This window comes from Lactuca saligna, chromosome 1, assembly GCF_052625555.1.
Source record: "Lactuca saligna cultivar CGN05327 chromosome 1, ASM5262555v1, whole genome shotgun sequence".
NCBI lineage: Eukaryota > Viridiplantae > Streptophyta > Magnoliopsida > Asterales > Asteraceae > Lactuca > Lactuca saligna.
In genome coordinates, this window is record NC_136417.1 from 13,956,965 (window position 1) to 14,029,053 (window position 72,089).

At 33.8% G+C, this 72,089-nt stretch overlaps 3 protein-coding genes and 1 pseudogene across 6 annotated transcripts; 3 read left to right on the forward strand and 1 right to left on the reverse strand.

The window, feature by feature from the left end:
• Nucleotides 1–3,523: 3,523 nt before the first annotated feature.
• On the forward strand, nucleotides 3,524–6,576 carry LOC145012037 (cytokinin dehydrogenase 5-like). The gene is made up of 5 exons (XM_078970838.1): nucleotides 3,524–4,340; nucleotides 4,509–4,636; nucleotides 4,999–5,277; nucleotides 5,569–5,831; nucleotides 6,091–6,576. Exons 1-5 carry the CDS (start codon nucleotides 3,770–3,772, stop codon nucleotides 6,422–6,424), a joined length of 1,575 nt encoding a protein of 524 aa, XP_078826964.1. The 5' UTR covers nucleotides 3,524–3,769; the 3' UTR covers nucleotides 6,425–6,576.
• Nucleotides 6,577–15,415: 8,839 nt separating this feature from the next.
• Nucleotides 15,416–17,516, forward strand: LOC145012122 (Tetrapyrrole (Corrin/Porphyrin) Methylase). The gene is made up of 9 exons (XM_078970935.1): nucleotides 15,416–15,733; nucleotides 15,839–15,906; nucleotides 15,973–16,069; nucleotides 16,155–16,283; nucleotides 16,393–16,501; nucleotides 16,590–16,734; nucleotides 16,832–16,874; nucleotides 16,994–17,167; nucleotides 17,273–17,516. Exons 1-9 carry the CDS (start codon nucleotides 15,500–15,502, stop codon nucleotides 17,378–17,380), a joined length of 1,107 nt encoding a protein of 368 aa, XP_078827061.1. The 5' UTR covers nucleotides 15,416–15,499; the 3' UTR covers nucleotides 17,381–17,516.
• Nucleotides 17,517–33,130: 15,614 nt separating this feature from the next.
• On the forward strand, nucleotides 33,131–36,677 carry LOC145012214 (BEL1-like homeodomain protein 11). 4 transcript variants are annotated; one of them, XM_078971093.1, is made up of 6 exons: nucleotides 33,131–33,429; nucleotides 33,742–33,796; nucleotides 33,961–34,671; nucleotides 35,032–35,399; nucleotides 35,978–36,038; nucleotides 36,119–36,677. In XM_078971093.1, the coding sequence occupies exons 3-6, from the start codon at nucleotides 34,012–34,014 to the stop codon at nucleotides 36,416–36,418; spliced, it is 1,389 nt and encodes a 462-aa protein (XP_078827219.1). In that variant the 5' UTR covers nucleotides 33,131–33,429; nucleotides 33,742–33,796; nucleotides 33,961–34,011; the 3' UTR covers nucleotides 36,419–36,677. The 4 variants fall into 4 exon arrangements, 3 of the variants coding, with proteins under 3 accessions (XP_078827219.1, XP_078827162.1, XP_078827286.1); XM_078971036.1 differs by lacking the exon at nucleotides 33,131–33,429 and adding an exon at nucleotides 33,477–33,622; XM_078971160.1 differs by lacking the exon at nucleotides 33,131–33,429 and adding an exon at nucleotides 33,492–33,626.
• A 2,349-nt stretch (nucleotides 36,678–39,026) lies between these two features.
• Nucleotides 39,027–40,025, reverse strand: LOC145012437 (bZIP transcription factor 44 pseudogene; annotated as a pseudogene).
• Between the last annotated feature and the right edge of the window lie 32,064 nt (nucleotides 40,026–72,089).

The following is a 72,089-nucleotide window of genomic DNA, read 5'->3' on the forward strand; positions in this document are numbered from 1 at the left end:
GGGGAGATTTGGAGGAGATTTTGGAAGAAAATTAGTGATTGGAAACATTTGGATTGCATTTTGGATTTCAGTTTGTAAGATTTTAACTTTAATTTCGTGATTTGTGTTTTGTTCTAGTCATGTGTGGCTAGAACCCTAGATTCTCCAACTTCATGTATTGACTATTGCATGTGACTTCAATCTTGTGACTTGATGTTTGTTTTAAATTGATTTTGTTTTAATTGAAATTTTGGTTTCAATTCTAGTTCTTTTTGGCCAGTTCAGTTAGGGTTGATTCATTAAAGTTATCTATTATACAAAATCCGTAATTGTATTGTAATATAGAACAAGTAACAAAAACTAAATTGAAATTTCTTTGAATAATTCTGGTGTAAATCAAATTCACACATTCTTCCAATCCCAAGCTTATGAGGAGTATTGAATGTTATTGGTAAAATTCACACAAAGCATTATGCAATCTTTCCACCTAATTCTAAGAACTCGTTTAGATTAGATTGGTTAGATTAGAATTAATCAAAGAACTTATTTTGATTAATTAAAATGATGAATACGAATTTCTAGAGCTTGTTAGCATTTCTAAATACCAACTTAGGTAGAATTTAACATGTATCATTTCATCCTTGGAATCACATTGCTAATTTTTCTTACATGGAGTTGGAGTACTTACAAATCTTGAATTCACTTTACTTAATCAATTGTTATCTTATTACTTCAGTCCTTTATTTGAATCATTGCATATAAACCCCCCTCTTTTATGATCCCATTTGTACCGTAAGCAAAAAGGGTATAAGTACTTGTCCCGTGTCTCTGTGGATCGACCCTACTTACCTTGTATTATATTTTTAGTGCAAAGTAATAGTGTTTTGGAGTCATTTGTACCCTTTATTTAATGGGTTTTACACACCTAACAAAAGTCCTCTAAAATTTTTGGTAGTTTTCAAATCATTTTGAATCTCGTTAATTGGAGTTGCAAGTCATGAGATATGGTCAAAACACTGACGAGGGGTCAAGCTATCCAGCAACATTATTTTTGCGTCTTTTTAGCTCCTTTCTCTTCTTTTTGCATTCCAACTCCCATTTTAACTATAGCTGAACGTTTCAAAGCATATTAAGTATTTTTTTTAGTTCTAAATAACATAAAAACGTAGTGCAAAATAATAAGAAAACATTATAAATATATGCATAAAATAGACATATTCACTATGCCACGTATGAAATTATATATCATTTGTATGATATGATAGAGGTACTACTAGAGTACGAACATGCTAGGTGATTGAGATAAATCCTTGTATGGTTTGTGCAGGATAAGACACTTAGTGTCATAGCATGCTAGAGTAATATGGTCTTGTTTGTGGATTGTATGATATTATTATGTGTCATGATTGATTAGGATAAAGATAGTGATGGTTGTATGTGGTTAAGTTAGATATCCTGAGAACTCTTGGTCTAATACCTATTGCATGGTTCTTGTTTGATTTATTGCTTTTGGGTAGGATCATCCGTTCGACTGTCTATCTGATCCATGACTACATATAATTTTATGTATTGTATGAAAGACCAGGATTCATCCCCTGGAAATTGTATGAAAAAACCAGGATTTAGCCTCTGGTACTTATATGAAGGGCCTGGATTTGGCCCCTGTCACTTGTATGTTAGACCAGGATTTGGCCTTAACATTCCAAGGAAAGACCATGATTTGGCCTATGGCAGGAAGTGATCGTAAGACTATGATTTGGCCCATAGCAATCACTTAGGGCAGAAACAAACCTGTAACTAGGGTTGTAAACGAACTGAACGAATACGAACGAAGGCTTGTTCATGTTCGTTCGTTTAAGTTAGACGAACACATAAACGAACACGAACAGATAAACAAACGAGTTTTCTTGTTCATGTTTGTTCGTTTAACAAATGACATTGTTCATGTTCGTTTGTTTATATTCGTGAACATGCTAAACAAACATAAGTAAACGAACATAAATGAACAAAGATAAATAAACATAACTGAACCTATATGAACATAAATGAACATAATATAGTAATATAATCAAACATAATTAAGCATATATGAACATAAAATGAACTTTATATAAACGAACGTAAACAAACAACATAAACAAACATTCACGAACATAATCGAACAAACCAGAACATTGTTCATGTTCGTTCGCTTAACTAAACGAACGAGAATTTGTGTTCATGTTCGTTCAATTATTAAATAAACGAACTTCCCGCCGAACGGTCCACGAACAGTCCACTGAACGTTCAGTTCGTTTACAGACCTACCTATAACCCTATATATGTTTGTTATGTATGTTGTATGCTTGTGGATATGAGAATTAACAGATTGCACTAAATCCAAGGTCTTGTATGGATACATTATATGTATCGTGGATATGTGGTATACCGAAAAACTCACTAAGCTTTATGTTTATAGTTGTAGATAAAATGTTTTGTAGGTTGTTCGTGTGAAGAGATCGATGGGACTATACATGCGCATCGAAGATGTTGATTTCTATTGCTTTTGTAATTCGACTCTGATAACATTATGGTTTAAAAAAATGAATGTCACTTATTTATTTAAAGTTAAAGATTTTAATTGGTTGATCTATTTTAAAAAAAATCTCTTTGTAATTTTCGGGATGTTACATTTTCTTCTAACTTCAAACCTTCATAACTCCTTTGTTTATATACGTTTTCTATGATCTTTATAATCATACGAAGGTGGGGATACGGTCTACAACTATGTTAATTTATTTTTCACTGACTTAATACAGATCTTAATCTAATAAGTCACAAATTTTGCCCAAAAAACATAAAATTTCTCATTTTACCATTTTGATCAAAATGCATCTTCTTTTGAACTTACTCCTCTAAGCTCATCATAATGACTTAAATTCATCTTGACCATTTTTATGAAATCACAACTCCATAATCTTACTAAATTCTCAATAATGATCATTTTATCATTTTATTCAATATTTGACTAAAAATCAAATATCTCTAAATTTCGGATTTTTATTAGCTTGGACATGATAATATAGGTGCCCATCATAACCTTAACCACATTGACAATAACCTCTTTAGAATCCAAGAGAATACAAACTCACGTGCTATAAGTGTCTCCAACATTTTCGTCTATATAAACGATAGAATCATAGAACTATATTTCATTGCAATGTTCTTGAAAAAATTTGAACTTTATGCCTTTAATGGAACCCCATTAATGTCGACCTAAGGTTTGGTTTCCGCAAACGATACCCTAGTGGTTGAAAAACATTATTCCGTATAAAAGGTTCGGAATTCAAACATAGCTTGTAAATTCAAAATATTAATAGTGTAAATAAAATTGCAATAATTTTTCTAAATCACCCCCAAAGAAATAGAAAGAAAAGTATTTATAAATGATATGTCACGTGCCATACAAAGTTTACCACGTGAGTTCCGATGTGTCTGACTTCCAAGGTCCGAGTGTCCTATAAATAGAGAGAGAGCCTGCATCTCATACCCCTCACATAACTCAATCCCCACTACACTCTCTTTCTCTCTCACACACAAACACGCTCAATGCGCGTACTGATTTCTTTGAAAGAAATTCATAACTAAAAAAGAAAAAGAAAAATCTTGATTTCCAACCTTCTATATATATAGCAACAATCAGCCGTGCAAAACGAATCTCCTACATGCTCCTCCGTAAACCGCCTTAAATCCGTCATCCCCTCCACCGGTCTCCGTGATTTCCGTACACCTTTTTCAACACCGCTAAATCATGGCACCAATTCTACTACTTCTCTCCGCCATATGCCATTTGATCGTGATCGTCGGATTAACCCTACGCCCTACCGACTTCCTCATCGGAACAGAACCTCAGTTAAGCTTCAACCGGACGGACCTCCATTCCGCTTCTCTCGATTTCGGCAAAATGACGAGTATCGAACCGACGGCGGTTCTTCATCCGTCTTCCGCCGCCGACGTCGCAAAGATCATAAAATTGGCTTACGAATCCGGTCACGGATTCGTGGTATCAGCGAGAGGCCACGGACATTCAATCAACGGTCAGTCTCAGGCAGCCAACGGTGTGGTGGTCCAAATGAGCGGATCGAGTGGGGCTCCGGTGGCGCCGGTGGTTTCCGAGAAGTTGATGTATGTGGACGTGTGGGGCGGGGAGCTTTGGATCGATGTGCTCAAGTCTACGCTACAATATGGACTAGCACCAAAATCGTGGACTGATTACTTGTACCTTTCTGTTGGTGGTACTCTCTCTAATGCAGGCATCAGTGGACAAGCTTTCAACCATGGCCCTCAGATTAGCAATGTTCATGAGGTCGATGTCGTCACAGGTAATTAATGAATTCCACCATCCTCTTTCATGCATGATTTTGAAAACGATACTTACCCTACTGCATTACTTGCTTATACCGTACAACCCAACAATGCACCACCATACAAATCATAACTTAATTCATTCAGATCCGTTGATTAACGATATGTTGTGTGAGCAAGTGCAGGAAAAGGAGAGGTGGTGACATGCGCAGAGAATAAAAACTCGGAATTGTTTCATGCGGTTATGGGAGGGCTAGGTCAGTTTGGGATCATCACAAGGGCTAGAATTGCATTGGAAGCTTCCCCTCAAAGAGTATGATATGTTTAATTTACTATTTTAATTACATATTCTTTTCATGAAATACAGTACAATTTTGGAGATTTTGAATCGAAACAAAATAAATTATTTACAAAAGAACAGTGATTTAGTGGTCCATGTTCATGTTAATGGCGATGAAGTTTTTTCAACCAATCAAAACCTGCTTGCGTTTGCGTTTGTGTTTGTGTTTGTGTTTGTGTTGTTGTTGTTGTTGATGATGTGCCAGTTATTGTTATTATTATTATTCCATCGACAAACATATATAATGTCATTTTCTCACGCTTTTTAGGTTATGGCCCATGACTCTTCTTTCTTAACTTATTATTCTATGATAATTGACAATTAATTACCTTCAGGTGAGATGGATCCGTGTACTGTATTCAAACTTCTCGGTGTTTACCCATGATCAAGAATATCTCATCTCCCTCCATGGTCAACCAAGCTCCAAGAAGTTTGACTATGTCGAAGGTTTTGTAATCGTGGACGAAGGTCTCATCAACAACTGGAGGTCTTCCTTCTTCTCCCCTAGCAACCCTGTTAAAATCTCCTCCATTGCTGATGGTGGCAACGTCCTGTATTGTCTGGAAATCACCAAGAACTATTACAATCATTCCGACCCACAATCTGTTGATCAGGTAATTAATTAACCCTAGAACAATTCCTTTACAGGTGTTTAAGTTTAATAAAATATACGAACTCTGCACAAGAAAACACAGGAGATCTTCTGTTGATTTGATATGATGATTGACGACAAACATTACTAATATTTTACTTTTAAAAAAAATATATATATTGGTACTCATAATTAAATCGATGCAATCCACCCACCAAATAATTAGGAGCTAATTAATTAATAAAGTAAGTAAATGTAGTTATAAAAAGAAGTGTACTTTTGTTTACTCTTTTTTATTAATTTATTTATGCAGGAAGTGGACGCTTTGTTAGAGAAATTAAACTATATACCAGCATCAGTGTTCACTACTGATCTTCCATATGTGGAGTTCCTGGACCGGGTTCACAAGGCTGAGTTAAAACTCCGGTCCAAGGGTTTATGGGATGTACCACACCCGTGGCTTAACCTGTTTGTACCCAAATCAAGAATTGCTGACTTTGACCAAGGAGTCTTCAAGGGCATTTTGGGGAATAAGACCAGTGGACCCATCCTCATCTACCCCATGAACAAAAACAAGTAAGAATATATTATATAATATTCCATCCGTATATCCATATGATGCTATACAATATTATACCACTTCATGCATATCTACATGACATATAGAGATCATGCTTTGCACTTTGACCATGCATCTAACATGTTGAAAAAATCCTTCATGTGATATTTTGTACTTTATGCAGATATGTTAAGAGTTTGAATTTTAGCTCTTATTCTAACCACTTAGTGGATCGTTGTATATATACTTGGTTTTAATATGTGGTTAACTGTGTAGGTGGGATGTGGAGACGTCGGTGGTGACACCGAATGAGGAGGTGTTTTACTTGGTGGCGTTGCTTAGGTCAGCTTTGCAGAACGGTGACGAAGCACTGACATTGGAGCGGTTGAGTGATGAGAACCGTCAGATTTTAAAGTTTTGCAAAGATGAAAAAATCGAAATCAAACAATATTTGCCACATTACACCACACAAGAAGAGTGGATGGATCACTATGGAGAAAAATGGCCCCAATTTTACAAGAGGAAAATGGAGTTTGACCCTCGGCATATATTAGCCACCGGTCAAAGGATATTTGAGCCCAGTTTTATTTCTAAAATGAAGTCGTGGTGAAGTTTTAAGAAACGATGTTTGTATAAGTCGGTAGATATATTGGTCTTTTTGCATGTAGTAATGTACATAAAGATAGACAATATTGTAGATCAGAAGTAGAGCTAACCATTTTTTGCATATTCATTGATATAATGATTTTTAGGTACTTCATATATCTGAATTCAAAGTGGAAATTGCTTTTCCATGTATTACTTGGAATAACACAAAATTATACGAAGTGTCAGTTTAAGGTAAAAGGCCCAATAACGAGCCTTTAAGTTCAACCCATTAGCAACAGATCCGGATTTATCACAGGCTATGTTCGTACTTCGTAGGCCAAGCGACTGTATGTGTCATATACTAAACTAATAGCATACACAACACAGTCACAGCTCACACGACAAACGCCATTCAAATTGGTCTAATAAAACTAGGTCGCTAGCTCTAGAGTCTAGGCTCACTTATGGAAATATTTAAGCCAAAATCATAAAAATAAGAATGTTTTTCAATAACATCCTATGATTAAACATCGTTTATCAAAAATTAAACTTTTTCTTTACTAGTGATCATTACTGCGTAATATCTATAATTTTTAATACATAAGAGACTACCGATAATATTGAAGAGTGATCTGTATCAGTAACTTTTATACCTAGTTCTCATAACCCACATAGAAATACATATATTCACAGTGAACTGTTTTCTTTAGAAAAAAATCTGAGAAACATAATTAATCTCATTCACACCAACTATTAACCATGTTCGCTTGAATAAGAGGCTATCTATTAAAAGTAATCAAACCAAGCATATTAAGGTTTAAAAAAAAAAAAAATTTACATCTCGTAACACCATTGCCTTCATATACATTACATTAAATATCATAAAACCTCTACCATCACTGCGGCCAACAACCATTGCCTATCATCCAGGTCAAGTGAGAGAAGAAGAAGAAGAAGCGTCTGCCATTAACAACCATCTGTTTAAATCTAGCTTTGGCGTCTCAGCGATCACCACTAACCACCATCTATTCAAATAGGTGGAGTTTGAGGTGGACTTTCATTGACGTAAGGAGTGAATTGGAAAGCTTTGGACTAAGGTAGTTTAATGGGAACACACATCCTCTACTTTACTTTGAATTTTGTTGAGATTTTTCCTTAAATAATTTGTTTGCTACTTGAATACTATACGTATGTTAAGGTCTTCAATGTGAACACAATCAAACTTACTCGAACCAAATCTCTGAAAAACAAACAAAAAGCATAAGCACTTGGGTTTAACAACCCAATCAAAACAAATGGGTCTTATATGCACAAAGGTTTAACTACGACAATTATGTTCTCAAAATGACACAATAGTTCTACAATAAGCAAAAAGGGTGAAATCATAATTAAATCATATGATTAGATGCAATGCATGCAACTACATACGCCCATATCCAAATCACAATAATTGGTGTTTACATACTTGGGCTCATGGTTAGTGACATCAAGGAACCACTACCAACTGTTGTGCCGCAAAAACCAAATGCTAGACAATAGGGGAACCCACCACCTTATGCCACACAAGGGGGTAGCTAGCTCAGATGTGCACGTGAGTATTATCTAAAAATCTACTCACAAACGACGACATGACAAATAGTTAAAATATCGAGTACCCGGGATCTCACGGTCACATGATATACACAAATATGATGCATAAACCAATTTCCAAAAACATTAGTATTTTGCTTTTAATATCAAACCAATTTCCCAAAAAATGATATTTCATGAATGCTTCGGTTAGGGATTAGCTTGGACTTTTAGAAGGCCATAGAATCATAGAATATGTGGTGAGCTTTAATCCTTTTTGATATGTTGATTGTTAACAACCTTGATAGTCTTCAAACTTAATTAAACTTACTATTTTTTAGGGTGCAAAGTTATACATGGAGTGACTTTGTAATAGATTGACTTGTGAAGACCCACTTGCATATGGGATTGATACCTTGTGACATGAAAGTGAGAGAGAAAGAGAGAGATAGAGAGAGACATGTTAGTACCTCTACATATAGTGGGTTATATACCACTTGTAGAGTGTGCTTGAGAGATGTAGTTCGTAGAGAGTTTTGAGTGATTTAATTATGTAGACTAGATCTAGTTCATTTTTGTAATCTCCTCATGATGATCGAATACATCTTTTAGCACCCAAATCATTGTGTTCTTTGTGTTCTTACAATTTTGTATACCAAATCAAATGCTCATAATTCATTACATTTGGTATTAAAGAGTTTCTTCGAAGATCAAAATGATTTTTGAAGAAACGATTCTCGATTTGCCTACATTCAACACAAATTGAACAATTATGGTGAGTCACTCGATGATCTCTCTTAAATCTATCAAAATCACTTTGAATCGTGCTTACGTTATTGAATTTTTTTTATCATTGTGACTCATTGGATCAATTTTTTTTTCCAAAACCCAATTGTTATGATCCAATAAACTTTTTCATTGTTCAAGCCCAATCCGATCCTATTTTCTTATGTTTGATTCAATTCTTGACTGCAATTGTTCATTGGAATCAAAATCTAGCCCAAAATCAAGTAATGTTACCGTACATATTGAGCCCACATTTTGAATCAGTTAATGTTCATAATTATTTTGAGCCCATAATTCATTTTGATCCATACCTATTATCCGATATTGTTCATCATGTTTGAGCCTAAACCTTAAAAGTCCTTAATTCATTGAATCGTGAGATTTCGAACCTCATTAACAATCAGTTTTATCTTATTGTAACTCATTCTTACTTCACATTCACATAATTTTTCTTATATAGTTTTATTGCTTAATTGCGATATTCTTTCTAGCTAATCAATCAATTTGTTCTTGCTTCCTGTTTTCGTTTTGTTAATCGATTGCATATGATGTGTTTAATTATGATTCGATTATGATCAAGTTGAAATTGAGAATTGTCAATTGACACATTGGTTTTGAATAACTTGATCAAGAACAACTGAATAATCTATGTTTGATTTGAAAATCTATGTGAGAATTGTGATTTTTGTGTTTGTTGACTATCAAAATCGAAAAGTCAAACATGAAAGTCAAAATCAGATTCTCAAAAGTCGATTCAATGGATGGAAGGTTGAAATAGGCTAATAGAAGTCAAACAAGTGTTGTTTGGTGTCGAAATAGTATTTGATTGGAATCTTATTTCGAAATTGATTAGGGTTAGTGTTCTTGGTGTCGAAAACTGTTACTAGAGTTCTTGTTTGCATATTGAAATTGATTTGGAAATCAAATGCCTTGTTGTCAATATCGATTTTGACTGATGGAGTCCTGGAGTCGAGAGGAGTCGATTTTGATATGTAGGGTCAAATTAGATTGAAGTTGGTGTTTGGTTCGCATATGTGAATGAATTGAGAAATTCGATTTAGAGTTGATTCTTGGAGTTGAACATATATCGACTGGTTTTGGTTGTTCGCATCAAACGTGTTTTTTGAGTAATGAAAATTCGAAAATTGTATTTCTTGGAATTCGATGTGTACACTTGTAATTCGATGTGTATGCTTGGAAGTTCGATATGTATGCTTGGAGTTCGATGTGTATGCTTGGAGTCATTCAATATGTGACTGCTATTCCGATATGTGATAGTTAAGTCTGAATTTTATTTGCATCTGGCAAATCGTTTTAGTTTTAGGGTTGATGGTCGAACAAGCATCGTTTTGGGTCAATTGGTGTGAAGCCGAACACAATTTCTACATGTGGTCAAGAAGTTGCTCGACCTATGGATAACGATTTCGACGTGTAATGATCATTGTTCTCATTTTGTGATCAATTTGGGGAAGAAAGGAAAATGTTTGCTTTGAATCCTCATAATTTTAATGAACTGTCAAAATCTTCCACTTTCGAAATGGGGTCATAACTTGTGGAGAATGTAGATTTTTTATTTTGAATCCCTGTAGTTTAAGCAAGTTGGCAGAAATTACCCTGTTTCGATATTAGGGTAAAATTTTGTGAAATGGGAATATATTTTGAATCTGGTCCCCTGCAGTTAATGCGAATTGACACTTTATGCTCAGTTTCACATTTGGAGTAAAGTTTCACATTTGAAACTGTTTGGTGCAACAAGTCCCTACATATTTTTGAAATTGACAGTAGCTACCTGGTTTTTCGAATTTCAAGTCAAAGGCGGTCCAAGAAGTATCGAATTCGAAAATTGTGATATTTTTGGATTGACAAAACTGCAAGATTGGTCCCTGTTGTATTCAAAAAACTTTGGATAGGGTCCAAAAAGTTTCCAACTTGCATGGAAGATCCAAAATCAAAACATTTATGTGATTTTGGTCCAAAAAAACTTGAAAATACGATTATGCCCTTTAATTTTCTATTTTGTATTTTTATAATTATTCTAATACTATTTTAATATAAAATATAGATAAAAGAAAAAAAAATTCCCCCTACCCCACATATCGTTCTCTATCTTTATTTATCCGTCTCTCTTTCTCTCTCTCTCTCTCTCTCTCTCTCTCTCTCTCACACACACTCATGGACTTCGTCTTCTCAAATCTCATAGACTTCATCTTCTTAGGATATCCCCAAATTGATGAACTAAAGCCAAAATCAAGTCATATAAAGAAATTGAAACCCAAACACACAGACACACACATTCACATTCTAACGCAAAGCACCCACATCGATTGGAAACAATCTCATCAATAGGATTAACATAGAGGTAGGAAGGATGTGAGGCAAGTAGGAAGGGACCTTGTTGTTGCTATTTATGGTACGGATCGATGGCGGTGGCTGCGTTGTCACTGTTGGTGGTGGTCTGGTTACGTTGTTGCATTGGAGGCCAATAAAATCTATTGTCGGAGGTGTTGATAGTGGTGGTCAACCATTCACATCAAATTTCTTTATGATTAGGACAAAAATTGAAAGTAAATCTTCAGTTTTACTTACAAATTACAATATGGGATAACTTATACTACCGGAAGCTTACCTATATGCTTAGTTTGTGCAATAATGTCGTAAGGTGCAACCACTTCTTTTGCAAATGTGAAGGCTTCATTTTCATCAATGTTTGTTATAACCCTAATTTTTTCCATTACTTTTCTCACATTTTTTACTATGTCAACAATGCCGCCAGATCTAGATTGATCTCCTTTTTCTTTTTTCTTTCACCTCGTTTTGACCCGAATTAATAGGGTCATATTTGAATTGGGATTCATCAACAGTAAAACGAGAACTTGCCCCTTGAGTTATGGACTCGACTACAATCTCTCAATAACTCTCGTTACTTCCAGATTTAAGAATAAGAACAAACGGCAAACGATTAGTATTCAGAGCATAATCAGAAATCTTAGTGATTCTCGTAGGCAGTGGAAACTACATATTGTTGTTATATGCATCAAGGACCTCCAAATCTTGTAGGTTTGCGTAATTCTATTCCAACTCACCACTAAATGCATTGTTCGATATGTTTAGAAATTGGATAGATCTTAAATTGGAGAGATTTATTTCTCTGATGAAATTATTTTCAGCGTGTACTCATGTTTCAATCTATCTCCATCAAAATTAAGAAACATTAAGGATTAAGGATAAGAAATGGGTTTGATTATGGGATTTAAGGTTTTTGGGAGGATGGATAAAGAAGATGAAGATAGTGATTGTACTATTTGCATCCAGAGAGAGAGATTCGTAGGTAGGGTGGGGGATAATTTTTTTTCTTTTTTCTTTATTTCTTAATTTAAATAGTACTAGGATAATTATAAAAAATACAAAAAAATAAAAAAATAAAAAAATAAAAGGGCATAATCATCTTTTCAAGTTTTTTTGGACCAAAATCAAATAAATGTTTTGATTTTGGACTTTCCATGCAAGTTGGAAACTTTTTGGACCCTGTCCAAAGTTTTTTGAATATCACAAGGACCAATGTTGCAGTTTTATCTTTTGGATTTTCTAGATTTATGCAAAACAATTATGTCATGTGTCAAGGGGGAGTTTTGTATGGAAAATTCTGAATTTAGCGCTTTCTAATTCTTTTTCGGTTTTATAATCATTTTTAATATAAAAATGGGGAGAGATTTAAATATGAGATTTCAAAAGTTGTGAATTGTTCATATTATGCGGATTTGAAGACCGGTGTGACCTTGAGAAAGAGAAGTGTATGAAGTGATTCGATTTGAAATTTTGAAGTGATTTGGGTTTTCCTGGTTCATGATGGGTTTGGATTTAATAAAGATTTTTGGAGTGTGCTTTTATTCTCAAATGTGGGTAATTGATTGTGGAGATTTAGATACTCCAACTTACCTTTTGATGCTCGAATTGTAAGGTGTTACACTCTAGAATTTGGATTGGAAAGTCATTGGAGAATTGAAGATTTGATGTTCCTTTCTACATTTGTCACGCTCGAGGTTTCGTTCGTGAAGTTGCTCATTTTGGAAGATTAAATCTGAGTCTTCCATTCCTAACTTTAAGGGGGAGAATGTTAGGGTGCAAAGTTATACATGGAGTGACTTTGTAATGGATTGACTTGTGAAGACCCACTTACTTGTGGTATTGATGCCTTGGGACATGAGAGTAAGTGTGTATGTGTGTGTGTGTGAGAGAGAGAGAGAGAGAGACATGTTAGTACCTTTATATATAGTTGTTTGCATACAACTTGTAGAGTGTGCTTGAAGAGTTTTGAGTGAGTTAGTTACATAAAGTCGATCTAGTTCATTTTTGTAATCTCCTCATGATGATCGAATACATCTTTTAGCATCCAAATCACTATGTTCTTTGTGTTCTTACAATTCTGCATGCCAAAACAAATGCTCCTAATTCACTACAATTTTGGCACTAACGCATTTTTCGCAAAACATAAGCTCTTAATTTTTAGGAAACTTTAACAAATGATTTTCTTAAATATTATTTAAATAGGTTGCAGAGAGGGGCGTTACACACCATCCTTACTAGCGCTTTTTGGTGTTTTTTTCAAGAAGAAGAAGCTGGTGAGCAAACCTTTGACGTGATTAAACTTCAAGATCCTGAATCTACATCATCTTGGGAAGGTTTTAGAGGTAAAAAGCTCATACCTTGTTGATCCTTTTGTTATGTTGAGTTAGGGTTTGGTTATAAGCTCATTTTTGGTCCATAGATCCTCTTTTGTGAGTTTGGCAACTCCGGAGGTTAGAAATGCTAGATCTTAGTCCCTTTGGCCTGCTAGAAGCATAAAAATGTCAACTTGTTGATAGATATGAAACCATGCATGAGTCTAGGATCTTTAAGTGAGTTTTGATGAACAAAAATGGATGTTGTACTCCCATAAGTCATGATAAAGCATAAAGTTGCCAACTTAATGCCCTGAGACCTTTTTAGTAATCGAGATCTAGTATTGGGATTGAGTATCTTCATGGGTTAAGCACAAAATGGTTGAATGTAGTAGGCTGATTAGTACGCTTAGCATACCAAGGTGTATGCAGTTCATACTGCATGGTGGGCTAGTACACTGCGCGTACAGGGATTACACCGCGCGTACACTTCCAGTGAGCCTTTAGGCTTGTGTTGGGCTTTTGAGTCAATTGGGCCCTTTTTTGTTTTGGGCCTCAATTTGTTTAGAGTAAGTGGACCTTTGAACTTGCTAATGGGCCCTAAGTGACATTATTGGGCCTTTTGGGCCTTGAGACCCGTTATTGCTTTTGGATCAGGAATAGTTACACCATTAAAGGGAAAAGTATTTAGGCCATTATTTTATGAGTTGGACTTCACGTTTCGGCCCATGATTTGGGATTGTACCCTAAATCTGATTAGGGTAATTTGTGTATTTAGTGTAAGATTGATGGACCAGTAACCGAGTAGTTAGTATTTATCAATAGATTGAGGTGAGTCTTCTCACTATATCAATGGGTCAAAGGCACCAATGTCAGCCCATTACTTGACATATGGAATGATAGTTGTCTATGTGTTTGCTTGTCTGAAAGACCTCGGGGGTAGCCCGTGACACTTGTATAGAAGACCATGGGGGTAGCCCATGGCATTCCAGGGAAAAGACCACGAGGTAGCCCATAGCAATCATACGTATGTTGTGTGGTATTCTACAATTGTATGTTATGTGGTATTTGGGGAACTCACTAGGCTTTTGGCTATAGTTTGTATTGTCGTTTCATGTACTTCCGATACTAAAGGGAAAGGCCCGGCTTGATGGCGCAACATTCACTCTCCACTATATTCCGCACTTACTGATATTGTTCCTTTGATAATTGGACATGTTTATTATGTAATGGATTTTGGGAATAGTTTATGACTGTAATTTCCTATTTTAAAATGAAAAAGAAAACGGTTTTTGGGTTGTTACAACACACTATCCTACTCCTAATCTAATCCTGAAAACAGCATGTCTCCTAGTGAGACTTGAACTCATAACCTCTAATGTGAGAGAGACACTCCTTACCGTTAGACCAAATTACCTTGGTCTGATTCTATATGTTTAATGTGTGTGTATTTGCTATCTGTTGGGTTTTAGAACCAATATACGTAAGTTCGGTTCGGTGTTACTCCAAAAACGATTCAACCTTGCTTATGTTCATCCCTACTAGCCTCCACCTAGACAAAAGACAAACACTGATTAAAACTTTTTCAAAATTTATAGAATATTTTACATTTACATAATTTAACAAATATAAAAATGTCAAAATGTTCTTGATTGGATATAGTAAGAAGTCTAATTATACCAATGTTCTAAAAAACTCGTCATGGTACGTCATGGTTCCAAAGTTTGTGCCAACCGTCAAACTTTACCAAAACACTGTCTTAACTCATATATATATATATATATATATATATATATATATATATATATATATATATATATATATATATATATATATATATATATAGGGTTATATTCATTTAAGACCACCTATATTTTGTGAGACCGTGAGACGCATTTTTTTTATTTTTTTAGTTAAATTAAATTTCCAAAATAATATTTAATTTTTTTTTGTACATTCAATTTACAAATAACTCACCAAAGTTCGGATGAAGTAGCTTGTGACCTTGAATTATACACTTTGACCTCCAAGAGGCCAACAAACTCCTACTGCAACTCTGCGAGTACCTGATGAGAACGTGAGCAATGTTGAGGATGACAATTTCTCGTTTCCCGGCGATGTTGGGGGCCACTTCATCGACGCCGTCTTCATGGTGGTCTATCACTCATCAAACACTTTCTACGATAGCCGTCAAGGTGGCTCCGCCTTCAACCCTTCATTACCGTCGTCGGTTCGCCCTCTTTCTTTCTTCTGACTCACACCCCGCTTCCACCGTCGACCCCACTCAGCTCCCCCTTCAAGAACCCTCATCAAAGCAGGTAAGCTAATTTTTTCACAGGTTTTATTAAACCCTATCGAATCCATCGTTGTATAAAACCCTAATACGGAAGGAGTGATTGATAAGTGCGTATTTCCTGTTGTAGGCCACTTTGAAGTCCGGATTATACCTAGTAGGAACTCCAATCGGAAATCTTGAAGATATCACCTTGAGGTAGTAACAGATATTACGTTGTACTGATTCATTTATTAAATCTCTAACTTTAATTCATAAACACAGAGCTCTGCGCGTTTTAAGATCAGCCGATGTGATACTTGCAGAGGATACGAGGCATTCCGGCAAGTTGCTTCAACATTATAGCATCAAAACCCCCCTTGTAAGTTCATCTTTTGCATCATGAATCTAATCTTTCTTTTTTCCCCATTTCATCTCATTTCTAATTTCATGATTTAGTTTTATAGCTGAGCTATCATAAATTCAATGAAACCCAACGAGAGCAATCCATATTAAAAAGATTAATTGACGGTGAGATTGTAGCACTCATTAGCGATGCCGGGACACCAGGCATCAGCGACCCTGGCTCTGAACTGGTACGAATCTTCTTCTCTTGTTCTTGTTCAAATTAGGTTTCTTATTTCTAAAAAAATGTTATAATTTTAAATTGCATTTAGCATTTTAATTCACAAGATATCAATATAGGCAAAGTTATGCGTGAAAGCGAATATCTCAGTCATACCAATTCCAGGGCCTTGTGCTTTTGTAACTGCTCTTTCAGCCTCGGGTTTATCCACTATCGAATTCACATTCGGTAATTCACTTCCCAAAATGACATAAAATGCGTTTTTTTTTACAAACTTTTTGTGCGATGTTAATAATATGTGATATTATTCATGTAGTTGGGTTTCTTCCCAAAAATGCGGGCCCAAGAAGGGAAAGGCTCACGGTTTCTTCAAAAGACTCAGCCACACAGATATTCTATGTTCCTCCACACAAGCTTTCACAGTTTCTTGAAGAGACTTCCTCTCTTTTTGGTGAATCTAGGTAAACCAAGGGCATTTTCGGAATAAAAACATATAATCATAGTGTCTCATTATTGGACATAACTATGGATACTTAAGTTTTTTATTGTAAATTGCAGACGATGTGTCATGGCACGAGAGATCACCAAAATGCATGAAGAGGTTAATATTTTTGTACCGTTATCATTAAAAAACGTTTTTTTTTTTTTTTTTTTTTAAATTTAGAAATTGTATGACTATTGAATAATAAATATTATAAATGTATAATACCCTTTTATTAGTTTTGGCGAGGTACTATAGGGGAAGCTAAAGTAGCATTCATGGATCGACAACCAAAGGGAGAAATCACTTTTTTGATTGAAGGAAAAATGAATTGTGAGGTTGAAACTCCGTCAGAGGCTCAGTTGGAGAAGGAATTGGAAGAATTGATGTCCAATGGGCATAGTCTTTCTACGGTAATGTCATTGTCACTAGTCACAGTCCAGTACATGTCAAACACAGTATAATGTGTTATGTTCTGTTCTGTCGTTGTGACACTTTTTGTATTGTGTGCATTGCAGGCAGTGAAAGTGGTGGCTGCAGGGTCAGCAATGAAGAGAAAGGCAATATATTCACTGGCTTTAAGAAAATTTGGGAAGCAACATGATGGAGTGGAAAATGTCGGTTGAATTATTTATTTTTGGGCTTTCATGAATTCTTTCAATTCCTCTATCTTAGTTGTTTAGGCACAACGCTGTTATTAATTTTTTTAATTTTTATTAATTTTCTTTTTTGCTTTTTTGAATGGAAGCTAGGGTTTGGCTATCGTAGTCTTGGCATTTCGCTCTAAACATTAATAATTTAGTAGAAATACTTGTGCAATCACCCAAAAGATGAAACCAATAAATTCTTAATTAAATAAAATGTAGTATGATTAAACAATTCTAAAATATAAGATGTTACATAAAAATTTCTTTTTGACAGAACCAAATTAAGTTTATTGGATAAACATCCATATATTTAAAAAATCATTGGTAAACATGTACAATTTTTTTGTGCTAATTAGGTTATGGTTAGCATGTGGTCATAAAAACCAACTCTATGTATGCAAACGTAAGCATAAGCGAATACCATTGATCTTGTTATTTTCATCTCTCTCCTTTTACTCACTTTTTATTTTTAATTTTCAAATAGATATAAAAACAATTTTAAATACTGATTAAAATAAATGGAAAGTTAATTACTAAAATACAAACTAACTCAACATTAAAAATAAAATATTGCATTAATTTAATTTAATATTAATCGATAAGAATCCACCAAATACTAATTAACTATATATCAATTATTTTCTCATCTTTTACCTAGAATTGTTTTGTTTGCCATTTAAAGCTCTTTAATTTTTTATTTTCTTTTTCATTTTTTACCCTGAAAAAAACCATGGTTGGTTCTTTTGCCCTTTATAGCACTGCAACCTTTTTTTGTATAGTTTTTATCCTGAATTGTTTCGTTTGCTATTTTTAATTTTTTTTTTTTTCAATCGTGCAAACTATATTTTGTAAATGCATGTTGCAAAATTGGTATGTACAATAATACCGACCTTGTATAACCACCAAACCTTAAACTATTTTTTTTTTTAAACCTGAATTATTTCATTTGCTGTAGTCCTTCATTTTTTTCATTTTTTATTGAGAAAAAAACATACTTTTTTTAAAATGTAAGTTGCAAAATCCGTATTTACAATGGTACCAAACTTGTATATTTTTCTTCCAACATATACAATCGTACCTATCGTTAAAATTCAACTTATAAAATGAATTTTCACCGTAACGCATGACGATCAAGCAACTAGTTTATAGTAATTTGAATGAATATCTTGAACATACAAACTAATATGGATTCATTTTTGGATATATATTTACCCATCTTTGGATTCATCTCATGATATATGGAGGGTAATATGGACTCACCTTTGAATTCACACGCTATAATTAATTTTCATCTAATTTTCATCGTAAAACTGGACTAAATGCAAGACACCTCATAAGGGTGGGGGTATTCCCCATGCCACATCAAATGTTCTAGACTCTCCCACTTCTTGGCCTTATGAATGATATTATGTCCACTACACAAACAAAGAGGGTTTCATTACCCATGTCAAATATATCATTTTAATGACCAACGTGATGGACAACAACCTATGATACCAAAATAAAATTCTTCAACATGAAACATTCATCCGCAAAAATGTTACTGAAAGAGGTTCTGGTATTTTAGAGGAAATATGAGGGATATTAAAGGACGATTTCTATTAACCTATTAAATTATATATATATATATATATATATATATATATATATATATATATATATATATATATATATATATATATATATATATATAAAGACAATAAATATCAGCTAATCCATTTGATAACACATATAAATCTAAAGTGAAGACTTATAAAGTCGGAAAACAAGGATAATAATCATAATACCAGTGTTTTTTAGGAATATCAAAACCCCAGTGAGACCCCCGTTCCGGAGAGGGGGTATTTTTACAACGTTTTCGGGTTCGAGGGTGTGATGAGTTGATTTTAGTGAATGAGGTAGTTGTTCTTTGATCAAATTGGTTTTTAACATTTACTAGCCAACGATGGTGGTGAGGTGAGGGAAGAGAACATAAATAATAAGTGAGGTTAGGGATTTCAATCGGTGGTGATGATTTGGTGGCGGTAGTGATGGTGATGGTGGTGATTGGTGATTGGCAATGGTGATGGTAGTAAAATTTGAAAACAAAAAATAGGGATAATACAGTCATTTCAATAACATTTAACAATATGAGACTAATGGTAATTATCTTGAGGGCGGTGGAAGTTTTTAACATCCCAAGTCCTGGTATACCTTGTAACCCTTGGTCTTTTGAGTACTTGTCTAAGTTAGTCCTTTTTGAGAAAATGTGGTGAATGAGTATACGAGGCGTACACGAGTGTACGCTCAGCGTACTCATGTGTGTGCCTTTGACGTTGAAGCCACCTAGTACACTAGGCGTACCAGAGGGTACGCTGGGAGTACTAGGCCCATAATGAAAACCCTAATTTAGGGTGTGTCCCTATATAAAGGATATGATGGCCTCATTCCTGGCCACCATTCTCAGACAACAAACCTTCTTAAACCCTAACCTTCGTTCATACAGTTTGTGAGTGCTTTTGAGAGCCTTTGAGTGATCTTGTGTGTTCTTGGAGTGTAGAAGAAGCTTTGGAGAAGAAGGAGTGAGAGTCCAGGCCTTTGGATCTGAGCATATCTGTGTTTGGAGCTTCATATAGAGGTATAATGCTTCAAGCTTTCTCACTCTTTCGATTTGTGCCTCATAGTAGACTATTTTAGGGTTTTTTGTCCCAAAAGTTGGAGACTTTATGAGATATTGAGCTCCAGAGACTATGATCAACCCCCTTTGAGTGTATTCAGTGGTGTAGTGTCATAAAAATCAAGACTTGGACGTTGGAATCAAACCGTGCATGAGATATTGAGATATGAGCATTTTGAGTTAAGAGAGTGAGGGTTTTGTGTGTATGTGACTTTATTAGCCATGCAGAGGCTTAAAATCACTGACTTTATGGAGTAAGAGCTATTAGGGAGTCCAAATCTGTGATTTAAGCCAAGGTCTTAACCGATTAAGACCAAACGAGTAGAGATAGTGAAATTGGGGTGTATGTTGGGCGTAATCCTAGTACGTGTAGTGTAGAGGTCGAGCATCCCCGATGCCTACATGACAACATAGTACGCCCAACGTAGAGAGCTGGTACACACATCGTACTCTCTGCCGTTGACTTTTAGGGTTTGGTCAATTTGTGGACTATTAAGGCCATGAAGGGCAAAATGGTCTTTTACCATTCTGTGAGTTTATGGAAGGATTAGTTTAGCTTCATTGAGAGTCGTTATTAATTAGGGATAATTATCGTATGTTCCTCCACACAAGCTTTCACAGTTTCTTGAAGAGACTTCCTCTCTTTTTGGTGAATCTAGGTAAACCAAGGGCATTTTCGGAATAAAAACATATAATCATAGTGTCTCATTATTGGACATAACTATGGATACTTAAGTTTTTTATTGTAAATTGCAGACGATGTGTCGTGGCACGAGAGATCACCAAAATGCATGAAGAGGTTAATATTTTTGTACCGTTATCATTAAAAAACATTTTTTTTTTTAAATTTAGAAATTGTATAACTATTGAATAATAAATATTATAAATGTATAATACCCTTTTATTAGTTTTGGCGAGGTACTTTAGGGGAAGCTAAAGTAGCATTCATGGATCGACAACCCCAAAGGGAGAAATCACATTTTTGATTGAAGGAAAAAACGAATTGTGAGGTTGAAACTCCGTGAGAGGCTCAATTGGAGAAGGAATTGGAAGAATTGATGTCCAATGGGCATAGTCTTTCTACGGTAATGTCATTGTCACTAGTCATAGTAGTCACAGTCCAGTACATATCAAACACAGTATAATATGTTATGTTCTGTAGTTGAGACACTTTTTGTATTGTGTGCATTGCAGGCAGTGAAAGTGGTGGCTGCAGGGTGAGCAATGAAGAGAAAGGCAATATATTCACTGGCTTTAAGAAAATTTGGGAAGCAACATGATGGAGTGGAAAATGTCGGTTGAATTATTTATTTGTGTGCTTTCATGAATTCTTTCAATTCCTGTCTTAGTTGTTTAGGCACAACGCAGTTATTATTATTATTTTTAATTTTTATTAATTTTCTTTTTTGCTTTTTTGAATGGGAACTAGGGTTTGGCTATCGTGGTCTTGGCATTTGGCTCTAAACATATCTTTTAAGATGATAATTTAGTAGAAAAACTTGTGCAATCACCCAAAAGATGAAACAAATAAGTTCTTAATTAAATAAAATGTAGTATGATTAAACTGTTCTGAAATATAAGATGTTACATAAAAACTTCTTTTTGACAGAACCAAATTAAGTTTATTGGATAAACATCCATATATTTAAAAAATCATTGGTAAACATGTACAATTTTTTTTTGTGCTAATTAGGATATGGTTAGCATGTGGTCATAAAAACCAACTCTATGTATGCAATCGTAAGCAAAAAAGAATACCATCGATCTTGTTATTTTCCCTCATTTCTCTGCACAGGAAATCGATCTCTCTCCTTTTACTCACTTTTTATTTTTAAATTTCAAATAGATATAAAAACAATTTTAAATACTGATTAAAATCAATGGAAAGTTAATTACTAAAATACAAACTAACTCAACATTAAAAATAAAATATTGCATTAATTTAATTTAATATTAATCTTTTTTTGGAACCGGCAAATAAATATACAAAAGGCAAACCTCTAGCAAGAGATTAGAGGTAGCAAAGAGAATTTCCAGAGGAAAAATAACAAAACGAAAACAGATCAATTTAATATTAATCGATATGGATCCACCTAATACTAATTAACTATATATCAATTATTTTCTCATCTTTTACCTGGAATTGTTTTGTTTGCCATTTAAAGCTCTTTAATTTTTTATTTTCTTTTTCATTTTTTACCCTAAAAAAAACCATGGTTGGTTCTTTTGCCATTTATAGCCCTGCAACCTTTTTTTGTATAGTTTTTATCCTGAATTGTTTCGTTTGCTATTTTCAATTTTTAATTTTTTTAATCGTGCAAACTATATGTTTGTAAATGCATGTTGCAAAATTGGTATGTACAATAATACGGACCTTGTATAACCACCAAACCTGAAACTTTTTTTTTTAAACCTAAATTGTTTCCTTTACTGTTTGGAGCTCTTCATTTTTTTCATTTTTTATTGAGAAAAGAACATACTTTTTTGAAAATGTAAGTTGCAAAATCCTTATTTACAATGGTACCAAACTTGTATATTTTTCTTCCAATAAATACAACGGTATCTATCGTTTATCAATACAATCGTTAAAATTCAAATTACAAAATAAATTGGCTTCACCGTAACGCATGACGATCAAGCAACTAGTTTATGGTAATTTGAATGAATATCTTGAACATACAACCTAATATAGATTCATTTTTGGATATATATTTACCCATCTTTGGATTCATAGGAGCGTAATATGGACCAACCTTTGGATTCACACACTATAATTAATTTTCATCGTAAAACTGAACTAAACACAAGACACCTCATAAGGGTGGGGATATTCCCATGCCACGTCGAATGTTCTACACTCTCTCACTTCTCCATACCTTATAGCCTTATGAATGATATTATGTCCGCTACACAAACAAAGAGGGTTTCATTACCCATGTCAAATATATCATTTTAACGACCAACCCGATGGACAACAACCTATGATACCAAAATAAAATTCTTCAACATGAAACATTCATCCGTAAAAATGGTATTTTAGAGGAAATATGAGGGAAATTAAAGGACGACTTCTATTAACCTATTAAATTAATATATATATATATATATATATATATATATATATATATATATATATATATATATATATATATATGATCATAATGGCATGTCGTCTCGTCCACAGTTATATAAGACAATAAATATCAGCTAATCCATTTGATAACACATATTAATCTAAAGTGAAGACTTATAAAGTCTGAAAACAAGGATAATAATCATAATACCAGTGTTTTTTAGGAATATCAAAACCCCAGTGAGACCCCCGTTCCGGAGAGGGGGTATTTTTATAACGTTTTCGGGTTCGAGGGTGGGATGAGTTAATCTAGCCAACGATGACGGTGAGGTGAGGGAAGAGAACATAAATGATAAGTGAGGTTAGGGATTTTAATCGGTGGTGATGATTTGGTGGCGGTAGTGATGGTGATGGTGGTGATTGGTGATTGGCAATGGTGATGGTAGTAAAATCATAATACAAAAAAATAGGGATAATACAGTCATTTCAATAACATTTAACAAGATGAGACTAATGGTAATTATCTTGAGGGCGGAGGAAGTTGTTAACATCCCAAGTCTTGGTATACCTTGTAACCCTTGGTCTTTTGAGTACTTGTCCAATTTGTCCTTTTTGAGAAAATGTGGTGAATGAGTACGCGGGGCGTACGCGAGTGTACGCTCAGCGTACTCATGTGCGTGCTTTTGACGTTGAAGCCACCTAGTACGTTGGGCGTACTAGAGGGTACGTTGGGAGTACTAGGCCCATAATGAAAACCTTAATTTAGGGTGTGTCCCTATATAAAGGATATGATGGCCTCATTCCTGTCCACCATTCTCAAACAACAAACACTCTTAAACCCTAACCTTCGTTCATAGAGTTTGTGAGTGCTTTCGGGAGCCTTTGAGTGATCTTGTGTGTTCTTGGAGTGTAGAAGAAGCTTTGGAGAAGAAGGAGTGAGAGTCCAGGCCTTTGGATATGAGCATATCTATGCTGGGAGCTTCATATAGAGGTATAATGCTCCAAGCTTTCTCACTCTTTCAGTTTGTGCATCATAGTAGACTATTTTAGGGTTTTGGTACCAAAAGTTGGAGACTTTATAAGATATTGTGCTCCAGAGACTATGATCAACCCCCTTTGAGTGTATTCAGTGGTGTAGTGTCATAAAAATCAAGACTTGGACGTTGGAATCAAATCGTGCATGAGATATTGAGATATGAGCATTTTGAGTTAAGAGAGTGAGGGTTTTGTGTGTATGTGACCTTATCATCCATACAGAGGCTTAAAATCACCGACTTTATGGAGTAAGAGCTATTAGGGAGTCCAAATCTGTGATATAAGCCAAGGTCTTAACCGATTAAGACCAAACGAGTAGAGAGAGTGAAACTGGGGTGTACGTTGGGCGTAATCCTAGTACGCACAACGTAGAGGTCGAGCATCGCCGATGCCTCAGCATAGTACGCCCAACATAGAGAGCTGGTACACGTAGTGTACTCTCTGCCATTGACTTTTTGGTTGACTTTTAGGGTTTGGTCAATTTGTGGATTATTAAGGCCATGAAGGGTAAAATAGTATTTTACCCTTCTGTGAGTTTATGGAAGGATTAATTTAGCTTCGTTGAGAGCTGTTATTAATTAGGGATAATTATCATATGTGTTAGGCGGATGCTAGACCGGTGATTCGAGTTCGAGGTTACCCGATTCTTACGAGGTGAGTCTTCTCACTATACTCACCATGGGTGGTATCTTGTGTGACTGAGATGTCTTATGTGCTTACCTGTGCATTTTAATATTCTGCATTATCTATATATTCGATTTATGATGAGTATTATTATTATGAGCTTATTGACTTAGGACCGGAGGGTCCACTGAGACACATTGACGAGAGGATCTTACTGAGTTATAGCCTCGAATGGTTATTGCATAGTGCGTGTGGTATTTTCGGGAACTCACTAAGCATCCTGATTACTATGTTATGTGTTATGTGTTTCAGGTACTTCTCAGGATCACGGGAAGACGCCGGCTTGATTGTACACACACCAAAGTTAGAGTTATGTTTTGGGAGGATCTTGGATTTGTGATATATACATTTTTTGGACATGTGTTTTGATGATTTGATATTTGTGACACTTTTGTGATTTTTGAAATGAGATAATTGTGTTTTAAATTGAAATTTTGGTTTGAAAATTTACGGTGTTACAAAGTTTATCCCTCTTAAACTATATGACACCTAAATACTATAGCAACGTTTTTCTCCCTTCTTACTTTCATCCTTTTCAACCCACTACACGTAGAAAACTATCTATCTCATCCCTTCTAACCTAAACATATTTCGATATAGGTTTTTACATATATATTACAAATTGAGATAGAGTTTTTATGCATATATTACAAATTGTGTGTGTGTGTGTGTGTGAGAGAGAGAGAGAGAGAGTGTGTGTGTGTGTGTGTGTGTGTGTATGTGTGTATAACACCCGTAGATTTGGACCAGTCAATTTAGAGATTATAAACATTAAAAATGAATTTTTGATAGAAGATTATTTAGGACAAATAATCTTGACAAAAGTTATAGTATATGTGACAACGATTCCGTACATATAAAAGACACTTAAATCCAACTTCGTATGAAGAAGTCATGCTTCTTCGAAATTTCACAGTTAAACCGGCATGACTATGAGTATCGTAAAAAATAACTTTTTGATAAATTAATTTTTAGCCTTGTTGATCTAAACAAAAGTCGTATTAGTTGTCAAATCGAGGGCGTGCATCTAGAGAACGTCTAAATCTGACTACATCAGAGGAAGTTATGTTTTTTCTAAGATTCAGCATAACAATATACAACTCAAAATTCGAATTTTAGAGCGACCAATTTTTAGCCGAAACAATCTAAACAAGAATAGAAGATCTCGTTAATAGGAGTTCAACGATATAAAGACATTCGAAAACGAACATCGGATGATAAAGTTATGAATTTTTAACGGACTTTAACTGTCTAAGCATGTTGAAATATAACTTTAAAAATAAATTGAAAACTAGCTGATGGAGTATAAATGAAATTTGTAGATCTTGTCGATAGCTACATATGGATATAAAAAACATAAAAAACAAAGCTCGTATGCGAAAGGCATGAATTTTACAAGATAATTAATTTTGAGATTAACAAGGATAAGAAACATGTCGCGATCTGGTGCACCCCCTTCCTCCCCAAGGCTTGCCACTAGATGTTGACACCTGGCCCCATTACACCCAACATAATTTGGAGTACGCCCAACGTACTGGAAACATCCCAAAAAATAAGTCCCGAAAATTTTCATTTTCAAATTAATAAAATAGTAATAAACCATGGTAATCAAAGTTTTATAAAAACATCATCAATCTCTGAGTAAATCACAGAACGTGAAATCGAGTGGTGTGTGCCCTACAATCATCCCGAGCTCTTCCTTTTGAAAAACAAAGTACCTGAAACATAAACAGAAAACCGTAAGCACTAAGCTTACTGAGTTCCCCAAAATATCACATATCATACATACATAACGCATAACGAGTCCCACCCAATGAGTATAACGAGCCCTGCCCTAACTCGTATAACGGTCCCAACCTAATGAGTATAACGAGCCTGGCCCTAAGTCGCATAACATGCCCCACCCAATAAGTGTAACGGATTCGTCTTTAACTCGTATAACGGGCACCACCCACATACAATTTATATAAGTATAACAGGTAATAGCATACATAATAACCATCGAGGCCCACCCAGTAAGCATGTAAGCACATACATATACAAATGTCACACAGACAACGAGTACTCTAACATAACAGATCATGGGTCGGCATTAGTGTCATCGACCCGCTAAGCATAATGAGGAAACTTACCTCACATTGTCGAAACTCATAGAAAGAATCTATGGTTGTTGGCCTGCTAAAAATCCCCGCATTATCAATCACAAAAATCTTCCATCAATAATTGGATCTGACCCACACTAAATGTCCAAACTAAGGTAAAAGACATTTTTACCCTTTACCTAACTTAGCCCAAAGCCTAGGCCCAAACCAACAATCCAAGGCCCAATATGGTCCAAAAATGTACGGTCCAAACTCCACAATAGGTTCTCACGTTGTGACCAGACCATGGTCACGTCGTGTGGTCAACTCGACCCAGTCTCGACTCAGCAATTCAACTTAATCCATCGAGAAGATTCTAGAGTCCTTCACATCGTGAACCATCCTTGAGTCACGTCGTGACCAAGTCCGGACAAAACAAACGGGGTGGCTAACATCCTTACGATGCGTAGGTCCTAAACCTCAGGTCATGAGATCTGAACAGACAGCTCAAGACTCAAACTCTTACTAGACCAAAATATGGTAAAAATTAAAGCTTTTCAGTCATGCATGTCCAATGCATGAGTCAAACTCTTATTAGACCAAAAGTGTGGAAAATGAGATCTAGACTCAAACTTGGAGTCCCAAACTCCACCAAAACTCATATCTAAAGACTATAATGAAGAGAATGCGTCAATGATCCAGAAAGTTGCCAATTTTATGGACCCCATGCAAGAAATCCCACCCAAACATGCAAAAAGGAGCTTATAACTTAGATCTAGATATTTGAGCTCATAAAGATTGGATCTTTGATACTTACAATGGTCCAAAACATGCACAAGGTGATGATGATGAAACCTCCTTGCGAAACCAACGCTCTAAAACTTCTCCTTCTTCTTCTAGTGTCACACCCCAAATCGGAACGGCGGAAACGTTCAAGGGTGGATGACGTCATGTATAATATCACAACAGTTGAATAATAGTAATCAAAGCAACAAAAACCATTATATTAATAATATAGTGTTTACATTGTATTTGAATCACATATGATTGACAACAAAAGTAAAATAGTAAGGTAAAGACTTGAAGCTACTATGCTCCGTCTTCTAGAACCTGTGCGAGTACCTCTCTACTAGTACCCTGAGAATACAAGTAATTTTGAAAGAGTGTCAACATGAAAGTTGGTGAGTTCGTAAGCATTTGTGAATAGTTACCCAAGCCAAGCGATGGGTGTAAATAGTTTCTTTTAAAAATTAGTTTCTAAAGACGATTTGATATTTTACGCAAGTAATTTACTATATCTAAACAATTATCAATAAGAGTTATGCTAGCTAATACAAAATCAATAAGAAAAAATAATGACTTGAGATTTTTTACAAATATGTACGAATATGTGATTAATTGTACATTATATAATGTACAATGTACACTCAATCACATGTTCGTTTATATAAATAGCAAAAATGAAATTTAACTTTTGCAAACACATAAGCCTATAAAAATATATAAAATACTCTCAAGTTATGAACAGAACCCATATACATGGGTAAAATGTTAAATATCTTGATTTATGTATATTTAGTTATTTTTATATGTATTTTTATCAATAAATTTAGATTAATATAAAATTTAGCCAACCAAACTATTTCAATTATTTTTAAAACACTTATTTAATAATAATATTAACATGTAATAAACCATCAAAATTTGTAAATTTTATTTAAAAAATTTGCTAACTTTCTTTACAACTTTTTTTTATAACTTTTTTACGCTTATTATTTTATGTCCTCCCACATATTTGTTTTTATGTATGTTTTTTTTTTCCTGTTTTTATAAATTACTGTTTCTTTTATAATTTTATTTCTTAAAACCATGAATATGGTGGAAAAGATGTGTACAAAATAACAACTTTTTATACTTTGTGTAATAAAAATAGTTTAGGAACAAATTTCACGATTTAACGTCAAGTTGTATATTTTCTAAGATGTTGTACTAAATAGGAATTATTTTAATTATAAAATAGATTGCTCAAATTTTCAGGGAAAATGCAATTTAATTAATAAATTTAAAGAAAACAAATCGACATCTTAGTCTTTGTAGTTAAACAAAAATATAAATACGATTTTAACTTTTAACTAACTAAATCGAACTTTCTAAAGAAACATGCATCCTATGAATTTCATATCATTTTCTAGCAAAATTAGAATGTACCCGTTTTGGAAGGTTTTTTATAAATATTTTAGCGATTAATTTTTTATGAGTTTAATAATTTATTAAAATATATTTTCAACTAAAACATAAATTCAAACATTAATGTGATGCACCATAGAATTCTATATAAAGTAATTCAGAGGATATTACAATAAAGTTATAAGCATCCCAAATGACACCGGTATATGGTCTTTATTTGATTATACATATCAATTAACGATGGAAAGGAAAGCATCTACTGGTCTTCGCTTGAAAAATAAACAAAATCCTTACCTTCTACGTCTTCAAAAACATTCAAAATATAATTTTTGAGTTTATTAAAATGGATTCAAACAAAGAAATGAAGATAAACCACGGATTTTATTAAAAAAAAAATTATACCTCATAAAAAAAAATAACCAAACAACAAAACAATAGATGATGAAAAAAAAAAAATCGATGCAACTTGACAACCCATATTCAAAACCCCTTTTGTTCCCATTAGGTTCATCTGCATATAGATCAACAACAAACCGTTTATCAAACCTAGAAGAAAACATATATGAGATTTTGAAAGAAACCTAAACACATAAAAACTTATTAAGATGTAGATTTCAAACTTGAGAAAGGGTTTCTTCAAGAAAGTCAGTGTGTGTATATATATATATATATATATATATATATATATATATATATATATATATATATATATATATATATATATATATATATATATATATATATATATATATATATATATATATATATATATATGGGTAAAGTGAATATATCTAACAACCTTATATAAGCTTAGGTACCTAACCACATCATACTACGTAATTTTGTATTATATTTGCATTGTAATCACCCAAAGTTCTTAAAATTCAACCTCATAACTTGATTGCTTCCAAAATCTTTGGACTTTCACCATTATCTTCCTTCAAATGACGTCATTCTATCGGAGACCCTCTGGTGGGCTTCATATACTACCGTTACAAATCAAATGGTGTAGGAGGAATATAATTATGAATATCTGAAAATCTTGGAAGTAAATCAAGTTAAGGGTTGAAGTTTAAGAACCTAAGATGATTATAATGGAAATATAATGCAAAACAATGTAGTATAATATGGTTAGGTACCTAAGCTTATATAAGGTTGTTAGGTATATTCACTTTACCCTATATATATATATATATATATATATATATATATATATATATATATATATATATATATATATATATATATATATATATATATATATATATATATATATATATGAAAAAATTGCAAAAATGGTCCCCGTGGTTTCTTTTTTTATGTGGTTATGGTCCAAACGTTTGAAAAGTTGCAGATTTGGTCCTTTTCAACAAGTTTTATTGTGGTTTTAGTCCCTCATTTGTTAAGTTTAACTGGTTGGCTGTTAACTTTTTTAAAATGATAATTTTACCCTCAGAGACCATTTTCGCAATTTTATCTTATACCATACCATAAGGACCATTTTTGCATACATTTTTTTATTTTATTGAAGTATTATATTTTAATAAATATTATTTTTAATATAAAATATTATATACTAACAAACATTGTTTTATTGGATTATTAATTTATTATAGTTGATTTTTTTTAAAAAATTTTTTGTTAGGGTAATTCTTTTTATTGAGTTATTATATATCAATACATATAGTTTTTAATATATAATATTTATATCATAATAATAAATATTATATTATTAGATTATTAATTTCTTTTAGTTAATATTTTTCATTATTTTTATTGGATTGTTTCTTTTATTTCTTTTAATTTATTATTTTCTTCTTATACTAAATATTGTTTTATTGGATTTTTAATTTATTTTAATTAATTCTTTTTTAGAAAAAAATTGTCGAAGTAATTATTTTTTATTGAATTATTATATATCAATATATATAGTTTTTAATATATAATATTTATATCATAATAAATATTATATTATTGGATTATTATTATCTTTTAGTTATTTTTTGTAATTTTTTTTTAAATATTTTTTGTTGGATTATTACTTTTAAATTATTATTTTCTTCATATACTAAATATTATTTTATCGGATTATAATAGTATTTCTTGTTAATTTTATTGGTTCCACCACAAAGTCATGGGATACGTAAAATCGTGGTCTCTCATCATCGAAATCGTTCGGATCGTATCCAAACACGTTCCTTTCATCTAGCTTATAATGAGAAAAACCATTGGGAAAATACCACCACCATCACCCGGTCACCACCACCACTTATAAATGTTATCGGGGTTTGTTGCGCATTATGTGGGATATGAAGAATTCCAGTGGATTATGAAGAAGTTGTCGAAGGTGGCTACCAACAAGACTGGGTGGAATAAGGTATAGTATCTATTGAACCTCTGATGAAGGTGTTTGGAGGTGATCCAATTAATTTTTGATGATGATAATCAACATTTTTACGTATTTCGGCGATTTTGTGGTGGAACAAATAAAATTAAAAACAATTAATAGTATACATTCAAAATAAAAACAATAATCCAATAAGATAGTATTTATTATATTAAAATTATAATAAATAAAAAGTAATATCTCAATAAATTAATAATTCAAAAAAAAAATACAAAAATTAATAATCCAATAATGTATTATTTATTATGATGCAAATATTATATAATAAAAATAATATTTGCTGATATATAATAATCTAATAAAAAAAATTACTCAAACAAAAAGAAATTATAAAAAGAGTCAACTAAAAGAAATTAATAATCCAATAAAATAATATTTCGTAAAATGTAATAATCTCATAAATATTTATTATGATATAAATATTATATATTAAAAACTATATGTACTAATATATATATATATATATATATATATATATATATATATATATATATATATATATATATATATATATAATTGAATACAAAAGAATTACTTCGATAAAAAAAATTAAAAAAAATAATTAGCTAAAATAAACTAATAATCCAATAAAACAACATTTAGTATATGACGAAAATAATAAATTGAACGTAATAATACAATAAAAAATAATTAAAAATTACAAAAATTAACTAAAAAAATTAATAATCCAATAATTTAATATTTACTATGATATAAATATTATACATTAAAAACTATATGTATTGATATATAATAATTTAACAAAAAAATTACTCCAACAATTTTTTTTAAAAAAAAATCAACTAAAATAAATTAATAATCCAATAAAAAAAATATTTATTAATATATAATGTTATATATTAAAAATAATATCTATTAATATATAATACTTTATTAAAATAAAATAAAATATATTCAAAAATGGTCCTTATAGTATAATAAAAGACAAAACTGTGAAAATAATCCCTGGGGGTTAAAATTGTCATTTTAAGGAAATTAACAGACGAGGGACCATAACCACAACAAAACTTATTGAAAATGACCAAATTTACAACTTTTTAAATGTTTGGACCATAACCACAAAAAATAAGAAACCACAGGGACCATTATATATATATATATATATATATATATATATATATATATATATATATATATATATATATATATATAAAATTAGTTACAAAATTAAATCCATTCAAATAAGGTTTAACTATATACCATAATAAAGTAAAAAAAAAAAAATACTACATACCATGACAACTTGTGACAGAATAAATCCCACTCACCGATTTATTATTTTGTCACACCTCTTGACTCTCAGTTTTCTTTTACATCTAATAGGCTAACAACAAGCTTTTTATTTTTTATCTATATTATATATTATCACCTAATCCTACCCATCCATTATATTACACACGTACCTGCATCCATCGACCTGCTCTCTTTGTCTTCTACTATGTCTACATGTTATTTTATGATTGGGATCATATCAGCAATTTCGGTTTCACTTTATTCGATTGCTAAATAAATTAAGAAAAAAAAAAAAAAAAAAAACTGGAAACTTCTATTGCATTTTAATTCCATACAAATAATAATATTCTTTTAGACGAATTTGAAAACAAGAGCCACAAACTGCAAGCAACAACAAGATGCAACAATAAAGAATGCTTTAATTGAAGTTTGAAGATGAAGAAGAAGAGTTTAGGTTCACCAACTGGTGGTTAGGGTTCCACAATCCCCAATTTTCAAGCAATCATTTCATAGCTACTACTAATCAAACCACCCAATTTAAGCAACACCCATTTCGATTCCCACCCTTTCTCAATAAACCCACAATTCCTTTCTTCCAATCATTCTACATTTTAATTTGAGTTTGAATCTTGTCCCCACGTGATGAGAATGGTAGGTTTGCTTCTTTCATAATTAATAATCAATCTTACTGTTGTCGTGTTGTATTTATCTATAATTAATGAATCGGGTGTTTCTTCAACTATAGAAACTTGTGATTCATTTGCTTCTTTTCTTATCCAATCATTGCAACCTTCATTCATTGTTTTGTTCTGGGGGATGGTCATTGTTCAATGATTAGGAGAGGGTTGGTGTGTTTGTTTTTTTTTTTATTACTATTATTATATTATTATTCTTTCTTTTTAGTATATCATGAAGAATATTTATACATCTTCTTGTTCGTATACATTTTTGTCTCCCCTTTAGGAAGAATTTATTTCTGCTGCTTTGGTTCTGTCTTCATCTTTGCTCCACTTCACAGGTACCTCGTTCTTTAAATCCATAACTCATCTATTTAATCCATAATCTAAACGACCCATGATCTTAAACCCTATAAAGTTTTCAAATTTTTATGTTTTCTGTATACGATGGATGATCAAAAGGTTTTTTTTTGGTTTAATTTCTGTGTTTCCCTTGTTAAATTAGGTATTACCACCAACTTCTAAAGGGATTATCCACCAGCCATTGAAATCAGAGATGGCTACTTATTATCCAAGTTCCTATCTTTCGACCCAACAACAACTTGATTCTTATCAAGAATCGTCTTGTCCTCCAATCGATATAATGTATCAAAATCATAACTCAACAGACGCCTCCTTCTTGGAGCTTTTGACCACTAATCCGCAGTCAAACCCCCAAAATCTTTCAAGAGTTGAAAATCATCAAAACTTGCAATATCAAGAATTGTCCCTCAGTCTTGGAATGCAAATAACGTCTTCCATGGATTTGCCTTCGTTCCAATACAATTACTTGAATCCCCATCTTCAAGATTCAAGTGGCCATGCCTCTCGAAGCAATAAAATGGAGAACATTGACTATTTGTCATTCGATAGGGCTGTGAACAATCAAATTCCATCTGGGGTTGTGGCAAGAATTTATAGTTCAAGATATCTGAAACCATCGCAGGAGTTGCTTGAAGAAGTAGCGAATCTTCATGAAGCTATGAAGCAATTAAAGATGAACAAACGTAATAATGTTCAGAAGATTGGCGTTGATAGGTACGATGAAAATGGTTCAAGAATTGACTTTCAATCGTTTCCTCTTGACTCAGCCACCAGTTCCTCTGGCGACCTTTCGGTTTCTGAGAAACAGGACCTTCAGAACAAGATTGTGAAACTCTTTTCGTTATTAGATGAGGTACGCTTTTTCATTAGAATTCATATCTTTCCATTATTTCCATGTTTGTTGATTATATATGCTACATAGATACTGAATTCAGAGATTCTAAAAAGGTTTCGTGAACAAAAACTTAATAAAAGGGTAACTTTAATATATTTTCAAATATTTAAATAAGTTCATCATTAATTCATTATCTACATTCCAAATCTTTAACTGATTTCAAAGCAATCAAAAATATTCCAAGGAATAGATTTCCTACCAACAACACACATGACATATTTCAACTCCTAAAACATTCAGCAAAGAGCCAAAATTTTAAAATCATGAAAATACATTATGCATATAAAACAAAGGTTTGTAACGTGTTTGTTATTGTAGGTAGATAGGAAATACAGAGAATACTGTCAACAATTACGAATCGTTGAGGGATCATTAGATATGGTGGCTGGTTGTGGAGCTGCAAGATCATACACCGCACTTGCTCATCAAACAATATCGCGACACTTTCGTTGTTTACGCGATGGAATTAACGACCAAATTCAGGAGACCCGTCAAAGGCTCGGAGAGCAAGACGATTCATCAGAAAGAGTTCTACCACGTCTCCGTAATGTTGAAAAGCAACTCAGACAACAAAGAAACCTTCATCCACTTGGCGCAATGCGCCATTCTTGGAGACCACAACGTGGCTTGCCTGAAGGCTCCGTCTCCATCCTTCGTGCTTGGCTGTTTGAGCATTTTCTCAATCCGTATGGTTTCTTTCTCGTAGGCCCCGTTTGGTTTGCAGGACGCAGTACACAACATGTTGTACTGCGTCGTATGCACTGGACTGAGATTAAGATTGAGACTGATGTCAATGAGACAAATAATTACAATTTTTTGTCCCGTCCAAAAAGGTGGAACTGTGACTCGCTCTAAATCTCTCGTCTGTACAAAAAACGTTAATGTCCTCCTCATCCTCAACATCGAAAATAGCTCTGGAAAGCTTGTCTAGTCCAGTCTTATCTCGTCCGAGCTTTTCTTGTGGCGGGGACAGGACGAGACTAGACTGGACCAGGCAAGCTTTCTAGAGCTATTTTCGATAATGAGGATGAGAAGGGTATTCACGTCTTTTACAAACGAGAGATCAAGAGCAAGTCCCGTTCCACCTTTTCAAATGGGACAAAATTTGTAAATTTTGTTCTATTGACATCGTCAGCAAACGCAGTACAACCTGTTCTGTCTTGTGTTGTCCTACATGACAAATGGAGGTTAAGTTATATTTGAATGATCTAGCTCCATTACCGTTTTAATTTTGTTTAAAAATTTAAATGTTCATGTTCTTTAGTTACCCGAAGGATTCAGAGAAGATCATGCTAGCAAGACAGACGGGTCTTACCAGAAGCCAGGTATATTCAGAATCGAGCTTTATACACAAACTAATTATCCTCAAATTCAAATGACGAATCAATTTCCATGTCAATATCAGATTGCAAATTGGTTTATCAACGCAAGAGTGCGTCTTTGGAAACCAATGGTTGAGGACATGTATAAAGAAGAATTCAACGATCAAGATGTCAACTGTAGATCTTCACCAAAAAACGCACACAAACCAGCAATAGATCAGTTGTCTCCTTCAGATGACAAAGATAAAGAGTTGCAGAGAAATATGAGTTCTATGGCTGTTCATAATGTTCAATCTAGCGACTCTAATCCAGAATATGTTAATGATTTGGCAGACCAATACAGGTTTGATGATCCTCAATTGTTGACTGATTTCGTGGTGTAATGAAAAGTGGGGAAATGTACAGGTACAGGAACACGTACAGATATGGTGTTCTTGATTGGAATTTGTGAATATGGGTATGGGTGGTGTTTTTGTTGTACGTATAGCAAAAAGTTTTGTTCGAAGCGTAGCTTCTTTGTAAAGATATACTTAACATTCTGTCTATGTAATAAAGCAACGATTTGTTTGAAAATAATAATTTGTCAATATATAAACATAAAAGTGGGTTGATTTTTGTTATTCAACCCATTTTTGTTGTTCACTCGCACTAATTTTCAATCAACATAAGAATGAAACGTACTAAGATCTAATCTTGGAATATGTATTGCATATATAGCATATAACATAAAGTATGATTAGAATAAAAGTTTTTTTTATCAAATGTTTTGATAAGCTCACGATATGTTATTAAATGTTATTATGTTATATATATTTTATTTTATATATGATGTATTCGAGGTTCATATATCAAAAGCCGGTTAATCATTAGAAAATGATTTTTTGGGAAGATGAGTAGAAGATTCTATTTTAAACTTGGATGGAATGAAGCATGGTAGAGGAAATACCTACCTACTTTGTTTTGTAGTAATATTTTGCTTCTCTATGATTTAAATTTAATATGAAATTTTAATCCCTAAATTATGTAAGCATTTCTAATTTTTTTTTTGTTTGGGACCATAATTATAAGACTTTGATAAATTACATTATTGAAATATATTAATGATGAGGAGTTTCACTTAATACATCTAATTTATTTTCCTCATGTTTCATGCCGTAACTTAAAATATAATTCGTTTCGATTACGAATATCCTCGTAAAAAATTTGTGATGCCCATACACATTCATATAAGGTCGACACTTTACATCGACAATGACCTTAAATGATCTACACCGAATCCGAGATTTTGATTATTATAATTTCCAATTTCCTCACCGGTTCTCACAAACTCAAATTCAACTTGTTTTTTTAAATCCTTTTCAAGTGAAATTGTTTATTTTAAATGAATTTTAAGAAAATTTAAACAAAAGTATCCTACAAAATTTCATGTTTCCGTATAGTTTTCAAAATATCTATTTTGTTTTCTTTTGATGATTAAAATCAATCATTGAAGAAAGCTCGTATTGTTTTGTCATTGTATAATAAATAAATAAACTTTCTCGGGCCAACATAAAACTCTATACGTATCAAAATATTAAAACATTATTTTCTAATTGAATTTCGTGTTTGATATCATGAACAAGTAAAAGTCTCCAATATAGAATATTTTCATATTATAAACGTGTATTTTTTATAAAAATTAAAAAAAAAAAAAAAACCATTATAGATTTAAATTTATGTTAATTTTATTTTAAAGTGATTCATACGAAGGCGACCATCGCAGGTAACGTAATACAAGTCAGTGAAACATATATCCTGCATTAGTGACTTGTACACTTATACAAAATATTAAAAACTAAAATTGCACGCCATGCAAAAAGAAATTACAGGTGGCTCTAAACCATCTACATTTTTTTTAATCTGAAGATTGTGTTTTTTATACCTACAATGTATGTGATAATTGATATACAGCTTTTTTAAAATCCAGATTTTTTTATAGCCAGTATTGGCCGAGTCATTAAGGTTTTTGGTTATGTTGAAATTCTCTTTTAAGATTTATATCTAATTAATCTTGATTAAAAAAAAAAAAGAAAAAAAAAGTAACCATTTTAATTTTTTTAATGATTAAAAGTTTATATTTATGTTTATATATAGGGTCAAGTTCAAATTAAAATGAAAATATTCGTAAGAACCTTACAACTTTTTTCGCAAAGAATGTTCTCAATCAAAACACCAAAATTATTAAACGTTTTTATCGTTTCAAACATTCATTTGCATACATTTTTGTTTTATTTTGGAAATTTGCATATGTTTTTTCATTTTCAAAATCGGTATACATTTTTATCGTTTTTTTGCTTTATTTTCTTAGCATTCTATTAATAACTATGGTTATAAAATTAATTAATTTTTTATAGTAAAAACTTAAAATTATTAATCAATTATTTTAAAAAAATTACTAATTAAGAGATATTTTTATTGGTTATATGAAATTATAATCGTTAATTCAAATAAATATGGTAAATTAATTTTTAATATATAGTAAAAAAAACTATTCTTTTATTAGTATAAGGAGATGCTTTAATATTTGTGATTTTGAATTTTAAAGTTATATTTATTTTAATTGTTTTAGATTAGTCAGTTATTTTAATAAACAACCAAACACTTTTATTAACGTTAAACATTAAAGCAAATAACACAAAAAAAACCTAACATACTTGGAATCGCCCCGCACTAAGTTTTTGTTTGCGATCAAATCTTTGTATTTTATATAGAACGCCATGTAAATGTTATCGGCACAACTAGTTATTATATCCATAGAATTACTTACTTTGATTAAAAAAAATAAGAGTTTAATCATTATAGGAACAAATTAAAAATCTTTAATCAATGAATTCCTATAAATATACTGTAAGTTTTTTTTTTTTTTTTTTTTTTTTTTTTTTTTTTAATGAAATTTTACTTTAAAAAACCCCAACACACTTTTAGTACAGTAATCATATAGAACAAAAGAAATAAAAATATTAAAATACATTCATTGATTCCTAGATCCAATAATATTCATGATATGCCAATCATAATCCCCACAAAACCATTAAAAAAAAAAAAAAAGTGAAACCTAAAACAAATTGTGCAATCGATACTAAGCTAGTACCCAACCATATCGGCAGTAGAAGGCATGATAGTTGGTTGATTAAGATACATCATGTTCCATGGATTATCCACGAAATCAAACTCAAGCAACCCATTAGTGCATTGAGTGGTTGTACAATTGGTACTTGTGTTGATGTAATTCAAGATCTCGTTGAGCGAATCTAGTCTCTGGCTGAGCTCGCTTACCTGAGCCCTCAAAACGGAGTTCTCTGCTTCGATTTGAACAAATCGCTGTGTGGTTACATCAATGGTAGTCGAGATCTGGGCGTTATTGTTCTTGAGGTTGTTGGCTTGATTCATAAGATCATCCATATGCTTCTGTTTCCTCATCCTTGATCTGCGTGCCGATTCGCGGTTTGATTCCATCCTCTTCCTCTTCCTCTGGTCCATCATGCCGTCATCGGATCCGGAGTGGTGGATCTGTGTCGACCCAGATGAATTTCCGCTTGAAGAAGCCATGGGTTTTGGGGATTTGATTTATATCTTAGAGAAAATTGAGTAAGAAAGTTGAAAGAATACGAATTAATTAAGTAGCTGGATCTAGATGGGAATGGAGGCTGTCTTCTGAGAAAACGTAAAACCAGTAAAGGAAGACGACGGAGAAAGATTGAACAAGATGGGTGCGGCGGATGAGGGAGGAATTTATCATAAACCCGGAACGGAGGATTTCACAGAGAACAGGAGACATTAATCTCTAACATCCATGCATCAAAATTACAAAATAATATATAAGAAGAAATCAAAACAGAGCAACAAAAGAAAGAAAGGAGGGATTAGAAACGAGTGTTGGAAGAGGTTTTTGATGGTTGGAAGAGGCGTTGATTATATAGAAGGAAAAGAGGGGCGGAGAGAGAAAGAGAAATAACAGCTGGTAAGCAAAATCAAAACAAGTTGAAGCCAAAAACATGAACTCAACGTGTCATCTTGATTTCACAACCCCACCGGATATTCGCCTTTTTCTATTAATAAATAAATATCATGTTCCCTCTTATTAAAAAAAAAAAAAAAAAAAAAAAAAAAAAAAAAAAAAAAAAAAAAACTAAATTATATAAATGTTACTTTGTTTTTTTGTATATTAAAAACGCATTTTAAGTTTAACTTTTAAAAAATCTAGCATAGAAGCCTCACTTTTTTTTTTATCGCTTCAACATCTCATTTTTATATTGACTTTTTGTTATTTTTTATTGTTATATTGAACTTTACCCTCCCCTCTCCCTCCTCTATGTGTGTCATAAAAGTTTGAAGGACCTTTTGGTAGAAACTAACAATTTAGTGTTGAACCGATTAAGGTTGATTGGTAAAATTGTTGAATGGATAAGATGAATAGAAAAAAATTATCATTTTAACCTTCTAACCAAAACAACTTTAAAAGATTTTCATTATTGGTTTATGTGAATCTGTAACATATTTGATAAACCAAAAATGAAATCATGGTAATCTAGATAACAAATAAGCAAAAATCGAATCTATAACATTTTTTTGTTTGATGACCCCACATATACCCTTCGAAAGCTACATTCTTTCAAGTATTTTAACAAAGAGTTTGTGTGCTTCATAAAAATATCCATGAAAAAATTGACATACATAATGCGAATAAGGTTTCTTAATTTGTAGTTGGTGAATACAAAGAAGGAAGGCGACTCAATGAAATATCACATAAATAAATTTAATTTGATACTATTTGAGTTAGTATCAATTGAAATTAATTTTGAATATTAAGTTTAAGTACTACTATTATTATCTTTATTACCTAAAATTTGGTATGGAACAATTATATTAGTTGGTAGTTCATCGGGAACTACTAAGCTTTTTAATCCTAGGTGAGGATATTTGATGCCCGGTAATTTTCCAATAGTTTGCTAAGTACACATGACATGGGTAGAAAATTGAATAAAGGATATAATGGTAGAGGAAGACCAAAAGTCAAAGAAGAGAGGTTAGTCCAAGAACATGAAAGATATCACCTATTGTAATTACAAAGACAATGGTTATTTCAAAATCAATTCCCAACACCTTTAACGTATGAAAGTAAGAAGGAGATTAATGTGGCATCATATTTGATGTTTTCCTAATTTGATATGTCCAAAGTTTGATTGAATCCTAAATCATGGATTTAGGTGCTTCGTTTGATGCTAGCTATTATGAGAAGTAATGTGGATTTTAGGCAGTATTGTGGGAAGGTGGTATCAAGAGCCTTGATATCACCTTCGTCTCGCGTAATGGAATGGAACAAAGTCAATCGGGTATCTCTCACTGGAAACCTCCAAAATGCAACCCCGATGAACCCTCTCATCGGACGATCATCAACAATCTTAACCTCCAATGGGTAATCTAGCTCACCAGGAGCATCGCCAAGCCTCTTGTTGAGCGCAAGAGACACAAAAGATCAGGTAGCACCCAAATCGAAAAGAACTAAAGCAGACAACTCTTTCACTAAGATCGTCCCTAAACATCACAACATGAAACGTAAGCATAAACATTAAGGAAAGCGAATGATATATGGAAACATATTTGTGACCACATCAGGAGTCGTACGTCCTCCTCGAATGTCAGGTGAAATGCCCTGCTCCTCACCACATGGGCCACCACCTTGCCCTCGCAGCCATCAGTGATCCTTAATATAGTTGGAGCGGGTGTCACCACCGCTCCTTTTGCCAACATCGGTCGATCTTGTACATCTCAATCCTCAGGTATGAAATTTAAATATTTAGTCGCGTTTTTCCTTGGCAACTCGACAAGTTGGAAGGCCTCAACACGTCGTCATGTTTAGGTAGTTTTGGTCGCAGATATTAGTGGGCCAACTCGACAAGCTGAGGATCCTCAACTCGACGGGTTGGCAGTTGATTAAGAAACCCTAATTTTTAGGGTGTTTCACCCTATTTAAAGGCCTTATACCCTTTGGATGGCCTCCTTACCAGTCTCCTCTATCTAGAAACACTGATTTTCGTGCATCCTCTCCTACGTTGTGTGTGAGCATAAAGAGTTGGTTCTTTTGGTGTTCTTTTGAAGGAACTTGAGGTTAGAAGTATCTATATTGAAGGGAAGGCTTCAGATCCAGAAACTCTTGGAGTATTGCAGTTCTTTTGAGGTAAAAATTCGACAACTTGCTTATCTATTGTTTAGATCTCTTCCTTGGAAGTTTATTGTCATATTTGGCTCATTTTTTGGATTGTTCAAGGGGTTGAGCATTTCATGAAGTTATCACTTTAGATATGGACGTTTTGTGGCCTCCTTGGGCTTAAAATTTCAAGCTTTATCAAGTTCTAGGCCTCCATCATGCTTTAGATCCCTTATTAAGCCTTCCTTGAGTTTTGGAGCCTCTTTGTGATATGCATGTATGTAAAGTTAGCAACTTTACATGGTTTTCCAGCTCTTGGGTACCTGATCTACATTTTAAAGCATTAGACTTGATGGAAAAGGATTAAATGTGTTACGCTGGGAAAACTTGGCAAGTTGTCCAACCAACTCGATGAGTTGACTAGGGTTTTCCCGACTTTCTGAATACGATAGAAACTCGACGAGTTCAAGAGGTGCACTTGACTAGTTGGGTCAACATGAACTGTTGACCTTGACCGTTGACTTTGATCTTGACCTTGACCATGGTTGACTAAGTTAGACTTTTGAGGGCATTTTGGGTATTTCGAGATTTTAGTGGATTGGTCACATGGTGGTTGTAGGCATTTGAGTCGAGAGCTAAGGTTCGAAGTTAGATCTTATCAGTTTAGCTACTTGTGAGGTGAGTTTTCCTCATTGTACTTTCGGGTCGAAGGCACCAACGCCAACCCATTGGTTTGATAACTTATCACTGTTGATATTTTAAGTATGGTGTAGATATGTATGCTACCTTTGATATGCTAGTCTGGTAGATCTGTAGGACTACCTGTGATATTGTTTGTTTATCTGTATATGAAATTATTTGTTATATGTCAACATATTGTGTGGGTTTGGTTAAGGTTGTACTGCTTTGTTTTGTAGCCAAAAAACCCTGGAGTATACCAGATATGAGTTGAGCGCCAAGAAGGGCATGCCAGACTTATAATGAGGACTCATGAGCATTCTAAATATGAGCTAAGGGCTGGGTAGGGCATGCCAGACTCATACTGAGGGCTCAGTAGCATTCCAGATACGACCCGAGGATCGAAAAGTAAGCCATACATATGTTGTGGGCCTAAGGGCAAGCCAGACTTATGATGTGGGCTCAGGGGTAATCCAGTCTGTTAAGTTGTGGACCTATTGCATGCTGTTATTATATTCGTGTTGTTTGTCATGTATTGGTATTTTAAGGGAACTCACTAATCTTTAGGCTTATAGTTTTGGATTGTTTCAGGTACCTCAAAGGATCGCGACAAGGCGAAGGCGTGATCGTGCACCTCCTCATGTTTTCTTTTACGATTTTGGGATTTCTCTGATGTGGAACTTATTTTGAAAACAATTTGTAATAAATGATGGTTTTGTGGTTGTTTTAAATGTTTAAAATTTTCAAAAATTTTATGAGTGTTACAGGCCTTCTTGTGGCCCATTTGATTTCAATGAAAGCAAATCAGACTAGATCCCTGAGGACAATCCTTGATGAAATGACAACTCTTTCCGCACTTAAAGCAGCCATCACCCTTCTCTCGACAATTCTCCTCGTGCACCCTAGCATATCTTCTACACTACTTCCTACCTCTAGATCCCAAATCAAAAGTCTTGGTTCTCTTCATGGGACCCTCTACTGTCTACACCTGCTCTGACTTCCTCTTCCCACGGAGCTCCAAGTTAGTCTCCCTCTCTCAGGCTCTGATTGTCACATCTTGCAATGTTCGACAAGCAGAAAAGCTAATAAACTTCCTAATATCATCTATCAGGATGTCGTACGGGCGACTTTAATTCATCTCCTCGTCTGTTGCATACCACAGAACCAACAAAACTCTCTCCCTAAACTTAGCGGTGATCTCTGCCGCTTAGTTGTCTAACGAAGGTCTTGGAACTCCCTCAGCAGCTGATGCACCTCAATAGTTGGTGCAAAATCCGATTGGAATCCGGTGACAAAGGCATCCCAAGTCATTGCCTTAATGGCCCCTCAAGGAAGAATCTCATCCGAAACGCGCTCACCATATTTTTGATCCATGTCTTGCTAATAATGGAGTGTCTTTTCCTAGAGAACTCAAGATCCCCCCACACACAAAACTCTTGGAAAGATAGAGAGCGTGCTCCTATTGCGGCCATAATCTATGTGCGAAAAGTACCCAAACACTCATCAAGAATCTCTATAATCTTGGATGTGATGAACTCATGCCTCCGCTCATCCATTGGCTCAGCCCCCGAGCCAGAGTCTGAACCAGAACCTGATCCTCCTCCTCGAGTGACCACCATACTAAAAGATAAAAATAAAATATATCTGATAAAACTCAAGGAATTCCACACTCTATAAGTTTCCAAGAATCCTCGTGACTTTCCTTGGTTCGAGTACGGATCCTGTGCTTTCAGTAGTATGGTCCCAATATTACCTTCTACACCTATCTATACTGTGACATCCCCATTTTCATGGCCAGAAAAGACCGATTTTTTGTTTATGCTTTATAAAAATCAGAGTTCTTCTTTTAATAAAAATGTTGCAGAATTTGTTCCTAGAAAAACATGATAAATACGTTATTAAAACATTTCCGAAGAAACGTACTTTATTCATTTTAAAACGTTTGGGATGTCATCGTCAATACAGGAACATAAGCATAAACATAACTTACATTTATTTACACTAGTGATCTACATCTCTTTAAATCTCTCAGTGTAAAGTGACTTCGTATCAACACCTGTGATATAAATAAACTGAGTGGGTCAGGTTGGGAAACCTGGTGAGTACATAGGGTTTTCAACCCACAATAATATAATTATTATGTTTAAACAATCAAACAATCAACCCAATTACCCATCCCCATTATCTTCTTTAGTCTTAAGGATCTACCCTAAGAATCAGCTATTCCTCGTTTATTTAGTCCTAAGGATCATCCTAAGGAATCGACACGAAGTCCATCATTACCAAGGCTTATAGCATATATCTGGTGAACACGTAGTCTGAAACATCTGGTAAACACTTAGTTCAAAAGTAACTAGTGAACACACTTAGTTCAAAATAGCTAGTGAACACACTTAGTTCAAAGATACGTAGTGCACACACTCAGTTACAAAATATCACAACTTAATTGAACTAAACATCCTATTTAGGTCTTCGGGTATAACTAAACACAATTACAGTATCCATAATCAATCTCCAACACAAATTTCCTTGCCTATGTAATATTTTTACAATACATGGTATAACTTATCATCCTTTCAACTTAACTCAAACTAAACATTCCTTATAAGTCTTATTTCATTTCTAGGCAAGACTATAATACTTATAATCATCTTTCAAAACTGTGTTCATGTTTATACCATACTATCGTAATACAATATAGGAATATACTTTTATCCAACTTAACAAGATCAAGGAATTCTCTATAGGTCTTAGTTTAAAACTTGACCAGACTATAATCTCTTAAATCAGTTTTCCAATACTAAGCAAATTCAGACAATACTTTCATAATTTAGTGTATATAACTAGCACAAATTATCAGGTATTTAATATGCATTAATCTTTTTAAGTAATAATGTTTTTCTTTAATATTATCATGTAATAAATACGATATATACACTTAACACATATATAACCATATCTGGTTCAAACAATGCATTTTATCAAATACTCGTTTAACACATAATATAAATAATCAAAAATTAATTCATGTATAAGATTTCAACAGATAATAAACACTTTGTACTAAAATCATGTTCTTGAAATTAACTATGCACCCACTTGATATAGGTAGAAGAATCGCAAGAAAGTCAAATCCTTGACTGACACTTCAAATTCCCATTTAAACAACCAAAACATGAATATTACTAAGCCTTAATATTTGTGTCTATTTATAAAGTTTAGTTTTTATCAAATTTGTCAATAATTCCAAACAAACCACTGACGTATAGCTAATAAGAAATAACCAGGTAAGATCGTATCGGAGGTAAGATCCTTTTGGCATATAAAAATATGTTGTTTGGAAAATCCACTTTGAACACCTCACTGATCTTGCCTTGTCATCATTCTCGTAAGTAGATCGGTCAGTATAACAATCAGTATTATTAATAGATTTTATTTATAAGTTCATAATAATGATTATAAACATAAATATAAGATATAGTTAAAGCATGGTAGTATAACTCAACTTATAAGTTGCATGACAAAAAACCATACATTACGTGGGCATAACTGTGAAACTGAAAGCCCCATTTCTTGGGGCTCGCTGGCTCTCTAGAGCTTTGCTACTAATACCTAAGAACCACTAGGGTCGGGCCTCGGGGCCTTGAGAAAGTTTGAGAGTGATTGGAAAAAGTTAGAGCAACAAGTGAGAGTGATTGGAAAAAGTTATAGGAAAACATGAAGGACGCACTGTGTCCTTCCATGTATCACGATTTGAAGCCTTTCTATGTGGAGGAAGGGTGAAGGGAATGATGCCACTTGTCGTGACTAGTTCACGCAACGTGTCGTGATCTCAACAGACCAATTTTATTATTTTTCTAAAATTCATAACTTTCGCATATGGACTCCATTTTTTATGGTTTTTATATTCATACTTAGCTGTCGATGAGGACTAAAACTTTCATTTAGACTCCATTCTCTAATTTTCAATTTATTATTCATTTTACGGTCCGAGAAGGCTTGGACTATTAATAAAGCTACAAAATCTTCATATGAGCTCTGTTTTTATGTTATTTACATCATCAACTTCATATTAAAAAGTACTAAAACTTTTGTTTAGATTCTTTCAGCTAACAATCAACCTATTTTGATTTTGAATTCTGTGTCTCACATTATTGTACTGTGTCGCACTCAAAAGTTTGAAAAATCATAACTTTCTCATTCGTAGTTAGATTTTGGCATTCTTTATATTGACGAGTTCCTATCATCGATCGCTATGACTTTCGTTTAGACCAGTTGGGTTAAAAGCAACCTATCTGCGATTCACTTTTTATGATGCACCTTGTCGTATCGTTTTTAATGCGACACTTAAATCAATCGTAACTTCCTCATACGAAGTCAGAGTTGAGCGTTATTTATATCCATAGAATCATCATCACAGACGCTACAACTTTCATCAAGACTATTTATCCTAAATAGCCTTTTGATTTTAGACACCTATTTGATGTAATTAGTTAATTTTATAGAAATAATGTTTTACTCAAATATTATGAGTCAATAATATTTGCCTGTACAACATATATGTAGTATAAATATATTTTATATAATTTATAATTCTTAAAATGTCTAGCCCGAATTCAAGAGCATTTAGATGTTTGTGTTATGTCTCTAAATTCATGCTAATGTCACAACCTTGTATTTTTGTGGGATACCCTTATGGTCAAAAGCTTACACAATAACGGATTTAATCAAAAAAAATATCGCCATTTCAAGAAATGTCAATTTTTTTGAACCCATATTTCCATTACATTCTTCATCTTTTGAATTACCATCTCCTACACCATCATATTGACCAATTCCTTAATTTGAACCAAATTTTTATTTGAATTCTTCTTCTTCTTCTATCCCATCATTAATGAATACATCTCCTATTAGCCCACCTTCATCTTTGCCAAGAAGAGCCACCAGAACTAGAGAACCATCAACAAGACTGCATGATTGCATATATAATCATGTAAATTCTCAAGATCATTTTGAAGTTTGTACACATACTCTTGCTAATATTTGTATATTAAGCTCATCATTCCCTTCTACTAACACTTAAGAGGCTCCCATTACTTCATTTTCATTTCACATAGCAAAAAATTTAAAGGAACCAACTTTTTATCATTAGGTAAAAGGAGTCCCAAAATTGGAAAAACCTCTGACCAAAGAACTTAATGCTTTAGATGTAAATAATACTTGGGAAATTGTAAAACTTCCCAAGGATAAAAATCCAAATGCATGTCCTTGGGTCTAAAAAATTAAGTACAAAGCATATGGTACAATTAAAATGCATAAATCCCATTTGGTGGCTAAAGTATTTACATAACAAAAGGGAATTGATTAGCATGAAACCTTCTCTCTTGTTGTGAAATTCAACACCACTTGATGTTTTGTATCTGTTACTATTAAAAGAAAGTAGAACATCTATCAATTTGACGTCGATAATGCATTTTTTCATGGAGATCTACATAAAAAGGTGTACATGAAACTTCCTCCAGGTCATCTTGCTCTCTCTTACTCATCACTTGTATGCAAGCTTAAAAAAATACTATATGGTTTCAAACAAGCCTCACATCAATGGTATGGCAAGCTTTCGAACACTCTTATCAGAAAAGGTTACCACAAGTTTGCTAATGATTACTCTATACTTCTCAACAAATCTCAAAAAATGGTGGCTATTGTTGTTTATGTTGATATTATTTTAGTCATAGGGAATGATGAAGATGAAATTGTAGCTATCAAGTTATCTCTTCATACTAAATTTTAAATAAAGGATGTGGGAAAAATTCCTTATTTTTTAGGATTGGAGTTTAACAAAACTTCAAATGGCAAGGTAGTTCATCAACAAAAATACATAAAAGAACTCATGCATTCATATTCTTTACATGATTGTGTTCCTGTTCCAATGCCTCTACCATCCAAATTGCCATTCACACACAATATGGTAAACTTATTATAGGATCACACGATTTATAGGTAGTTAATTGGATAATTGAATTTCTTAATTCATACAAGAGATGATATTGCTTTTTCAATACAATATCGAAGCCAATTTAATCAAATACCATCTCTAATCATTATGATGCTACTTTGCATGCCCTTCGTTATGTCAAAGGAACAATCAACTACAAATTATTTTTACGTGTCCCATTACACGAAAGTCTATTAATGGCTTCTTCATTATGTTTGGTGGCAATCAAATTTCTTGGAAGTAGAAGAAATAAATTATAGTTTCCCTTTCTTCAGCTGAAGCAAAATATCGATCTATGCATCGTATATGTGCAGAGCTTGCATGGTTGAGTAGATTACTCAATCAACTCCAAGTAGAAGGAATTACTCCTATACCTTTGAAGTGTGAAAATCAAGTTGTCATCTACATTGCCACCAATCTAATTTTCCATGAGTGAACTAAACACATCAAATTAGATTGTGACTTTGTTCGTGAGAATCTACAAGCATGACTTATCTCTTTACACCATGTGAGCACAAACAGCTAATTGGCCGATGGTTTCCCTAAGAATCCAACTGGTAATCATCATCAAGATTTCATTTCCATAGTTGGTCTACTTCCCCATCCTCAAGCTTGAGGGGGTGCCAGTTTTAACAAAGTTAACTGTAAGGGTAGAATCATCATTTTATTGTATTGATGACATTTATGTATATTTGGCTATATATTTGTTAAGTAGGTAGTTAGTTAGTTATTCTTTATTTATGTAATAATTCATGTAACAATTCAGTTAATTGATTCAGTTCAGAAATGAGAAAAGTTAAAATCTTTCTCAATCTTCTTTCAATATAAAACATGATCAGTATTGTGAAATCTTATTCAATTGTAAATGTCGAGTATTAAAATTTGCTTAATGGGTGTAGCATGATTGTTCAAGTAGATTGAATGATCCTTGCTCTAGTATACTTTTAATTTGTACTTAGATTCAATTCTTTTCCCCAAGGAGTCCATTCGAATCGAATTCGTATAACTTCTTTCTTGGTGGTATAACTAAGTCGATTAAAATTTGAGATTTTACCACATACAGCCATTTTTTGGGTTCCACAGAACTTTTGTTTTCCTTCATGGAGTGACATACCATAAATAAAATAGGGGTATTTTTGTAAAATCACCCATTCCGTAGAGCACTTGACGAGGTCCGCAGAGGCGCCTCTTTGGAACCGGCATGACTTGGTCAATTTCGAGTTATGTTTCTTCCATTCCTTGTTTCATCCTCCATGGCACTCCGCTGCTTCCTTATTGACCTCCGCAGCTTGCTCGTTGAGACTCCAAGAATCTAAATCACCGATGAAAGGAGATGGATCTGAAGGATATTAATGTTTTTGGCGATAGACATGACGACTGGGTATGCATTTTTGATTTTTTATTCCTTTTTTCATATTCTTTAGTTTTAGGTATACTTTTGAGTGAAAATGCATAATATCTTCGATTACTCGAGAGACTCGTTGATTCTTGCTCGTATATGAATATGGATTTGGAATGAAAAAACCTGTAAAATAGAGATTTGGGGAAGAGCCATTCTATGTAGTCGAATGGTCAATCCGTAAAGGGTGATCCACGGATTGACCAATTAACTCTGTGGGATGACCATTGTTTTTTTTTTCTCTCTACCCTGTTATAGTAATGTGCTTTTAGTTTATTTCCTTTTATACAAAAATGATATTATTACGACATTCTACCAAAATTATATGAGTGAAAATTACTTCATATGTTGACGACAATGGTATAATTGGGTAGTTTTTTAATGTGCAATTGAAAGTATGTTACTATTTATTGCCTTGACCAATTTTACTATGTACTTTTAATATAGAAACCTACTTTGCACTTTTGAAACCTTATTTTTTTTAATTACCAACCTTTTACTTATATATCTTTTTTATCACGATAATCTTGAACAAAAGGTTGAATCAACTTTAAAAGGTGTCGTTGGTACCATCATTAAAGACTTTTTTTCCGCGACTAACAAAAGCACAATGAAAATTTTTCAAGCTTCGTCGTTTGGGAAATTCTTAGGAATGTCTATCCCTAATGGTGACCACTTACTCATGCATTTGATGATGTTGCTTGAATTATGGTATCAGATCATCACCTACAAGGCAATGAGGGAGAGTCATTGGTGTTACACCCTCATAAACGCTCATCCAACATCGTGTTATGACCATCACCTTTCTTGCCATCCACGGACATGGAGCATTGGACGACGCAATTGCATTGGAAGAATTTGGTACATTGGAGGCCATTTCTAAATAGAGGTGTGAACTTCTTAAAGATTAAACTATTACTTAAATAAGAAAAAAAGGGTTGATGAACAACTCCACGGATTGGAAAAAACCCCTGAGGATTGGCAAACAACTTTGCAGACTACCAAACAGCTTTTCCGACTGATAAATAGTTCTTTGGAGAGGAAAACACTTCCGTGGACATGTAAACACCTATGTAGACCGACAAACAACTTTGCAGACTGTCAAACAACTCTACAGACTGATAAACAGTTCTTTGGACATGCAAACACCTCCGTGGACTGTCAAACACATCTGCGGATTGGCAAACAACTCTACAGAATGACAAACAACTTTGCAAACTGATAGATAGTTCTTTGGACAAGCAAACAACTCTGCGGACTGACAAATAATACTCCGGACTAACAAACATAATTGAAGGGTGTATAAATATCGCATATATGATCGTTGCAGACTGAAAAATAGTACTCCGGACTGAAAAAAAAAAACACAGTAATTAAAGGGTGTATAAATATCGCATATATGATCGTTTTCTTAGTAAAAAAATATATCTATTTTGAACTTTATGATAAGTTCATCTTCAAATTTCCAAATTTCCTCATGCGACGAAGTTGATTGTTACTATTGTGATCCTATCGACCCTTTTGTTGCACCATATTCGAAAGGGCCATATATGTCCGATGAAACTTTTCAAAAATTGCAATGGGATGAAGAATAACAAAAATAGGATAAGCAGTCATCTTGGATTCTCACTGAATGTCATGAAGTCATTGGATCATATTACAAAGAGGCTCAAGAATGGATACATGTTAGTAAAAAGAAAATCAAAGAGCATGAATAATTGATAAAAAAGACTAAGAAGACTATCTAAATGACAGAAAAATAGCTTAGTGAAAAGGATAAAAAGATGGTAGATTTTAGTCTTCTTATTATAGGTTCCTCACCTTGTAACGTGATACGATTTTTGTTTTTCGGTCTACCAGCTTGACGTGTATCCATTATCGGGGGTTTAACAACCATCATCTCATCAGGAATCTACCAATCAAAAAGTTCTGGAAGGGGGTAAACTGCCTCCGCATACGTACTTCGACATATTTCAATTTTATAAGCGTCTATAGCCATGTAACCAATGTTAGTTTCTTTCAAGTGCTTTAACACCATTATGACATGACTGCAACGCAAACCAGTTTGTTCCCAGTATTTTCATGTACAAGTCTCTTGCCTCAAATCAACTATGCCACCATGTTTGAAATTATGCACTTGATATATTGCATCCACAACACCTGAAACTCAGCATCCTGTCGTACGCTCCTCATTTTTTAACTAAACTTTCACCACCCTTTGTTAGTACCGTTGAAAATTTCCCTATAAATAAAATATAATTAATTTATTATCGGACATAATTAAAGTCATACCACCATGGATAGGACACTTGTTAAACCATTCTTGTGCGAGACGCTGGTATAAATCAAGAAGGGGTATTATAGGCATCTTCCTTGCATCTATTGATAAAGCATTCATGGACTCAACACTGTTTGAGGTCATTTAATCATACTGATTTGACGGTAAATACACTCTAGTCCATTTAGCATGTGGAATTTTCATAAGGTACGCCGCCACTTGCGGCGTAATTGAACTAAATCTAGACCACATGTTTTCAAATACATTTGTTTTGTAAGCTTGCACAAGCCTCCAGAACAAGACTTTTGTTTTATCATTTTTCCTAAACTGGTGTACTATGTTTCCTAGTAGATGAAAACACACATGCCATGATGAGCGTTTGGGAAAATATTTTCAATACTGATGCGAATTGTGTCAAATGCATTAGTTACAAATGATAAATCTTCACAATCACCAATGTATTCATATAGTTTTTCAAGAAACCATGTCCAACTAACGCCACTTTTTTTTCTTCATATTCCATGCCCAATGGGCAGTATCTGGTTGTTCCCATCCATAACTACTGCATGCAATATGGTTCCATTAAACCCCTCCTTCAAATGTGCACCATCCATAATTATGACTTTTCTGCAAAAGTGTTTGAACTCACGTATCTGCCATATACTTGTAATTAATATATTTAAACATAAACACTATACATTGTTTACAAATAAGTATATATATTAAATACATTTAAAATTTTTGTATTTAGCATGCTTCCAAGGGCAGAAGAACAATACTCCAAGCGATCTTCAGAATTTGTTTCTATACATGCCACTATCCCAATATTATGATTCTTCAAGTTATGTAAACAAGTAGGAAGTTTGGAAGAACATTATGTGGGGGACCCCAACATCAGTTGCATAGCATATTGTTTTGTACTCTATGTTTGTTTGAACTTACATTCATTTCTAGCAAAGCATTCATATCCATTGATATTTCATTAGGCCTCCAAACTTTCGAACGAGTTTGACGCATAATCTCATTCAATACAGTACCCATAACCTTTTTATTTGGGTGCTTATGATCTGGTTGTATTTGTGAAGACGAACATGCGTGCATGTTGTTGTACGTCCTAATTTCAAATTCATCAGTCAGATCAAGACGTTTTGCGTATAAACACCAACTACAATTTTTTATTTAACAATAAACCTTGTAATGATTTTTGTTTGAATGTTTGGTCTTAGACTGAAACTTTTCTCTAGTTGCTTTTAGACTTAGAGAAAGTATTAGTTATTGTTTATTATTATACATTTGATGAACAAACATGTCATCATTTGGTCCTAAACTATGAAATGGTCCAGGTTCAAGAATCGGATCAGAACAACCAGGTATGGGAGGCATTCCATAAAAGATAGTTTTTTTTCCATGTGTGAACTCATCTTCTGACCATCATTCATTTGATTTTCATCATTTGACATCATTTTCTTATCCAGTCTTCCAAACTCATATAAATATTGTTCTCCCACCTGATTTATCGCCACAATTTCTTCTCTTGAACACTCTTGAGCATTATCTGATATAATGTTGGTGCCTCTTCATCCTGTCCCTCAAACACCTCCAAATACAAATGCACTATCTCCTTCGTTTCAGACATTACCTTTCCGAGTTGAAGAACATCTGTTTCGTCTATAATGTTTATGGCATACACATGATTTGGGTGTTGAATAGACAAAGATATATTACTATTGAACATTTGTGTCTAAATCAACCAATATCTAACGCTCAAACTTACGCGTAAGTAATAAACCTAAGTTGTTAAACTTTGCAAAATAAGACATTCCATTAATTAATTGCCAAAACCCTCCATTACACAAAATAACGAAACTCATATTTTTTTTTAATAAAAAATAAGACACTCTATACCAAAAACTTAGATTTTCATTTATTTTAAATAATATATTTTTTTTAAAAAGAAATTTTTTTTGATAAAAAAAAACATCATAAATGCCTATCACCAACTCTACCTCCCAATTCCGCGGAGTGTTGACACCATTTTGCGGAGCTCGCAGAGATACAACTACCATTCCGTGAAATAATTAGTTATGAGATAATTACGAAAAACAGTCGTTCCACAGACCCCATAGAGGGAACTCTAGATAATTGTTCTTCAGAGCTTACCCTTTGTGAAATTGTTGTTGAAATTTTTTTTCCACATCGATTCCTAGAGATAACTTGCATTTCATTGAGCACGTGAAGCTCACCTCCACCAAATGAATATCTATAGCTGGAACATCTATTTTTTATGACTAAAATTTAAAATTTGCCCCCAATGTTTGTAAACGTTTGCAAAATCACTTAATTATTTTCTTTTTTCTTCAAGTGTACCCAACTCTTGAAAAGACGTCAAATAGGTGATTTGAAAGGACAAAGAAAAAGAAAGATAATGTGATTGGACAGTATTTGAAAATTTAAATTGAACATATAAAGAACACTCACTTCCATTTATACTTTATGCTTGGTTATTGAATATACATTTCTAATTAACTCAAAATTGTGTCATATAAATTATAAATATGTCTATAAATTTGATTAGAACTTGATTCTTTTTAACATACGTGATTCATATATAAGTTGTATTTGGCTCCAAATAAATTTTATAAATTATATAACCGAGTAATTCATATATTCATGTCGACAAAGGAATCATTTCCCAAAGAAAGTAGTTAGACTTCTTTTATTAAGCGCTCTGATTATAACCTAAAAGTGAACCCATTATTAGTTCATTTATGAATTAGCCAATATTCATCATGGTTTATACACCCATTAGAAGAATTCAAAAACCTATAAACGGTTAAAGAAAACTACATTCTCTTAACCAAGTTGCAACACTAAAAGACTTTGATCGAACTATCTCTTAGTAGACGTTTAAGATATATAATAATTCCAAAGTTGATCTCACATGAAACCCATTAACTGATCATGTACGTATTAAACCAACACCGGTAAAATCAAGCCTAGGATGACGTTCTATACGGATCAAACCAACATAAAAACGGATGATTTTATCGTATTAATTTCAATAGAGTATACAAATTGAACATGAAATCCTACTTTATCCATCTTTATCAATACCATCATATTCATATCCAGCACTTTGATCTCACTAGTTGATGTCCCCATTTAAAGACTTGTCTAACACATACAGTTAAAATAAAGCCCGTTTTAACTTTTTATTAAAGCCAATAAAAGGTTTACAATAGTATCTAGCTTAAATATATGCTTTAAGTTTTGCTGCCATTTTTGTGTGTTTGCTACATCCAACCGCTTAGCATTATTTTTACATTAGAACTCGAGTTGTATACCCTTGTGCGCGTACTTAATTAGCAGGGTTTCTAAACAGTAAACACAATTGTTATAAAAGTCACGCTGCTAAAGCTGGTTCAACGATAATCATTGGCTCATGAGCCGAAACTAGAGTGTAGTTTTCTTTAAAACTTTATCATTGGCAAATTTAAAGAAGAATCAGAAACTTCACATGGAAATGGTACTTAAAGGTTGGCTGCTCCAGAGACATTAAAGATGAAAGATTTGTCTTTATGAAAGAGAAAGCACTTATATCATCAATCACATGCAAGAATATATATATATATATATATATATATATATATATATATATATATATATATATATATATATATATATATATATATATATATATATAAAATGAATATACCCTAAACAATTTATAAGATTAAATATCCACACTCACTATACTACATTTTTTAAATCATATATGTATTGTAATCATATAAAGTTCTTACAATTTAACTCCTAACTTGATTTACTATATTTTTAGAAATTTCACAATTATCTTCCTCCTATATAATTTTAATTTTCAATTATAATATATATAATCTACTAGATGTTTGGCAGAAAAATGATATGTAAGATGCAGATAATAGTAAAATTTCGAAAATATTAAAAGTAAATCAAGTTATGGATTTAAATTTAAGATACAAAATGACATCATATTTTGAGTTTAGGTACTTAAACTTATATACATTATAAGGTATATTCACTCTTCCGTGTGGGTATATATATATATATATATATATATATATATATATATATATAGTGTAACATCCCGAGTTCAGGGGTGCAAGTTCGGGGTTCAAAGTGTAAATATGAACGGGCAATTCGGCGAGTCCATGGGTGGACTTGGCGAGTAGGGTCGCGACTCTGGTCGCGTGTTAAGTGGTCAACTCGGCGAGTAGGAGGCTGGACTCGGCGAGTAGGCGCTGAGTGAAGAAAACCCTAATTTCGGAGGATGAGCCCTGTATAAAGGACATTATACCCTCTCCCCAGCCTCTTTACCCTCTATTGAAGTCCAGAAAACCCTAAGACGCGATGGTGAGGGATTTGAGTGCATTTAAACCTTGGAGAAGAGATTTTGGAGGAGATCTTGGAGAGATAGGAGGCTTGGAGCAAGGGGCTTTGCTAAGAATCGGATTTCTCTTCTGTTGGGGCTTCATTTTGAGGTATTACTTCATTTCTTGGGCTGTTATTCATCTAGATTCATCATCTTGGAATGTGTGGAAAATTTAGCTTGTGGTATTTCGAGTTTGAAGGTTAGATCTGAGGTTGCTACCTCAGATCTGGAATGGAGAAGGTCTAGAGTGCATTAAAGTCCCTGTTCTTGAGTGTTTAGTGAAGTCATCTTGTCCCAAACCCTAGCCCTAGAGTGTAAAATGCCTAGATCTCTTTGGATTCACGTAAAGTTTGTCACTTTACGTGATGGATGGGTTGTAGAAGGGTAGATCTACGTTTTGGATCGACTACATGGCCTGGAAGGCTTCTGTATGGGTTAAGAGCTAGTGGTACTCGGCGAGTCACAAGGGTGTACTCGGTGAGTTGCTTGAAGGTGGGTAGGAACTCGACGAGTTGGAAGAACAACTCAGCGAGTTGGTTGAAGATAGCCTTGGACTCGATGAGTCTGTTCTTGAACTCGGCGAGTCTAGTCTTGAGGCCTTAGCCTTTCCTGGTTAAGCTAAGAATCGGTGAGTCGAGGGATGACTTAGTGAGTTGAGATGGGACTTTTCAGTGTTGGGGGACTCGGCGAGTCAGCGGGCTGACTCGATGAGTAGAGTCAGCCAGAAGGTTGACTTTGACTTTGACTTTGATCAAGAGTTGACCAGTTGACTTCTAAGGGTATTTTGATATTTTGTGGTATTTATTGGGTTTAGTCTTTCGGCTTTATCAGGGGTGGAGTTCGTGTCGGAGGTTGGAGCAGCGTGATCTTATCTTTTCAGTCAGCAGTTGCAAGGTGAGTTATCCTCACTATATCAACAGGGTCTAAGGCACCAAGGTCGGCCCTTTATCGGATTGAAATATGGGTATCGTTGTTATGTTGTTGCCTTGTTATGTTTGCATCCGGGTTTTAGGATGGTATATGCTAGTGACCGGTTAGGTCGGTATCCTGCTTAGAGTATGTCGTGTTACGTGATCTGCTATATCGGTTTGATTGAATATGAATTGTTATATGATTGTATGTTTATGTGCACATGGTTGTTTGACTGGGGTTGGGTTGAGGAAGGACCTGCTTTGTGCTGTATGCCAACATACCCAGGGCGGACCGGTTATCCGAAGGCCCAGCAAGCGGTCCGGATAGGCTGTAGGCCCCACGAGGGCGGAACAGACGTGCCGAGGCTCGGAGAGTGGACCAGGCCGACTGAAGGCCCGATGCGGGCGGACCAATCATAGTGTAGACTAAGATAGTGGACCAGGCGGGTTGAAGGCCCGGTGCGGGCGGACCAACCACACTGCAGACTCAAGGGACGTGACTAGACTCGAAGGGGGGGACCCGATGGACTGAAGGCCCGACACGGCGGACCATTCACACAGTAGACCCGATATGCATGGTTGTTCTGTGATTTGTTATGATATAGCATGTTATGTGTGTATGGTATATGTGGTTGGTATTTGGGAGGTATCTCACTAAGCTTTCGGGATTACAGTTGTGGTTTAATGTTTTCAGGTTCTTCAGGAGACCGTGGCAAGGTAAAGGCGTGATCGTACTGCTCCTCATATTTATGATTTATGTTATGGTTCCGTGAATACTCTGATAATAAATGTATTGAAAACCTTTTTGTAAAAACTTAAAGAAATTGGGATGTTTTGAAAAGTTTAAAATTTGTTGAAATTTTTGGTCGTTACATATATATATATATATATATATATATATATATATATATATATATATATATATATATATATATATATATATATATATATATTATTCTACACTTCTAAATTGTTCATATATATAAAAAACTTTTTGTTTAAACAAATTTCAAAAAAATTATGTATATATGAAATGTGCATATATATATATATATATATATATATTGTGTTGTACATATACGCATATATACATTTTTTTTATATTCTTTTAAACAAATGTTTTTATATATGCACGTTTATAAGTATATAAATATATAATATATATATATATATATATATATATATATATATATATATATATATATATATATATATATATATTAAAAATCTACATCAAAATAGATTATCGGGTTCAAATACGTTTTTAAAAGAACATGTCCTAAAAAGATCTGCCACCAAAGGAATGGGGTACTTGTTTTTCTCCATTACTTTTTGTAATGCTCGGTAGTCGATGCACATTCTCAAGCTACCATCATCCTTCTTTTGAAACAACACCGATGCTCTGAACGCTCCCTTTGAAGGCCTTATAAATCCGGTGTCTAGTAATTCTTTCAATTGTTTCCTAAGTTCTTCCAACTCAGGAGGTGCCATTCGATAAGGCCCCATGGCTGGTGGTCTTGCTCCCGGTTCTAATTCTATCTTATGATCTACCTCTCACCTAGGAGGTAGCTTCGTTGCCAACTCTAGCGACATCACATCTTTAAATTCTTCAAGAACATTCTTTATCTTTATGGGTACTATTTGGGACGTGTGGTCATTCTCTTTGAGTGTTGCCAAGAAAGTCATTTCACCTTTTCGGAGTCCCTTATTAAGTTGGATGGCTAATAGGGTTCGAGAATTTGTCTTGCTCCTTTCTACAGGTATAATATGTATTGTCGAACCCTTAGTTATATGCACGATTTGTTCTTTGAACGAGAAAGGGCGTACCTTGTCTAGGAATTTCATTCCTAGCATTAGTCGATAATCATCCATGAACACTATTGTTAAGTCGAACGTGCTTTTCCATCCTCCAATCTCTATCGGAATTCCATGAGTAACTCTAAGGATAGGTTTGGACGGAGAGTTTACTACTTTCAAACAACCTATCTCTTTTGTATATTAAATATTCATCTTTTTGGCCTCGTTTTCAGATAGGAAGTTATGAGACACACCTGTATTGATTAGGGTTTTAACATGTTCTTCGTTCAGCTTGGCATTAACGAACATTAGACCACATCCCTTTTTCCTGTTTCCTTTTTTCATGTCAGTTTCTTCTTTAGTTACAGAGTTGAGCTTAACTGGGCTTCTTCATTGTCATCTTCAAATACCATGGAGTTGATGCTTTTCTTCTTTGGACAATCCATGATTAAATGGGTTCCATCACATAGATAAAACTTCACCTCCTTTTAGGGTCCAGCTTCAACCCCCTTTCCTTTGAAAGTTGAGGGTTTGGCAGCGGGCCTTTCTTCCCTTTGTGCCGATCGTGGTGTGGGTTTATCTCCCCCACTCGTTCTTCTGGCTGGAGTATCTCTTCGAACGTCCATAAGGTCTTCCGCCATTGCTATTGCTTCGTCAACATCTAGGACATTCCTCCTCTTGAGCTCATTTTAAGCCCAAGATTGTAGTCCATCTTGGTAGTAAAACAACTTATCCTTTTCCTGTAGGTCATGTAGTTGGAGCATCAAAACTGTGAATTCGGCCACATAGTCTTTAATTGACCCGACATGCTTGAGTCCTCGAAGTTTATTCATCGCTACATCTTCAGTATTGTGAGGACATAATTGCTTCTTGAGTTGCCTATTAAAGTCTTCCCATGTATATATATGACGTAAATTCCGCCTCCACCATAGAGATACATTTTCACATAAGTAAAGGACGGTCGTGTCTATCTTAGAATTTTCATCCTTTACTTCGATAGCGTTGAAATAACATTCAAGGGACCAGAAAAATTCATCGAGTTGTTTAGGATCACACTTACCTCCATATTTCAATGATTTAGGTGCTTTCGTGTGTGGTGTGGCTTTCGCAATAGCTCCTCCAGCAATAGTTGGCTTGCATAAATTTACTTTAGTTTCCAAAGAACATATCTTCTCGCGAAACTCGTTTCACAAGGTAATGATCAATCCAAGGACTTCTTCCTTGATGATATTGATGGACTCCTTTATTCCATCACCCATGTCATTAATATCACCATTGGACTGCTTGACGGTATCCTTCCATTCAAGGATCTCACTGACGTTAATAGCTACCCTTGTAAGCTTGTTTTCTAAGCTTTCCAAGGCATCTATCGACTGGTCCCTCTTTCGGGATTTCATTCTTTTCTCTTTGATGATAGCGGGTATGTTGGCTACTTCGCTACTTCCTCCTTCCATGACTACGATCTCTTGCTTGCACGAAAAACTGGCTCTGATACCACGTGTCGGGACTACTCAATCACCATGTGTTACTTAGTGTTTCTTCTACTAAGTCAGGCTTACTACGATTCCTCGAAGGTGTACTAACGACTTGGAAAGCAAGAGACAAAGGCTGAGAGTTTCTACAAACAAAAGAGAGCTTCTATTATACGAACTCAAAAGAATACAATACAACTTCCGATGATCTTGGAACAAATGGCTACACCCCTATTTATAGGGTCATTACACGTCCTCATCAAAATATTCTAAATGCTACTACTTATTTCTTTATACAAGACTATTCTAGAATAATCTATCTAGATATTTATATGTTTACATGATTCAATAAAGATCAAGACAAGTCTTCGATGTCCTAGAGAATTCTAGGACGCTCTAGGATATTCCGGGTTAAACTAACATATTTCACCAGCTTCTCAAGTACTCCAAAAAATTCTAGATATGGTACGTGACGGCACAGTCTTTTTTTTGCCATTATTTGTGGGATATTAAAGAATCTTGTGTATCCGTTTATAGGGGTTGACCACTAGAATTTCGAATGCACTGATAAAGCATGTATATGTATCAATTAATGTACGTAGAAAGTATAATCCAATGTGTAATGATAAATTTGAATATGATGTAAGATAATAGATTTTTTAATTAATAATAAGAGTTGAACTTTATATAAATAGAGATATATAAATGGCCTAATCTAAATCCTAAAAATTTTAGATCCAAACTCTAATCACTAATGTAGAATAAATAGCCATATAATACGATATATATATATATATATATATATATATATATATATATATATATATATATATATATATATATATATATATATATATATATATATATATATATATATATATATATGTTCAGGTTCATTTGAGACCATTCTAATTTTGTGAGACCGTGAGACCAAATCTAAAAATAATTTTAAAATGCAAAATAAATGGAAAAATCCAAAAATTCTTTTTTAAAATATTATTTTTGGAACTTGAATTAACTAAAAAAATAAAAATAAATAAAAAAAAATATAAAAAATTTTGTTTTTTCTTTTGAAAAATACATGAAATATTCTAAATAGAATATTACACTGACATATTCTAAAAAATAATTTTAAAATGCAAAATAAATGGAAAAATCTAAAAATTCTTTTTTTAAATATTATTTTCGGAACTTGAATTAACTAAAAAAAATAAAAAAAATAATAATAAAAATTCTATTTTTTTTGAAAAATACGTGAAATATTCTAAATATAATTTTACACTGTACATATTCTAAAAATAATTTTAAAATGCAAAATTAATGGAAAAATCAAAAAATTTCTTTTTTTGAATATTATTTTCGGAACATGAATTAACTAAAAAAAAATAAAATAAAATAAAAAAATGTGTCTCACGGTCTCACAAAATATAGGTGGTCTCAAATGAACCTAACCCTATCTTTACTACTTATAAAAAAAATCTAACTATTTCTATAAATAGATTGAATATAATAATATTATTTTTTAAGACGTCCAAACTATTAAACTTGAAGTACAACCCATCTATAATATAATAATATTAAAACTTTAATCTTATCCTTTATCCCCTAAAAATCTCGTATCAAATTAATAGAAAAATTAATTTGCAAATTGAACCCGTCAATCTCAACACTTCAGCCATTTGAAGCGGTCAATGTCAACAATTTATAGAGGATCTTTTTTCTCACATTGGTAACAAGCCATCTCATAATATTTATCTTCGTAATCCCTTCAAAGTAAGAAATATACGCACACTCTCTCGAAGAACCCTAACCAGTAACCAAGACAGTATAACCACCACCACCACAGCCGCTCTGCCTCCTTCCGCCTTCAACCAACCACTATCACGATTACCGCCATTCCTCTCACCCACGGTATGAACTTTCTTTTGGAACATAACATTTTTCTTTAAAAAAATATCGTTGAAAGAAGCTATTTGTCCCCGCTGCTGTGCGCGGGTAACGGCTAGTATATATATATATATATATATATATATATATATATATATATATATATATATATATATATATATATATATATATATATATATATATATATATATATATATTACTTTTTGTGTGTAACAGTAAGTCGGCCGATGAGTTTGGTTGACTGGTGTGCACCCATCAAAGGTGAGCTTTAGTTAACATGCATGCATGCAATTGCACAATAAAAAAGTAAACAACAATTTTATTTTATATTGTTTAAAAGGACTGATATATTAATGAAGTTCAAAGTCAAATTTGAGGCCTAGACCTGGCCTAACACAAGCTTTGTATATTTGTTAATCTAATTAGTCCATAAACTGATCCAATAAAGAAGGTGTTTATTTGTTAACGCACGAATAATATTCAAACGTATAGATTTTAGAGAAAATTACTAATCTAACTTACTTTTTTTAGTGATTTTTTTAGTCAAAATTTAACAATTAACCTAAAAAGACCACCGAAACCGTAGACCAATAAAATCGTCTACTCTTTGGCCTCACTCGTCTACGGTTTAGGTTATTGTATAACTTTTTTTTTTTTTTTTTTTTTTTTCATTTTCCAAAACAAAACCGTATGCCATTTTATGATTTACAGTTTCCTATTAAAAGTCTACGATATCCCAAAACTTAGACTATAAATGGTCTACTGTTTTGATAAAAAAAATCTACAGATTATTTATTTATTTTTGCTTTTTTATAAAAGAAAAATAACAACATTGCGTTATATATGAAGTTTTATACAAGCTACAAAGGAAAAAAAAACAAAATAAATAAATAAATTTTCTTTACGAAAACCGTAGGTTCCTAAGAAACCTATGGTGTATAAGTATTTAATGCATACTTTATGTATCAAACACTTGTACACTGTAGGTTTTTTAGGAACGTACAGTTATATATATATATATATATATATATATATATATATATATATATATATATATATATATCATTTTTTTTCCAAAAAAAACATATCTACTAATTATCGTATTGAACAAGAAAAACAAAAAAAAGTTCAATATTCGGAGATGCAAGTTGTTGTTCTTTGGATGCTCCATTGAGATATTATAACGCTTCACACACACACAAACTGAGCAAATATGAAGAAAAAAAACAACTTTATATATTATGGGCCAACGAGTCCTGAAATAGTCAACGACCCACGAAAGAGTAGCTCAAATAGTCCAAACCGTAGTCAACATCCTCTTGATTACAGGTTCATTAATGACCTACGGTTTTCGTGGCTAAATTTGGCTAATTGCTAATTTTTTACCATAAACAGAAAGGTAATTAGGGAATTTGACTAGTTTTGTATTTCTTTTCTCTAGATTTTATTTGCCGTATTAGTAGATTATTTTACCTATCATTGTATTTCTCGATTTTAGACAAGTTTGGAGGTATGGAATATACATTTGTATAAAACAAATTTGATCAAGGATAAACAAAATTACATGGTTAAGGGTGGTTGCGTCCCCTTTGCAGGGTCTTAGAGGCAGCACACCTAGCTAGTGTCCTACTGCTTGGTTAGTGGGTTGGCCAACAATCTTATTTTGTTAAGTAAGGTATTGTGAAAAATAGTATTTTCGGGTAATATTTCCTAATATTTAACTTGAAACAATCATTCGTTATTTATGGGATAAAATCAACATTTAATGTTGATTGGTGCTTATCTTTGGTAATCAGGAAATTTCAAATTCTATAAAACCCTAGTTCCTAGCTTCATACCAATGCCTTGATACAAAACTATTCTTTAAAGGATTATCTTCATAATCTAAATTTTGTTTAACCCAGACATAAGGTCAAATTATCATATTCATAAATTGTTCATATGAACCTTTAAACATATCCTTGCTACTCATCGATTTCATAAACCTTCTTCTCCTCCAAATCCCTAACAATTCATCTGAAGCAATTACTTTTATAATTGTATTATTGTTTCATAGGAGATTTGAACCCTTAACCATATAGACTGAGGGACATTATGTTTACACCACATAACAATGAGCTATAACCCTTTCATAGTTAATATAAATGATATTCATGTTTGTAACATCTCAAAATACTAGTAATTAATTTCATTTTCAAAACAACAAAAATGATACAACCAATTGTTTTCAAAAGAAACAATGTATAACATATTCTCAAACATCTGAGTGGGCCGAGTCAATAGTGTGGAATAAAGTTTAAGGAATGTTGTGCGATTATGATGGGCCCTTCCCTTTGGAATCAGAAGTACCTGAAACATTTAAACCACAAAACTATAAGCATAAAACCAAGTGGGTTCCCCAAAATATGACATATCATACATAACATAATTGTTCTATTTCAAGCCTAAGTGATCGCTATGGGCCAACTCATAGTCTTACCATAACTTTCTACTACATGCCAAATCATTGTCTTTACGTGTAGAAGTGTCAGTGGACAGAGCCTCACCTTCCGTACAACTGTCAGGGGCAACCCCGATCTTTCATATAATGTTAGGGGCCAAACCCTAGTCTTCCATGCAAGAGTCACAAAAACAACTAGCATCCTACATACTTATAATATATTAATAAATCATAATTAACCTCTTACTCAAATATCCTTCCTAACATATTATTTTTATGAATGCAACCCAAATGGACCATACTACTATCGGGTCAAGTACATACCAATTATAGTTATGGGCTTAGACACCTTTTCTAACAGTCTCATACTTGGATAAGTCTAATAACTGTAATTGCCAATGTAACTTAAAATCTTATTAGCAATTGTATCTCTCAAAAAGTCGTTGTCAAACTCTAACACGTCCATTAGTTAAGTGATCATATAATCCTCTGTTCTATAAGATATCGTATGGACAAAGACATGGAATGAATTCATACTCATTGTCTAACAGTTTGTTTCCTGATTCTAATTTGTTTAACATAGAACTTAATTGAACACATCAATAGAGTATTCACCGAGCCCGACACATAATTCAAAACAAAATCATCGAGGGGTCAAGATATCGCTTTTAATCCTCTTAGGATAAAAGGAACGGATAAAATTCGACTTATATGCTTGTGCTAACTATTTATTGAATCATAAATAATAGCACGTTTTATAACATCGAGTTACTGATGTGTTTTCGTACTATTAATGTACAATCAACAAATAATTGCCAACACATATATCTTGGTTTGAAGATTATACGATATTTATTTTCTCACAATCACCCGTGATAAATTCCATGAAGTGATATGTGAGCATGGGTTTAGTCCAATACTCAAATCTTACTTCAAGAGAACTCATGAATGTTTGTAGCAATCTTTTGCTATGTCTAACACCTTAGACAATCATACAAAAACCCATTCATGATAGTCTTCTTGCATAACCTACTTCCAAAGTATGATCCACTATGGATAGTTTGAATAATCTTATTATTCTGGAAGTAAAAACATGCAAAAATGAAACGACAGTAAATAATTGACACAAGACAGTAACTTTACTTATAAACAAAAACACCTTTCATTCAATCATCAAATGTCAATTACATTTTAATTATTACAAGTTTCCAAATATCTATATGATCACTAAAACTAACATCGTCCTTCAGCCTGATACTACTAGCGTGCTGCAAGTGCTTAACCCTACTCAGTCCCTTCGAAAGGGGATCTGCTAGATTTTCTTATGACAATACCCTCTTAACCATGGGGAGTCCCTCTTCTACTTGATGTCTTATGAAGTGATATTTTCTGTTGATGTGTCTTGATCTGCTATGATCCCTTTGTTCCTTGGATAAGGCAACCGAATTGTCGCTATCATAAAAAATCTCCATAGGCTCATTTATAGCTGGTACAACTCCAAGGTCTCCGATAAAGTTCTTCAACCATATCGCCTCCTTCAATGCTTCACTCATTGCTATATACTATGATTCACATGTTTAATCAACAACAGTCTCTTGTTTGGAACTCTTCCAAGTTATTTCTCCTCCATTTATGATAAATATCCAGACCGAATAAGAGTGGAAATTATCTTTGTCGGTCTGAAAGTTGGCATCACTATACCCTACCACTTTTAAGTCATCACTCGCACCAAGGGTAAGGATCCAGTCCTTAGTCCTTCGCATGTACTTAAGAATGTTCTTTACCGCAGTCCAGCGAGCTTTACTAGGATTCCCTTGATATCTGCTAACCATGCTCAATGCAAAGGCTACATCAGGGCGAGTACATGTCATAGCATACATGATCAAACCAACTTCAAAAGCATATGGTATTCGAGTCATTTCTACTATTTCAACATCGGTACTCGGACTTTGAGTCTTACTCAGTCTGGCATTGCTTTGGATAGGTAATTCTCCTCACTTGGAATCCTGCATATTGAAACGTTTCAACACCTTGTCCAAGTAGGTACTTTGACTAAGTCATATTAGCCTTTTACTCCTGTCTCTCAATATCCTTATCCCTAGAATATAAGCAGTTTCTCCAAGGTCCTTCATAGCGAAACACTTCCCAAGCCAGGAATTAACCTCCTGCAAGGTTGGGATGTCATTTCCTACGAGTAGTATGTCATCCACATACAACACGAGAAAGCTAACTATACTCCCACTAGCTTTGACATATACACAGGACTCATCCTCGCTTCTTGAGAAACCAAACTCTTTGACTTTCTCATCGAAACAAATATCCCATCTGCGAGATGCTTGTTTCAATCCATAAATGGATTTCTCAAGCTTACACACTCTATTATGGTACTTTGCATCGACAAAACCCTCTAGCTGGTTCATGCAAACATCCTCAGCCAACTTCCCATTAAGGAAAGCATTTTTGACATCCATTTGACATATTTCATAATGATGAAATCCAGTTATGGCTAGCATAACCCTTATAGATTTAATCTTTGTTACTGGTGAGAAGGTCTCGTCATAGTCAACTCCAGGCGTTTGAGTAAAGCCCTTCACAACCAATCCCGCCTTATAAGTGTGTACTTTCCGATCCATGTTGGTCTGCTTCTTGAAGATCCATTTGCACCCGACTGTCTTATGGCCTGGTACATTGTCAACCAAGTCACAAACTTGATTGTCATACATGGACTAAATCCCGCTGACCATCGCCTCTTAACATTTAGCAGACTCGGGGACTACCATGGCTTCCTTGTAGTTGTTAGGTTCAACTAAATTTACTAGTGTACTATCACTGATAAATGTATCCCCTTCAAAAGTAATATGGAAACCATAAAACTTAGGTGCTTGTCTAACTCTATCGGAATGCCTCAGAGGTAAGGACTTGTCAATTGGTTCAATAGGAGTTTCCTCCTTGGGTTGAGCGCTAGTGTTTGAGGTTCCTTCATTACTTAACTCTTGAATATCTTCAAGGTCAATTTTCCTCCCACTATCCTTCTGGCGTATGAGTTCCCTCTCGCAGAAAACTCCTCTCCTTGCAACGAAGAAAACATTGTCACTCGGTCTATAGAAAAGATATCCAAGGGATTTCTGTGGGTAGCCGATGAAAATACATCGCTCACTACAAGGTTAAATCTTGTCGTAAGTCTTTTGTCTTACAAAACCCTCGCAACCCCAAACCTTGATATGTGCTAACGAGGGAACCTTCCCTGTCAATATTTCGTGAGGTGTTTTGGCAACGTTTTTAGTTGGGACTAGATTAAGGATATGGGCTGCAGTCTCTAAGGCATACCCTCAAAATGAGATAGGTAACGAAGCTCGACTCATCATGGAATGAACCATGTCTAGCAAGGTTTGATTGTGCCTCACATCTACACCATTAAGCTTTGGTGTCCTAAGTGTCGTCAATTGTGATACAAATCCACATTCCTTAAGATAGTCTTGGAACTCGATACTAAGATATTGTCCTCCATGATCGGATCGAAGCATATTTATCTTCCTGCCTAATTGATTCTCCACTTCTTGCTTTAAATATTTGAACTTTTCAAAGGTTTCTAGCTTATGCTTGATTAAGTAGACATAGCCATATCTGCTATAATCATCAGTAAAAGTCAAATAGAAGCGATTAGCATCCCTTGTGGCGGTTCTGAAGGGTCCACACGCATCGGTGTGTATGAGGTCCAACAAACCTTCAGCCCTTGCACAAGAACCAATGAAGGGTGACTTAGTCATCTTTCTAAGTAAACAATATTCACAAGTGTCATCTGACTTTATGTCAAATGACTCCAACACTCCATCCTTTTGGAGTTGGGCTATGCGCTTCTTGTTGACATGTCCAAGACGACAATGCCATAAGCATGCTTTATCCAAATCATTGGATGAATTAATATGCAACACATTATTTCCTAAGTTATCTACAACCATCACAGTTTCATATATGTCATTGCAAGGTAATGATTTAAAATAAAATAAGCATTTATTGAACCAGTTTCATTATTAAAAGAAAAGGTAAAACCTTGTTCATACAAACTGTGAAAGGAAATAATATTTCTCGCCATATCAGACGAGTAGCAACAATATTCAAATCTAATTTTAACCCACTACTAAGCAATAAAGAATAAACTCCAATCCTGGTGACAGAAGACTTTTTCCTATTCCCCATGATTAAGTTCACCTTCCCGTGCTTCACATCCCTACTTCTTTTTAGACCCTGCAAATCAGAAAAAATGTGAAAACCACATCCTGTATCAAGGACCCAAGAATTAGAATGTGATGAGTTATTAGATAGAATAGTATAAATACCTGAAATGGAGGGTTTGGTCTTCCCATCCTTTATGTTCTGCAAGTATTTAGGGCAGCTTCGTCTCCAGTACCCTTTTTCATGGCAATGGAAGCACTCGGCTTCCTTTGGATTGGAAGAGGGTGTGACAGAACCAACTTTGGTTCCACTAAAAGAGGATCCAACATGGGACATTCCCTTATGACTCTTGGAAGGAGTCTTCTGCTTCATACCCTTTCCATGTCCAATTGCCAAGACAGGGGCAGTTGTAGTGCAGCTAAACATATAACTAGTCACAGACAATCTGGAAGATCTTACAGATCACTAAGCATAGAATCATCCTATATACCAGGATACATATCTAATAGATCACTACAACAAAAATTCATGTGATATGCCAGGATAACAATCCAAAGGGGCCGAACTTGGTGCCGTCGACCCAAAAGTAAAAATCTTCGTTAAATTGGTCCAAAGCTAAGGCCCTATCCAAACGCCCAAATTCCCATTAAATACCCAAGGCCCAAATATACAAATTGGGCTCAAACCTTTTCATGGGCCTTAAACCAAGGTTGAAAACATTCCTAATCCAAAAACACTTGAATTCTGATAGCCCAACAAGGCCCAAAGCACCTAAGTCCAAAAATGGCGCAAACCGAAGATCCACCAATCTGAGGTCCAGCCTGTTGAGTACACAGTACGTACTCAGCTCGTACGTGCAACATACTTGCCTTAGGGCTTGTACGCTAAGTGTACTTGCTTTTATCCCCAAACCACCCTCACATATAGCCAACTTTCATTTTAAGCTCTTATTCCATAAAGACTTTACACCACAACCTAGATATGACTTCCTTGGACTGATTAATCACATAAATTTACTAACTTTACATTTATAAATGGCTAAATGAATCTCTTAAGCTTTAAAAGGACTTAATATGTGACTTAATGCAAGCATGAGACCCAATACCCCATAAAGTTGGAACCTTTATGCATAAGGAACTCCCAATAAGCTTAGATCCGAAAGAATAAGTCCTTCAAACATCTTAACTCCATAACCAACCCAAAAAGGGACCAAAATCAAATAAAAAAAATCTATCTATAAAGAGACCTAAACATATACAAGCCAAAGTATGAACTTGATACCTCCAAAGTCTTGCAAAAAGGGTGATGATTTTGGATCTATGAACTCCTCACTAAGCAAATCACCCTCAATCTTCTTCACTTCCTTCAGAAAGGAAAAAATAACCACCAAATCCTTCTCGAAAGCTCAAGAACACCAATATGAAGCCTAAGGGTTGATTTCTAGGGTTTAGGAGGCATGGAGGCTGGTAAAAAGATCGGCCCTAGAGACTTAAGGTCTTTATATAGGGTGTAACACACTTAAATTAATAGGGTTTCTTAAACTCCTCGTACGCACAACGTACTAGGCCGAGGATTTGCGATCCATTTGCTAACTACGCTCAATGTACGCCAACGTATGTCTCGCTTAATGATCCTCACACCAGTACGTCCATCATACTTCCCATGTACGCCCTAAGTACTAGGGTTATCCCTAAACCCTAAATTTTTCCGAATGCCATAACGTTTTCATTACAAATCCGATTTCAATGATCCTTATATCCATGAAAAGGTAACGATAAGCTATACGCTTTAATCATCTCATAATCGCCTTATGCAGTTCCCGAATAAAAATCCAATTTCCATAAAAGCTCGAACTGACACTTTACCGAAATACCATTTAACTCTAAAACATAAACCGAACACCCAACTCATCTAAATCACATCACCCCAACCCAAATGGGAACGATTTGGGTCTGGTTACTACAATACTTTCCTGAAAGACCACAACAGTAGCCCATGTCACTCGTATGGAAGACCATGAGATTAGCCCATAGCACTTATATGGAAGACCATAGGCGTAGCCCAAGGCACTTGGATGTTAGACCATGGGGGTAGCCCATGGCATTTCCGGGAAAAGACCACGGAGGTAGCCTATGGCGGTTGTATTTATGGTGTGTGATATTTTAGGAATCTCACTAAGTTTTGGCTTACAGTTTATATTTTGTGGTTTCAGGTACCTCCGGTACTAAGGGGAAGGGCCCGGTTTAATGGCGCAACATTCACACCTCACTAGCTTTTCATATTTGGATATTTTACTCTAATGATTTGACATTATTATAAATAAATATGTTTGGAACAATGTGAAGATTGTAAATTTTGTGTTTGTCTAAAAATGAAAAATTGATCCTCGTTTTTTTGGCTGTTAC

What these genes read in the sequence shown, in the direction of transcription:
- LOC145012214 (XM_078971036.1), top strand. An exon ending in TTTGAGCATTTTCTCAATCC is followed by an intron (nt 35,400 to 35,977) that starts GTATGGTTTCTT and finishes CATGTTCTTTAG; the next exon opens with TTACCCGAAGGATTCAGAGA. An exon ending in CGGGTCTTACCAGAAGCCAG is followed by an intron (nt 36,039 to 36,118) that starts GTATATTCAGAA and finishes TGTCAATATCAG; the next exon opens with ATTGCAAATTGGTTTATCAA.
- LOC145012122 (XM_078970935.1), top strand. Translation starts at nt 15,500, where the DNA reads ATGTTGAGGATGACAATTTCTCGTTTCCCGGCGATGTTGGGGGCCACT. An exon ending in CACTATCGAATTCACATTCG is followed by an intron (nt 16,502 to 16,589) that starts GTAATTCACTTC and finishes TTATTCATGTAG; the next exon opens with TTGGGTTTCTTCCCAAAAAT. An exon ending in TCTCTTTTTGGTGAATCTAG is followed by an intron (nt 16,735 to 16,831) that starts GTAAACCAAGGG and finishes TGTAAATTGCAG; the next exon opens with ACGATGTGTCATGGCACGAG.
- LOC145012037 (XM_078970838.1), top strand. Translation starts at nt 3,770, where the DNA reads ATGGCACCAATTCTACTACTTCTCTCCGCCATATGCCATTTGATCGTG. An exon ending in ACCCACAATCTGTTGATCAG is followed by an intron (nt 5,278 to 5,568) that starts GTAATTAATTAA and finishes TTATTTATGCAG; the next exon opens with GAAGTGGACGCTTTGTTAGA. An exon ending in TACCCCATGAACAAAAACAA is followed by an intron (nt 5,832 to 6,090) that starts GTAAGAATATAT and finishes TTAACTGTGTAG; the next exon opens with GTGGGATGTGGAGACGTCGG.